At 39.3% G+C, this 55714-nt stretch overlaps 1 protein-coding gene across 1 annotated transcript; it reads right to left on the reverse strand.

Moving 5' to 3' along the window:
• Positions 1 to 12214: 12214 nt before the first annotated feature.
• LOC118694637 (protein cordon-bleu-like) lies at positions 12215 to 40596 on the reverse strand. Its single transcript, XM_036395810.1, has 8 exons — positions 40500 to 40596; positions 38124 to 38436; positions 25495 to 25595; positions 24370 to 24461; positions 22240 to 24246; positions 21513 to 21632; positions 18983 to 19234; positions 12215 to 13512 (listed from the first exon to the last, which is right to left on the reverse strand). Exons 1-8 carry the CDS (start codon positions 40594 to 40596, stop codon positions 13495 to 13497), a joined length of 3000 nt encoding a protein of 999 aa, XP_036251703.1. The 3' UTR covers positions 12215 to 13494.
• Between the last annotated feature and the right edge of the window lie 15118 nt (positions 40597 to 55714).

Consider the following 55714-nt stretch of genomic DNA (forward strand, 5'->3'; position numbering starts at 1 on the left):
AGAGATGCAACACACCATGTTCTTTAGACTTCACTAATGTTTCTGCATGAGCCTGGGGGCTCTGGGGACAGCAGGGTCTGGGGACAGCGGAGTTTCAGTCAACAGGGGCTGGGTGCCTGTTCTGGAGATTTTCAAATGAAGCTGTAACAGGTCTGTCATGCTTATCAGCATCTCTAAGAGCTCTGGGTTTAGATAAGCACTGCAGAGGATGCATATTTAAACAAACATAGGCAGGACTCTTATGTTTTCATCCATCACTTTACAGGCTTCCTTTTTAACCTGCTCAGGAGGTAAGACACCTGCTGGTGTGTGTATGTGTGTGAGTGTATGTGTGTGTGTAAAATCTTCCACATTCCATCTGGGTTCTGATTAATTTTAGTACAAAGCAGTCAATATAACTCAGTGTATATATTTCAATTTCTAGATACATGTACCTGTCAAGTACAAGGGGTTGTTCAGGAACATGTCTATCAGCCCATCTTCTTTCAGCATCTTAGAGAAGAGAGGAAAACCATTAGGAAAGAATGTGTTTCGAATAGTCAGAATTCTTCATCTTCTCCTGTATGGACATTTTCTTTCTTAACCATGCTAGTTTATCCTGAACCCTTGGACTTGAAAAGAAACCCCATATAATTAAAGGATTTTTTTTCCTTTTTCTTTCAGCAGTAAAAAGATAATTGAAGGGGGAACCAATCTATTCCTCTCATGAATAATCCTCAGCTTGGGTTTATGACTGCCCTGTGGTTGGCGGTTTGTTGACCACTATGGTCTGGCTGTGCTGGCTGTGAGGAGACTCTGGATTCTGAAAATCTCTGACCTCTTTGCCAAGCAGTGATGCCATGAACTCCATACCAGCTGCCAAGGTCTGCTCTTGCCCCCAGCACCACAGCTGGAAATGGGGCCTGGGAGATGGTGGGAGCAAAGGTTGCTGTGCCAGAGCTCAGCCCTGCAGTGGGTGCCTGGGACAGCTGTCCTGGTGGGAGAAGTGACCTGCCACAAGAGTCCAATCAGCCCAAACTGGGTGGTGACTGAATGAGATTACTTGTGTTAAAGTTGTCACGTGGTTGCACTTGCTGGACCACCCCCACAGCTTAGTTAATTACCTGTAAAGGTCCTTTGTGATCTTCTCCTCACTTCTTACTGAAAGGTCCTGCAAGGGGCATCACAGAAGAGGGAGAGCAGCTTTGAGCATCATAGAAGACTTAATTAGCTGGACAAAATTTACCATGGGTATAACTAGGGGCAAGACATGACACTTCTGCAATTGTTACTCATTCAACATTCTACATTAAATCATGCACCTCTGTAGCTATTTTGTGCCTAAATTGTCACTGCTGAGAGGGGTCCAGGTATAGCTCAGGTTATTGTCGTCCAGTCTGCTAACAAGATAACACGGGGCATGTAGGCTTTGGAAACCTGTTTTATAAATTAGTTTTGGAGTTCAATCATCTGTCTCCATCTGGATTTATAGGCGACCTTTTTTTTAGTTAAATGGTTATTTAAAGATGACATGAGAATATAGTGTACTTTGCCTGCCAAATTTTTCTCTCACTCTTGGATTGTGGTTGAGGTCCTGCTTCTGCTTGTGCTAGAACTAATAAGGGCTGCAGCATTTATTTTGATACTTCTGTGCCCAATGCATTCATATGAGCACTTGCTGGGACCTGACAGCAAGGACAACTTAGCACCTTTAACCTAAGCAGTGCCTCACAAACATTACCCACACCACCTTTCTGAGGGGCCACCCACCACAAATACCTGCAGTCCAACAGCCAGGGGAGCTGGATGGGCTAAATAATCACATTATTATGATAGTCATATGCTAGGGGGATCACAACTGCTGCCTAAGATTTGGACCTCCCCAATGCTTAACAAATGCCCAACAATTCAGCCCCCTCTTCATCCTCTGGCAGATTTCCTTTGGAGCGGACAAGACAGGCGAGGCCAGCAGAGAGGATATCCTATAGGAACACAGGTCTGGAAACTGGGACATGCAAGAATGGAATGATTTGCCCAGGGCCACAGAGGAAGTCTGTGGGGAGGCAGAAATGTAACCCAGGCTTACTGGGTCTCAGGACCATCCTCTGTTCCAAACAGGGAATCATGGCCAGAAACTGCACAGAAATCAGGAAGTTTTAGCTCCTGGACACACATTGATATTGTGAAATTCTGTTTTGTTTGCATGACTGTTCTAGTTTCCCTAAAATTGTCACCAGTATTTTGGAAGTTAGACTGCTACCCTTTCAGCAAAACACATCCAAGCCTGGGAAAGGGCCAACAGAGGAGCTGAGAGTTCATTGTGGCTGGACACTGTACCACAGGGAAGGTGCATCTCACTGTAGTCTCAAAGCAGTGATTTACAGCTCCCTTGCAAATCCTCAGCAAGCCTTTACCCTCTATGAGTCCCCTATTTTCTCTTCACCCTGAATCAGTTTTTTGTTCTGCTGATAAAGTCATTATCTTTCTTTCTTTCTTTGACCACATTGGGCACCCTGACCTTGCAAAAATGAGACAAAATACCACACAGGGACCTAATGATTTAAATATGAGACTGCACATTTCATCTTGAAATTCAGATGATCTTATTAAAGTGTGGAGGGAAAACAGACAGAAGTACAGCCTTTTGTGTTTGGTTGGGTACATGTATTATTTATGATGTAGAATGAATGACTGATTACCTTGAATCTTGATATGTGAGGCAAATGAAGAAATGTTACCTCTTTATATGCAATGCTACAGGAAAGTGGTTTCTTCAAGCCTCTGATGTGGGAAAAGCTGGATTATGGCACATTTCATATGTTTGATCTGCAGCTGAAAGGTAAACAGGCAGAGTTGATTCAACAGCAAGGACCTACAGTCATCTGTGGGGCAAATTCCATTGTATTTAACAGTATGGTACCCGAGCTGTATCTGCCCAGTATTTGCTGATTAAAACTTCATGTAATGGCAATGTGATTACTGGCAGAGCAGTGACCTTCACCCTTGCAACTCAGCTTCAAGGGCCACAGAGCTCTGCAGCTGAATAATAGACTCATGCCTGCAGAAGACTTCAGTCATAAAAATCAAGGCTCTTCCCTGACTTTGTGATTTTCTCATAATGGCCATCAGGATAGGAGGCAAATTAATCAATGTTCCACACTGCCAAAATGACCTCGAAATTATTACAGCCAAAGAGAGGAAGACTGTGAATTCACATTTAGTGGGAAAAGACTTGGGTCACCAACCTGCATACTCCATCTATAATGCAGTAAGTAATCATGCTGTCAGCAGGTATTTAAAAATCATTTCCAACCCATTCTTCAAGTTATTTTTCTTATCACCTAAATGGAGAGGCTGACTCCATTTCTGAGCAGAACTAGAGGCTGCGAGAAACAAAGTCCTGCCTTTCCCTTCCCTTCCCTCCCTTCCCCTCCCACAGGAGTCCCAGCAGCAAAAGCTTGACCATTTCCCAACCACTGCTGTGCACAGCTCAAGCATTTTCCTGTTACATACACTGACCTGTGAGTGTTGCCTGTCTTCCTGGTATGTTTACATAGAGCCTATAAGAAAGGACAGAGCACCCACACAGATAGACATACTCCAGTGAGATGAGTTTAAATATAACTAGAGTTTGCAAGGCATTCTAAGGTGAAAAGCTTCACATGATTGCTGACTACCCTTAAAAGTTGTATTTTGTCTTCTTTTTGCTTAACATACACTGTCTGTAAGTGATGACAACTGAATAGGCTATTATCTCACAGGATAATGGCTTTCTGCTTCTGTATCGTGCCGAGTTAAATTGGAGATACCCAGGTGTGAGCAAAGGAAGGATGTTCATTTCCAAAGCAGAGAGACTCACAGTGACAGGCTTCTGCTACCAAAGCTTTATTCCTCTTGTGCAAAATGAACTTACGAAGACATTGTAAAAGTAACTCTTCTTGTTGCAATGTGTTACAAAAAATTGACTCTCATATCTGTTGTCTGCTGCCTCCAGATATCAGCAAAACCATGCCAGATATGTGGACTATTTTAGCAGGCAACTAAAGTACAATGAAAGCACTCCTCCTCCTTCTCCACCAGATTTTGATAGCCTCATCCAGTGAAATAACTAATATCTGAATAATCTCATTGACTTTCTGCAGCTTTTTGGCACAGTGAGGCACTGGCAGCCATGAGGTCTTTTCTACATGGAAGGTGTACTACTGCAAAGGCTTGGCTACACACAAAATTGTAGCTACACTAGCATAGTAAAAAATGGTTTAATTTCCCTAGGGTAAAAACAGTTACACCAGTATAAAGAAGCTTATTTATGCTTAAATTTCTATTTCCATACAAGCAGTACGGAATAAGCTGTACTAGTATAAAGCACTGTTGTGCCAGAACAAGTGTCCCCAACTAGTGGTTCCTATTGGTTTATCTATTTCAGTAAAAAATATCACACCTCAAATGGAAATAGCTGTACCAGTACAAAACCTGAGTCCAACAGGCCTAAGCAAAAATTTTCAAGACAGTCTTTTTTTCCCTCTCTCAATACTATAAAAACTGGCTTATAAGTAATCTGGCCAGATTTTTCTTGAGTACTGGCTTGAACTACCTTTCAGTACTCTCTGGTAAATGTGTGTCAAATATTCAGTAGCCTGATAGCATGAATGACAGTGCTTGCAGGGAATATTGTACTTGAATCCTTCTTATTTTCATGCTTCTCCTTTTTAGGCAGCAATTAATGTCCTGTGTAGAGATACTGGTGTGGACAGGGGCTGAGTGAGAAGCTGTGCTCACCAGGGCTGCCTGAGCACTGTGCTGACTCAATATCCCTTCTCCTGGAACTGCTCATTGCCTTTGGGGCCACTTGGGGTTTCCCTGCCTGACCCCGCAGCACAGCTGGGGGGGACAAAGTAGGAGAAGATGGTGCTGACAGCTCTACCCACACCCCACAGACAGACAAAGGAGTTTTAGACATCAGGCAGACCAAACCACATGGCAGAACCTGTTCCCTTAAAAACAGAAAAATGCAACCCTCATCATACTGGATACTGGTCTCATGATTTTGTGGGTCTGACTCATCATTCCTCATCTCTGAAAATTCTGCCTCACACACTGAAAAATAAAATCTGCTCCTAGGCACAGGTCAGGTAGAGCTGGGATGTGTTTTTTATAAAACCAGGTTTTTGTCTTCAATTTGGTATTTCATTGGCAGACTTCGGTGCTGGACTGGTTTGCTGCTGAGGAGAATAATGTTACCTGCTCTTGGGAGAAATCTCCCTTGGCAAGTTAAACCCATTTTTTCTAATGCTACCTTTGATTATTGGTGACAATTTACTTTCCTGGGCATATGAGCCAAAAGAACATATTTACCATTGTTGGTAACAGTGGAAAACTTTCTTCTGGTTAAAGGTATACAAAGGGAACAGGTTGAAATTAGTTTTGAAATCTCATCCATATTGCATCTTTAGACAAGTAACACAAGACCTGCATTCTGAGGAAAACAAGAAATCCTCACCTTTTGTTCACAGTTTTGGGAACATGCAGCACGTTATTGCTCTGGGTTGGGCTCTATGCTGTCTGTTAGCACCAGGAAGAACACTCTGGAAAAGAGGTACTGCATCTTGCCATAGACTGCATAAGCCTAAGAGCAGCTCTTCTGCACCAAGGCAAAAAAAAGAGGGGGATGAAGAGAAGTACAGGTTGTCCCCAACCCTTTTATTTTTGTCTGTGCAATTAATGTACTCACCATGCTTTAACTTGTTTTTGAATTGGGATTAAAATCTTCAGTCTTTCCACTGCGAGAAGAAGGGCAAGTTGTGAGCCTGTGCTGGTGTAAGGCTTTTCCTTGAGAACAGGACTTCTCCTGTGTCGGATCATTTGTTGTGAATTTTATTAGCTGGAAATAGTCTCCATTGCCTCCCAAGTGCAGTGTGTAACACAAGATCCACTCTTCGCAGTTCGTGCCCGGTGATTTAGAACGTGCAAATGATTTAAAATGATACGTGCTCCCTCCACCTGGTGTTGCCTGCCAGGGCTGCCATCCTGTGTTTACACAGGGGCTAATAGAAAGATCCTTGTTAAGGCACTCAGGCACTGCTGAAGCAGCAGTATCAGGAACCTTTTCCTCTTGGATCTTCCCTTGGGGAGAGTGGGCAGTGCAGCTACAGGTGGGCAGGAAGCTGTGATGGACTTATAGACTATTTAACTATCAGGGAGCTTCTACCACACAGAAAATCTGTTTTAAATTTAGCAGCTGGATTCCAAATCCCTCTTCTATTGGGTGTTTGTTGGAGATGTATCTCATTATAGGCACAACTACCTAGGAGTATTATCTAATATTTCATACTTAATGCATTTGAGAGAACAGATAAAACCACAAGGGCATGTTGAGTTACTAAAAGAGGTTGATACCAAGAGAGGTTGAGTTTGTTTCTTATACAATCCGTGCTTACTGTATTTATTATATAGGCCAGGAAGCTCTATGACTTTTCCAAGTCATAGAGGACCAAAGAATGGCACAGGAATCCCAGGCTCAAGTTCTGCCTCTGCCACTAACAACTTGGGTGACCTCAGGCAAGTCACACGACTGCTTTGCTCCCATCCTCCTCTTCTGACTTTTCTAGTTTGTAAAGGTCTTTGGGGCAGGGACAGTCACTTATGTGGTGATTGCACAGTACCAAACACAGCAGGACTCAGGAGCTCAATTAAGGCTTGTATTTACAAATATAAGTAAATAGTAATATAAATAGAAGACATTCTGCCTGCTCAGCACACTGCTGCTGGAGAGGATTAACCTATTCCAGAAGTCCAATGTCTTCTTGACCGCTTTGATGCCAGGACAAGATGAATAAAACATGCTACTCATTACTTTTAAAAAACATTTGCATAAAATATATTGCTATATTTTACTACATTTTCCTGTTATGCAAGCCCACCTTTATGTGGTAAGATTTATTGCATGCTAAGATTTATTGACTTATTTCAGCATGGAAATGACTATTAAGATTGACCTGTCAGCAGTTTTTAATTTAATTGCTCTTTGATCCTTCAGCCTTGAACATATTTGCATTTGCAACTAAGCATCTCTTGGCAACACTTGTAGAACACGGCAGAAGCAGTCGCTGAGATGCAGAGTCCTAGGGAAGCCTGTGAGTTTCTCCATCTCTGGATGTGGACCATATTGACTTACTGTAGGTTGTTAATCTCACTTTACCCTTACAAGCGTGCTTTTGGGTGGCAATAACACTCCTTTCTTTCCCTAATCTTTTAATCTTGCTCTGACTATAAAATAGGTGGAATCTCAAAGGAACAACTTCCAATTTGAAACCAAAATCAGATATATCTACATCTGCCCATATTCTGTGTTCCCTGCTCACATTAGGTGCATGGAAATATGTCTTAGGTTGCTCTGTAGTATAAAGCAAAGGTCTGGAGATTGATGATTTCCATGGCATTTATATGGAAATGTATTACATAGCCTTCTCCTCTGTGGGGAAAACCAGCACTACTGCACAACCTAGTGCAAATCTGACCACTTGGAAATAGGTAGGGTGATCAGGATTATAAAGGAGAATGAGGATGTGGAACTTCCCTCTCCTGGAATGAAAGACCTGCTCTACTTCCCAGTTTGAACCTGGAAAAATTATCTCTAATGACAGATGCATAGGATAAAACTAGCAAGCTTTAACTTGTATAACTGGGCTTAGAACACTTTGTACGAACATTGGCCCCAGTAGCAGTAAAGCAGTAATTTTACATAACACAGAATTGTTGCTAAATTATTCATCAACACATAAAAATATAACTCTTTGCAGTTTTGCAGCACTGGCTGCCTGCAAATTGCCTCTGACAGTTCCTTCCATAAGTTGGGAAGTTTGGAACATTAGCAGCGAGGCTAATGAATGAGGAAGCATGCACTGTGCAGGCAGCCAAACCACTGCTCTGTGTTTGGTGCTGCTGGTTGGGAACCTGCCAGGTACACCCACCTCCTGAGCTGACTGAAGGACTGAGAGCTGGATTTTATCAGCAAAGGGTCTATACTGGGAGAGTTTTAGTCTGGTCTTGAGAATGCTAACCCACCAGGTAGCTGTATCAGCAGAGATATGTGCACTTTCAGGGTCTTGTCTGTAAAATTCAGACCTATCAGTAGTTTTGATGGACCTGATGCTTACTGAGTCACCTCCTGCATGTCCTTTGCACTGTTAGATGTTGCTGGGGCAGGGAGAGCTGGAGCTCTTTGAATTACATGTGGCTTATTCCTAGGTTCTGTCACAAGGCAGATGCATCCATTTCTCTCTCCCTTCCCCATTATCATTACTTCTGGCTTAAGAAGATGAGATTGCACTGGCTACTGGCATCTGGGTGCTGTAGTTGGCACACACTGGATCGTGGATCACTCTCCATCTCAACAGCAGTCCACGTGTGGAGCCTTTGCTCATTGCTATAGCACAGGTACTTGGTTTGCAGTCCTGAGCACTGGCTAAATCAAACCACATTTTGGCTTATCACAAGGCAAAAAAAGCCCAAACCAGTGGCACAACCCATCAGTGGTGCCATCCAAATCAGTACTCTTGAGCTGTGACCCACTCACCCGTGCCAAGCACTACTAGGGACAGATGCCAGTGCTTCTGACAGAAACCCCTCTGTTGAATGCATGGAACAAGACAAAGGAAGCCCATGCCTATTTGCACTATGTTTGCTTTGTTCCTGTTACAGTAAACACAGGTTCTGATGTAGAAGACAATAATGTTCCACAGTCTTGTTCTTTCAATAAGGTTTCCTTTTCAAGCTCCTGACTTGCAAACTGGACAGTGGTGTTTGTGTATGAATAAATGTCCTCTTTCAGTCTGATGTTCAACTGCAACACCACTATGCTTTGTTCAGGGGAAAACCTTTTAGGGCTTCAAGCACAATAATGACCTCAGAAAAGAGACATGGCACGTACATGCTTTTGTCAGTTCACAGACAAGAAAGGAAAGAAGGAAAAAAACCCAAAGGAAAAGAAATTGGCTGAAGATAGCATTATATGGAGCTGGGTTTGACATTGCTTCCAGCAGTGACTGTGTATCACTGCTGTGACTGCGCCAAAACTTAGTCCCTCACTTTCTGGAAGTTCCTATTTTACAGGACAAAAAAAGCTACTGTTAAAAATGGAAAAGGATCCCGTGGTAAAGATGCTTTTTTAACTATTCCTGACCTTCTGAAATGATGAAGGAGACTGCGCGCGCGTGCTCCTGTACATATGGAATGAGTGATGGGAGGGAACAGACTATGGAAGGGAGCTTGTTCCTAAACTCCTTAAGTGTGAAAAACACAATATTCCTGTTAAGTAGTTCTATTTTCTCTCTCTTTTTGAAGTCTTCAATACTGTAATAAATCAGAAACTGTTTAAACAAGAACAAAAAGTTGGTAGACAAACAGAGGATAGTGGGATTTTCCTAAGTGGTGCAGCATCATGTAACATATTTAAGCAAATTATTTTTATTTAACAAATAATTATATTTGGTAATAATGACAAAAAAAGGTACCTTTTTGCTCTCAGAAAAGGTCAACCATCTTACCATACTTTGATGAACAACCCTGAGAATGCAACTATAGGGAAACTTTCTCCAGCAAAGAGAAAGCCATCAGCTATGAACCAAACTCCACACCATACTCAGCAACAAAAAAGTAAAGCAGATCAAAACAGTGATGCACAAAATCCAGGTGAACATTACTGAAAAATCAGGAATTTGTTTCATTTTTTGTTTAAAAAAGAACTTTATCATTGCAAAGGTCATTTTCTGCAAGTGGGGAAATGCAGCCATTATGGCAGCTAAAGCAATATAGCAGGGGCATGGAGTATTTATTGTGTGTGCTCAGCAACAACAAATGGAGAACAATGGGAATAGTCTAATAAATCTTAACAGACATGTTAAGATTTATTAGGCAAAGCACGTTGGTACATATAATGGATATGTAACCCAACAGGGGATTAGAGATGAGAAACAATACACACAAATAAATACTTTACATATGTAAAAGTTGCTAATTAATGGTTGCAGAAGACAACTATTTTTCATATTGCACCAACAAAGGAGTGATTTATAAACATTTCATTCAGACAAACTGATTCAAATTGAGATTTGTGCAAATCTTTGGATTCAAATAAAACCTTGTGCTTAATGCTAAGCAGCACTCAACAACAGAACTGCTTCTTTCGTTTCTGGAGAAGTTAGAGGGAAAACTATCTCAGGGTGTAGTTTTCCATTGTTTCATAAATGCATCTCTTGTTCTCTTTCTTTCTCCTACACACTGGTAAAGTGCCAATTTTTGGCTGTGGCAAATGTAGCATAAATAGTGCAAATCACTACTATGAGCTGGGGAAGTAGAACCCTGCCATGTTTGAAACTCTGTAGATTGATGTGCATGTCAAGAGGTCCTTTGGTCCAATACTTTGCATGACTAACGTTAACAGGCTGTCTTTAAAATAAAAAAAGAATCTATACTGAACTCCTCTAAATCAAATAGCTTGTGCAGACAACCAGTATTATTTAAATTAAATATCTAAGCAGAGAGATCTAATGATGGCTGACTTAATGGTTGACGATTACTCTAAACTCAAGTTTAAAAAAATTAATAAAAACAAGTAAAGAAAGGGAAGGAAGAAGTAGAAATTTTTATTTGAGACATGAGATGGGATTTCTTTAAGCCCTGAACATTGAATTATATCTGCACAATAAATAAAGATATCAAACCCAAATTCTCCATTCAGTTTCCGTGGTGATACCATTTTTTCACTTAATTCCAAACTCTTACTTAAAAAAAAAAAAAAAAAAAAAAGGGGCTGGATGAATCTGAGCCTTTCCTCTGGTTGAATTGAGGCAGGAGAATGTGAGGACAATCTAGGTGGAGAGACACTAAAGAAAAGGGGAGCTCCCTGTCCTTCTTGCAGTCCTTCAAAAGAGAAAGGAGCTTGCAGGCTGTGCCATGACAGGACATGTCAGGGTGTAACCTGGGCAACGTGTGCATCTCTAGACACAGGCTGTGTCTGCACTAGAAAACAGCGTGGGAGAGTAAGAGCAGCCAGATAGATGAAAATACTTGTTGCTGAGAAGGCCATGTCTTTACCAGACACATTTCAGGGTTGTTCTTTTAACTCAGGATGAGCTAACCATTATTACAACTAAAAGCATGAACAGAAGTTTACTATATGGAAGGGTCACACCTGTAACTAGACTTCATTATAAATGGGTTTACAGCAAAATCTACTAATTTCTTATCTAAATTCATCTGGGGTTAAATTGAGCTCCTACCAATAGTTCAACAGCACTTGGAGGACAGTTTAAGAGCAGACGTAAGTCTCATTACCATGAGAAGGGAATGAATGAATCCTACTGTATGTAGCTGAACACCCCCTCCATTTTTTGTTTGAGTTGTGACTGAGCCATCAGGGTCTTTGTAATTTTTTTTTTCTGTCAAAGTGAAGACGACATCTTATCTTGTAGCTGTTTTTATAGCTTTTACTCAGAAGTTTAGCTATGAATAAAACTTAGAAACTTTAGTTCTATATAGTGCCAGCACCCGGAACCAGAACCTTTGCACTGTGAAACCCAGAGGATGTTATTGTCCAAAAATCCAGTTTTGAATCCCTTACATTGAAAAGTAAGTACTCATATAACTTACTACACTAAAAGGGTGTTAGGAAGAAGGGCTATGCACACAGGGCCTTCAGGCAACACTAAGAACAAACAGAAGGAGAGATGCACTGAAATTTGCCTTGTAGCAGCCAGCCAAGGAAGGAGTACTTGCTGCTCTGGGGAATATCTACACCATCAAACTATGAGTGACTGAATCTTTTCCTGTGATAACATTTTCAACATGGTAGTGCCTCTGATGGCTAGCCCACCAAGAAAACTTTAAAGGCAAAAGAAGGATAATCACAATCAACAGAGGTGATCTTATTTATCAGAGAGTGCAACTGAGCACCTTAATTCTGAATATATTAGCTTCCCTAATGAGGAAATGGAACATTACCAGCACTCCATCATTGTTGAAATGTATATAACTCACATATTGATCCTAGATGGTGATTTCTACTGCACTTCTAAACTGCTTAGTTGTGAGCATTTTCCTAGCTTGAGATATTTTACATTAGACTTGAGATACTGAGCACAGCATACTGGTTTGCTAAAGTTCATTTCTAGTTCCAATTTCTTTCAGTAAATGGCAAATATTTAACAAAAAAAAAAAAAGAGCCTTTAAAGTCATGTCAGGTTTTGATTTTGTTTTTATTTGTGGCACTAACAGACATCAATATTTTATAATTTATAATATATAGTCACATTAAATGCAGATGGCTAAATATTTTCGTGCTTTCAACAGTCCATAGCTATACATTTTAAATTCCAGCTTAAAGCAAAAATCTGCCACTGCTGTAGTCTGTGATTATAAAAATGTAAATGTACAAACTTCATCTTCTTCAGTTTCATTACAATATAGGAAATGTGAAAAAGCATTTTCATTTGTCCTTTTTAAGTTAATCAATTTAATGAAATATTTTCAAAATATGTACAACAACAACTACCAAAGTAGTTAACATTTGAAAAAGATGCTTCTATAAATACTTGTGAGACAACACACAACAGCCATACACATTAGAAACCAAGGGCCAACTTATGCATGACCTGAACAATAGACCACAAAAGTCCTGGTTACTGACATAAACCAGCTCCGCTTCATTTTACAGTGCAGAATGAATTCTACATCTTCGACCTCTATACTCTGAATCATATTTATAACCTTCACAGTCTCTTGCAAATAGAGATCCTTTAAGGTGGCTCAATATTTTTGAAGTTCCATGTTTGTTACCAGGGTTCAGCATATCTCTGCACATTAGCATTCTATACGTCATACCCCATAAGTAACTTTTCAATAGACACTGTCTCACACTCATTATTGATTGCCTGCTTTCTCAGAGCTCCAGCAGAGATACAAAGTTAATTTAATTTTAAAAACCAGTGACCCCAGCACATGACAATTTAGGTATCATACCTTTTTTCTTGTGATTGTTTTTTATAGATCTTTACTCTGGTTTTCACCCTAATTGCTTACAGCCCTTCTTGAAATCAAAAAAGAAGCAAGTGAATAGTTTGAAATAGTTATATATTTTTAACAGCTGGAAATGAGTATTACTTTTCGGATAGCTAGCAAAGTTTTTAGTTTTGCCCATAAACACAATTAAGTATTAACACAGGACTGCACAGTGTTTATATTCTTATTAACCTGCCAACAAGAATAGTTTATTGGCAACCTTAAATATTCAGAGGCAAAACACAATTCCTTGGCACAGAAGCTTTACAGCAGAGCAACATATTTTCCCCTTAGAACCATTATGCAGGAACACACAGAAAATTAACTACAACTTATTTTGGCTTGTAGTCAAGAGAATAAACTAAACTTCTTGATGTTTTTTGCCACTTCAGACTTTGAATGATGATTATGGGTGCATACGGGGTTAGATTTTCCAGTTACCTATTCTTTTTACATGATTCAAACGAGCAGAGGGACCTGTAACAAAGAAAAGCACATGATCATTCAAGATATTTTTAAACCTCCAACTGTTGACATTGTTAACCAAACATTCTCCCGTGGGGCTGTTTTCAAGCTTGGTTTCTTCATCTGCTCCTTGAGACTACTTAAGCTTATGTGCCTTTTTTCCTAGCTATATCACTTGGTTTAATGAAAAGTGCTACCCTTCCCCAAAAAACTCACACCTCATACATCCTTAGGTATTATGTTTGCAATTGTGTTATTTCTGGAGCATAGGTGATTCATTTTTCTGTGAAATTCCTTCATTTTGTGGAATGAACAGAAGCCCCGGCTGCAAGTATGCAACATTTTTTGCAGATGCATCTTTTACATCTGTTGCATCTAATGCAACATCAACAGTCAAAATCTACTCTCTATTGGTTAGCTGTCACTGGCCATGAAAATGAATTGATGAGTACTTTGCTTTCTGATTGAATGAAGGAAACTCCTGGTGGCTTTGATTCAGGAAAACACACAAATGCTTATCTTCCTTCCCAGTCCTCGGGTCATCTAAGCATATTCGTTATTTTAAATACATATGCTAAGGTGTTCTTCCAAATTCAAAGTTACTGAGCTTTGATTCTATCAGAGAGATATACATTAAGGTCAGCACAAAAGCTGAACAGGAATAATGCATTTGATCAAGTCTAAATTTTCCATTTTGACCCTTACTCTTGAGGAAAAAAATAGGTCATGGTATAAATTATTAGCAAGGTGAAAAGTTCAAATTATGTTTTATCTTCCAATTCAAACAGAGCAACAGCATGCAAATGCCTGCCTCTCACTGTGCATGGGAACTAGAATCACTTTATAAGCTCATTTGACTACCTGTATATCAAGCTTGGTCAACCTTATCATTGGGCCTCCTGCCTCATTTCCAGAACACCAAAGCATACATCAACTGTGGCTTTGAGTCTGTAATTTCTTTCATTGCGCCCACAGATACTGATAATAAGAAGCAGTATTTGTTCATTCACAATTATACTTCTCTGCTTATGTGAGAAGAATAGTCCACTGCTTGACATAAAGGTATGGAACTAGGCCATGCTTCCTAGAAGACACTCAACATGACATAATTCTGATCGACGTGTTACTTGTTGACAACCAACTCCAAATTATCCCAGAGAACACAGGGACTCCTTGCAATTGGTGCAGTAATTATCTTACCTGGCTCCTTTGATTGCCAACAGAATGATACACTGCACGTATCAAGAGCTGACGTGACCTAATGCTGATGCCAAACATCACCATGAATGCTTGTGGGAATTGTGATGGAGCCAAATTAGTTTTTAAAAATCTCAGTGAACAAACAGAAACGGCTACTTCGGTGCAACTACAATCTTTATTGGAAAATACATGGAATCTGCAGAATCTCCCTTGCACATACCATTAAAAAGTGGTCTGAAGCAATCACTTTACCAAGAGCAACAGCCTATTCTTCAGAGATATAACTTGCTTTCCCCACCACATTCAGACAAATTCCTCTGCGATATTTCTACCAAATCTCTGAGTACAGAGAGTTATGGCATATAAGCTAAAGCAACTTTTATAGCTTCCCTTTGTTCCCTTTCTAATCCTGCATGGACTTGTGCTGCAACTATACCTACAGCTAGACATCTAATGGGTTATTTGCATGTGTAGTTATGGTTTTTATCCACAAATAGTCATGGTAAATCCCAAGGCAAGTTACATAAGCAGAAAAATACACATCCATTGATATAGAGAATTTCAGACATCTAGCTGCATTATTTTGCATTTTATGAGATGGCAAATATGAAGTTGAATACTGCACATAGAGATCTTAACTATATGATACTGTTTGACACAATTTAAGGAAAACACTAGTTCACTTTTAAAATCAGAACGTTAAATGGTACAGCTCTATGACCTGAGTTCTGTCCACCAGAATTAGCCAAAATTTGGTCTCAGATGAGCTGTTTACTTCCTAGATCAGCTGATTCTCCTTTGCTCGCATGGCAGACCCCATGGCTGGGAGAGCCTCCTTGCTAGTGAGACATGTTCATTTCGCATAAGTAACCACCAAAGGCACCAGGGAACCCATCCTGGATGGTGGCTTTACTTGATGCCACCTCCCTGACTTGCTGTTGTACTTTGGATGTGTTGAACACCTGTCAGGTTCCTTGACAGATCATTTTAAAAACTGAAGAAAAGGATTACTTCCTTGTACATTGTCAGGTCTTCTCCAGATTGGTAAATTCATCCCATTCCTGTAATACATCCATGTCTCCCTTTCTTTTGGGTAGGATCTGTAGTGTAACCACTTTCTGGAAGGTCTCTGAACTGCCCTGCACTAGGGATGAACCACTTGACTGAGCAGGCTCAAATGGGCTTGGCACCTGCAAGAATTTTCCTTCAGGAGTCTGTGGACAGCAACAGTGCAATTCAAAGCTATTTTTTCAAAACAAAGAGTGATTTATTTGCCCAAACAGGCACAGTACTCCAAAAAACGGATTAAGGAAGAGAGAGGAGAGCTATGCAAATACTATCTTACCTATACTTGGCATTTCCCTCAAGCATCTATTTCTGCTCTGGTTTCTTTTGGCTGACCCAATTAGAGACTGTGCTGTGCAGACCCTGACTCTCAGCTAAGCAAGGTCAGCCTGCAGCAACTTCCTCATTTCCTGCACAGTGAATTTTTTAACCTTAAAGTTCATGACTTTAGCAAACAGCTGTGTAATCAGGGGAGGAGTGGAGGAGCTGCCTTTTCACAGATAATACTTGAGCTCAAATGTTTGTTGGGATGCTCCTTATCTAGGTAATTGATTGCTTTTTACATTTGCTTCCCATGACAGCTATGTTTGATCTACTTCCATTGCAACTAACCCCACATAAATAAGCACCGAGTCACGCATAATTATGCAACACAGATTTTTCCCAGCTCTATTAGCTAAATAAATGACTTTGCTGTCAGCAACATAGATTTTTCCCGGTTCTCCACAATATTAGCTAAATAAATGACTTTGTTGTCAGAAGTCTTTGTCCCAGAAGACTTTGAGAAGACAATGGAAGAGAAACAGATGCCATTACTGAACTGAACTACCTACTCTGCTGCCTAGTTGCTGCAACCAAAATCTTCCAGGAAGCAAAGCCAAAAACAGTGCTGTGCTCACATCTCCAAAACACAACATCATAGAACTTTGACAGAGGAGGCAAAACAAAGAAAAAATTTGCTTCAGCCCTGGCACAAAGCAACCTGTCAGCCACTGCCTACAAAAAACTCAGTGTTCCTTAGACACAGATAAAGGAAGAAAACCTTGATATTCAGCTATTATGTGCTCACTGTCCTCTATGGATTCAACTTTTGCTCTCACCAAGTTGTCCAATTGCAGGGAAGGATCAGAATTTGGCTCACAATATAATGCATAATACTAGAAGAGATATTAAAACACACTGGATAGAAAGCCTTTTCAGAAATCTGACAATATTTTTACTTTAATCAGTTATCAAGGGCTTGAGATCTCAGACATCAAAGTGTCATGATGACTTTGGCACACATAAGACTAACTTGCATATCCAGTATCTGGAAGGACAGCACAGTAATAAGAAAATCATACTCTGTCTTGGACAAAACACTGCTCTCTTTTATTTTCATAAGAGAACTATATAATGAAATGTACTCTTATGTTGTTTCAATGTCAAAAGTAGCAAAAATTATTCTGTCTTGGAAATGAGACAAGACAGGCACAGTATTTAGCAGAATACATCCGTCTATCTGGTGTACTTTCATGACCTGCACTGGTTATCCAAGTGTTTTGAAATAAATCCCCAATGATATGATAAAGACTTGTTTTCATGAGTAGAGCTATGGACTCCCTCAGAGACTTCTGCAAGAGCAATGCAGTTGGAAGAACAAGAAATTTGGAAGTATCTAGAAAACAACTGCATGAAGTGCCCTTCAATGTCCAAGTCCCATTTTTTTCTGTCAATTGGTCAAGTGGGGAAATAAAGGCCTGACTTCTTCATAATTTGTAGTCTTAAAATCACAGAATTTCTCAAATTGGAAGGGACCCATAAAGATCACTGAGTCCAACTCCCTGCTCCTCCCAGGAATGCCTAAAACTAAACCATATGACTAGGAGCATCATCCAGCTGCTCCTTGATCTCTGTCAGGCTGGTGCTGTGACCAGTTCCCTGGGAAACCTTTTCCAGTGCCCAACCACCCTCTGGGGGAAGAACCTTTTCCTGAAGAAACTTCCCCTGACACAGCTGCATTCCATTCCCTTGGGATCTATTGCTGGCCATCACAGAGAGGAGTCTGTGCCTGCCCCTCAGCTGCCCTCCTCAAGGAAAGCAGTGACTGCAATGAGGTTGCTCCTCAGCCTTCTCCAAGGTGAACAAAGCAAGTGTGAACTCAGCTGCTCCTCATAATTGTATGCATAACATAGATGTAATTTTTCACATGAAAAATTAACTGCACATCCAGGTTCCTGATGTAATCAGATCATGCTGATGTAAATTTCCCCGAAACACTGCTTTGTTTTGTGCCATTTGTCTGATTCTGTGGAATTTCTGGTTTATCAGAAAGCAGATTTTTGTTTTGACAACTTCTGAATATTAAAATTTGAGTGCATTTTAAAATTATTTAAATGAGGAAAAGTGAGCAAGTATAAAGTCTATTTACACATTTATGGTTGGTATCAGCTAACTCATGTGTTGGGAAAACTGTATCTGCTTTTCTACATTCCTTTAAGTCCCTGGATCAAAGTCTATTCTTGGATACTGCAGTGCAATATTGGGATGTCTCCACTCAGGACAATTGATCTGCTTCTCTTTCCCAAGAAACACCGTATAACTTGAGATAGGGAAGAACAAAATTTGATCAAAGAGATAAGTAAAGTTACGCCAAAAATCACACACAGGCAACTGAGCATTTAGTCATCTGGGAGCTGACCGATTCACATCTAACCACAAAAGTGAAACACACACAATTCAATTAATAAAGTTCAGGCAGACATTAAAATGACCTCACAGTTTCACTGACAGCTCTCAGCACATGTGATCAAGGTTTAAGTGCTGGGAATCAAGGTCTAGGACACACTGCAGAAGTTAGGAGAATATTTATTTATAAATTTGCTTCAGGGTCTCATATCTGATCTTTCTTAGGCTCACCTTGTCTACAGGACATCCAGTATTATCCCAGATAATACAGAATGAAAAGGTCATGAAAATGAAATTATAGTCATGCTCTTGATGGTCTCTTTAATAAAACACATTGTCTGTTCACATGGTTGCATATATGCATGGGTGTGTTTCATTAGCTGTTCAAAGGTTTCAAATACATTCCTGATCTTTGATTCAGTTAGAGGAAATAGTGCATGTACCTCCTTCTGATGGAAGAAAGGTCTGCCTAGAACAGTTTAAGAATAGTTCTGAAAACACAGCAAGCATAGGTTGCTTCATCCACTGTAAAATATAAAAGTACATTTACCTTTCTTAACTTTGCTGCTCCGGCACCAGAGCGAATGGCCTCCAGTAGGGCTTGCCTTGCCTCCATTGGATTACCTGAAGCTGTGGCAGAGGATTTAGGAGCTGCTGCTGACAGCTGCATGGGAGGTGGTGGTGGTGGCTGGACAGGGGCAGGTGGGATACACAGCTGCTCTTCCTGAAGGTCTTCTGCCTTCTGCAAGGACTGTTCTGCGTCCCTAAAACGCTGCAACTCTTGGGAGGCCAATGAGGAGATCTGCTCATCATGCAATTGAAAGAAGGTAGTTAATATCAAGCATGGCTAAACTGTAATTATTTGACATTAGATTCACTTTCAGTACCCCGATTTCACTTTTCTTGGATGATGTAAAACCCATAGAACTTTTGTTTGCTCATGGGGTTGAACATCTGTTACTACTCACTCACATCCCTCAGCTGGGCTGATTACCAGCATCGAGGACTTGGCATTGAATCTGTCTCAGAAACTAAATCTTTATTTACTGTGAGCTTCAGCATCCTGTAACTCTTCTTGGCATGCAAGGTAAGAGAGAAAGTTGGACTTGGTATTAATTTGGAAACAACCACAAGGGTTTTGGAATCAGGAAGATATATTAAGCCTGCAGTAGCCACCCAGGAATATGATTACTTTTTGCAGTCTGGGCTGCACAGAAATAATCTCAGATGACAGGGAAGCTCTTCCAGATCTGAGCTCTGAGACATAGCTTCACTGAAAAAAAAGCCATTAAGCCTAAAGTTTCCAGCCATACTTAAAAAAAAATAAAATACCAGAGAGAGCTGCGTGAAAGCACTGAGGACAAAATCAATTGATAATTCTTCCAAGTGTATTTCTATGGAATTTCAGAAACTAAAATTTCTGCACAAATTACCAGCTTGGAAACACATCCTACTTTAAATGCATCCAGGCAAAGAAGACAGTCTTTCAGACTAAGCCAGTTTTTCCATCAACTGTGTCAAGATATACTTTTTTCCATTAATACTGGTTACAATCATGATGAATTTTTAGTAATTACAATGATTCAGCAATTATTAAGAAATTCAGTACTACAGGCCAAATAGGTTTCCAAGCAGATCCATTATAATTCATTTCTCAGACAAACTGCAGCATAGCTTCTGTGGAGAAAAAGTAAAGGGGTCATCTCCCCTAAAATAACCCACAGAGAGCTCCTGTATTATATTCCTTCCCTATACATATATATACACACAATATATATATGAGCATCATGTCATGTTACATAAAAGGCAAACATTTGAGACAACCTGAAAAGGACACCACATCTGTACTGTGCCCTGTACACACACAAACACACTGATTTAACTAATAACATAATAATTAATAATTAACTAGTGCAGGTGACATGAAAAAGCATATGGTTTCTAGGTGACTTCCTTTAAAATCATGGCAAAAACTTCTCTGCCAGAGGAAAGTATTCAAAAAACTCTCAGTGATGACTTCATTGTCAGAGCCTCTTTTACACAAATTGCTATTTATTCCTAATGAATGCAGAATGCAGTTAAGTATGTGTGAAGATTGCTGCTGCTTAGCACATCTCGCTCACAGGCTCAGAGGAAGCTGTGCCCTACCTGCAGCAAGGGCAGTAGGATATTTGAGGGGTGAAGTAATTCCCTAACATAGGCAAGAGAATTTTTCTATCTCATGCCAGCTATCTGGATATGTGCTAATGAACTGAGTCATTGCACGAGGGAAAGGGGAACCTCTTTGCCAAGGACACATCTTTGGCTGGATTAGTCAACTGAGTGAAAACTAAGGCTAGAAAAATGCAGGTTTTGGCTATTAGAATAAGAAATGCTTTAAGGGTTAGATAAATCTTTCAGAGAGAAGGAATCATCCTGCTGTGGTGAATGTTGATGAAACATCAATATCAATTACTTGCATCATGTTAACAGATACATGTTAGCAGATACACAGCACGTATGAAGAATCCCTAGTGTGTTTTCAGGGAGCTGAGATTGGATATATAGGGTAGGTAATGCAAATATATAATCCAACTGCAAACTCCTAAACTACAGCTTCTCTGTGCAGAGAAGCTGTGGATGCCCCATCCCTGTTGGTATTTGAGGGCTGGTTGGATGGGGCCTTGAGCATCCTGGTCAAATGGGAGAAGTCCCTGTCCAAGGCAGAGGGGTTGGAACTAGATAATGCTTCAGTCCTTTCCAACCAAAACCATACTAAAAAAAGACCTCACCTAAATGTGAAAATTATGAACATTTGATGTCTTCTATGTACATTCTCTGTAATTGGTTTGGATTTCTATATGCTTCTTTCTAAGCTACAAGCACACTATTTAAAAGACCTTTAAATTTTATAGCAGAGAATAGGGTTGAACCTGCTGTGCTGTCTGCCTAAGTAAGATCTGGTCTTCTGTCATATGCTTACCCCCTCAATTTCTCTCTTTGCAGCACAATGTTTAATTTGTGGAATATTTGGGTTTATTCAAAACACTCAGAAGGAATAGAATGCCCTTCAAAGATCACTTACCATCCTGATTCCTTACCTTTTTTAGCTTTGAGGTGCCACAGTGGCCTCTAATTGCTGCTAGTAAGGCTGAGCGCTCATTCTCTGGCTCAGCGTATGAGAGTTTCCCGTGATTGCCATTTAATGCACCATTTGAAACCTAGAATATGAAGGGAATAAACCTCACATTGTTATTAGATATTTACTTAGAGATATCTTGGAAACACTTTTTGGCACTTGTACCAGAATCCAAACTATGAAGACTAATCAGTTTGTCTTTTTTTGGGCCTGCTTGTAAAACCTTATTCACACTGCACAGTAAGGGTATGTGTAGACAGTAATGCTGTACTTGGAGATGCAGTCCATATCCCCTGAGCATGAAGTCAGTGGCATACTATTATACCCTAGTAAAACAAAATGCAATTTTCTTTCACTGCAGATATTTACAAGTTTTCTCCATGTTCCTGTTTTTACATAACACACTGAAATGAGGGTTTGGCTCTTAGACTAACCTCAATTACCTCTCCTTTATCTGTGTCTATGCACCCTCTGCCTGTCAAGCTTGTGCAGCAGCCATGATGTTGTATAATATACAGGATGTGCAGAATAAGCAGCAGCTTGGTCTGCATTTTGCCATTATAAATTTTTCAAATGCCTTGCGTTCTCTGGCTCACCAGCAGCTGTACAAGTTACCAAACCTCTGGTGTCTGACAGGGTGAGTACAGGGCTCTGCAGTCTGAGCAGGTTAAAAAAGGTTTCCACTTTACCTTTCTGAGTTTTTCCTTTCCCCCTCCAGTTTGAATGGCTTCCATTAGGGCACTGTGCAATGATGTGTCTTTTGGAACTGGCTTTTGGATGACAGGTTTGAACTTCTTCTTTGGTCCGAAAATATTGGTCTGCACATTAAGATCCAGTTCACCAACAGTATTAACATCTGAATCATCAGGTTTCTCCTCCTGTTCTGACTCTGCATTTGCTGCTGCACCATTTAGCTCAGGTGAAGCTTTAAGTGAACCAACTTGTACACCATTAGTGGGACGCCATTTAGTGACTCGTAAAGACGAGCTCAAAGAGGATGGGACTCCTTGGAGATCAGGAGACTTGAGGGATGAGGCTGAATTAGTATGGGTCAAAGTCTCACACTTCTGGTCAAACACAGTCTTTTTCTCTGCTACACTTAGCTTGCTGTTTAAATCATGATCATCTTCTGCACTGTTGTTATCCTTTGAAGAGGATTTAGTAAGTGGGACACTGGCATTCTTTTTATAGAAACTCACAGTAGTTGCTTGATTTGGTGCCCTGATATTAACTACTTTGTTTTCCATGCCAGAATTATCACCAGGTGTAAACCTGTGGGATGCTTTCTGACTGCAAGCAAAAATACTTGAAAGGCTTTCTCTTGTTTCTGCTGATTCTGTTTCCACAGGGCTATATTTGGCCACAATAATACATCTTTTTGGTGAAACTTCCGCTTCATTCTTAACCTCTCCTGCCCCTTGCTTGTTTTCATCTTTCTCATTATATTCCATAGTGTCAGATTTAAAGGTAGTTGCATTGATGTGTCTTGCAATGGCAGAGGCAACATACTGACTTGAAGTTCTCCTGTGTGGCTTTACAAACGGGAGTTCCAGCTTGTCCTTACTAATGGCCGGGGCTGCTAATGGTGTTACCTGGGACTGGGTAACTGAAAGGGCTGGTTTGGTCCTCTCATTCTCAGATGGTCTTTCAGCTACCTGGGAAGTAACAGTTTGTGGTGCTGCAGGTTTTGGAGCTGAAAGACAGACAGGTTTGTGTTCATGTTTTATAGTAAAGGGCTTAGAGTTTGGGGTGACTGCTGACTTTTTAGGAAAATGCTCAGCAGAGTCGTCACTTTGCTTTTCCATAGAACTTGACCTCCAGAATGCCTTCACTTTCCCAATATGAATTTCCTCACTTTCATCAGAAGAAAAACCTTGTACAAGCTTACTAACACTGGTGTTTGGGCCTATAAGATTGCCCAGTTCATCTATCTTAATGGCACCAGTGGAGACTGAAACTCCTCTATCAAAATGTCTTACTTCTGGTTTGGGAGGGACAACTTTAAATGTTGTCATGCCCATTTTAGGTTCGTAGTTTGATCCTGAATTCTGGGCACGATGACACCATGTAGGTGTTGATGGGACTTCTACTTCCGTTGTTTTTGCTGGTGGCCATTTGATTTCTAACTCTGATTTACTTTTTTTCAGAGATTTCTCTCTGCTACTACATTCATTAACTGGATTTAGCTTCTCTTTTGCTGTACTGATTTCAGCCATGGCTTTGGAGTGAGATGGACTCAGCTTGGATTTACATTCCTCAAACTTCATACCATGTTTAGGAGAGGGTTCCAGTCTTAAGTTCTTTTCATTTCTTTTTTCAAAGGAGGATGTGAGAGATTCAAAAATATCTCTCCTCTGTTCCACAGGCAAGTGAATGAATTCATTTTCAGATGGTTGCTGATATATTAGGTCCTTGTATACAGCTCCACCATCTGTGTGTCCCTTATCAAAGGAGCCTGCATTGTTGTTTTTATTTGTGAAGTTTCTTGCATTAACAGAGTCTGCTGAGATATTCTGTGAAAGCTTAATCTCCACCTCTTGATTTTCATATGAGTTAGAGGTGCTAATTTCTGGAGCATCATCTATGATTGTTACTGGAACAGAAATGGAGACATCTTGGGCGGCCTCAACTTTTCTTAAATGTGGGTTCAAGGCTTCACTGGTGTAGTCAGAGTCAGTTACTGACAGGATCCACTGCTGCAAAATACATATACAATGTTACATATAGGCAGTATTTAGGCAAGACGACTATAAATTACACAAACAGCCAGTACAAATTTAAGCAAACCATGTATTTTAGTTACACATTAAGTAACTGACTTTTTTTATGCCTGCATTACAAAAGAAGGAGACGTCCGGGTCCTTCTTATTGTCGGGTTGCTGATTAGGATCGGCAAAATATTCCTGCAGTTCTGCTTCAGCCAGTGGGAAACACACAAATGCAGCTGAAAGCAGAATTCCATCTATTGTTCATACCTTATCTTTGACTAACTTATCTAAGTGATAAACATTTCACCACATGACTCCAAAGCAGAAACATTTCTAAGAAACAGCAAGCAACTCCAAATTATATTTCCCAGACCTGATTTGTAATAACAGCCCAGCTGAAGGATTTCCTTGAACAAGCAAAAAAAAACAAACAGTACTTTTATTTTTTCTCCATTCTTCTCACCCTTTATTACCAGTGACTCCAGAAGCCTCATTGTGCAAGAGGGCTATATATCCTCTCAAATTTGCTGGTATAAATCAAAGGTTGCAACACAAGCTAAGGAATGGCTGTGTCTGAGAACTCACAAGAAATCAAATCAGACTCGATTCCATCACAGAAGTATTAAAATGAAGATGGGAAGTTAAAAAAAAAAAAAATCAATGTCATTTGTTGACAAACCAATAATAGAGAAGTTGGGGTTTTTTTCACAGTAGGAAAAAGAGGAGCTCAATATGACATTTTATCTCTTCCCACTGTTTCATGTTTTCCAATTTTAACTTTTAAATGTGCCTGTTAACACAGAGGAGACACTGGGTACAAAAATGTTCCATCCTTTTCCACTTCAGAATGATAAAATAAAGACAGAGGGATTCTTCATTAAACCCAGAGCTAAATTCACAACTGATGTAGCTTCACTGAAGTCAGTGAAATTATACTAAATTTGGCCTATAAAATGTGTCCATTGACTGCTGTTCATCTCTTTTTGGTAGAAGACATTGAAATACAACAACAATCTGACATGCAGTTTGAAAAACATTCAGTGGGAGCCTATAAAAGGGTGTCTGCTCCTAAAGCAAAGAGCCACTTTGGGAGGACCACATTCTACCTCACACACGAGTTGTTCCCCGTGATCTCAGTGAGAAACATACAGGATGTCTCAAGAGTACAGCTTGATTCTGCATTCACTGTCTGTGTCTCTGTCTTTGGCACTTCAGAGGTAACACACACTTCCCTACCTTCTAAATCTTCATCCAGGTCAGCCAAAGTCTGCTGGAGCTGTGCTGCAATGAATGTATCTTCATTCTCATGCTTAGCCAAAGCTGTTGCTTCATCTGGCCTGCTAAAGGAAAGAGAAGAAAATCATTGAGTGTCTCCCCTTTCTTTCACTTTGCACTGTTGCTCTGAAACACACTATAATTTCAGCCCCTTTGCTCCCACTGAGGTACTCAGACTCATTCCCCAAAGCATGAAAACTGTGTAGCCTTACACACAAACCATCGTACTGACACATCCACATCTAGTAAAGATCTCAGTGGGGCTTGAGCAAACCCAGTGTGCTGGTAATCAAAAGATTACGATTAATAAAGCCTGCAAAGAAATGGTCTGGCTTCAGTGTGAAGTACACATTTCAGCTGGACTGCAGAAACACAGCATATGCCAAGACAAAGGTTTTGCACATCCATACAATTTTAAGGCAGACCACTAACAATCCCGTGCAGTCACTGTAACAATATATGTGCACCTTAATTAAATAAAAATTGCATGGTAATGAAAAATAAGTACACTCAAAGTACTGTTAGACAATCACTCTGCATCTTGAGGTATGAGAGGGAGTGAAAGCAGTTTCTAATGAAACACCAAGGGACCTGATTTTGCCAGAAAACTGATGAAGCTGTACAATGACCTAAGACAAGTCTGAAATCAGAATGAGTGCCAAGTGTTGATTTGGCTTATTAAAAGAAGAGAAGAAAAAGAAAATGAAACAAAATAAATCCTAAAAACACCCCCTAAAATTATAAAAAGAGAAAACAACAACAAATCAAACAAAAAACCACCTGTATGGCAACCTGGTACACAACAGTTCTTGTTCTTATTAGAGGAAAATCTTGATCAGCAGATCACTTTTATCCAAATCATCGAAACTAGAATTTCACATTGGACAATTTATTTCTTTCAGTTACCTCACCCAAATTTAAGATGTTGTGGTCTGTGACACTGTATCTATGTTTTTCCCTTGTGATTAATCTATTGAAAAAATTGCTTTCCATTCCAGCCACACTTAAACTAATTCTAACTGGGTGAAGCAGATTTGCCCTTTTCGAGATCATACCCTTAATTGCACAGATACAGTAACACATGACAGATTTTTTTTGTTAGTTTACCAAACACTACCTGAAAAATGCCATTTTTCTTCTTCCCTTTAAAATACTAATCTAATAAAAATGCAGGCATGTCTTCTGACATTGATTTAAATTTCGTCCAAAAATGAAGCATAATTTTTCGTTACTTTGTTGTTTGATTTTTCCCTTGCTCATGCCAGGAGCAACCGAAAGGACATGTTGAAGTATCAGGTATTTGATTTTATTTTACTTCATTATTTATTTAGCATTCAGTTCTCCTTTAGGTCTTTTGTAAAAGTCTGCAGCCTGATCCTTCTGCTTTTACCTAAAATGCCTTGCACTTACAAAGCTGATGTTGCGTATGCGGTATCAATGAAAACAACAACATACACCTCCAAGGAAGCCTTCCAAAACTGTCATGCACACATTGTTGCATATCTGAATACACAGATGGGATTAATTCAAGACAACAAGGCTTGATATATGACTAAGAGGTTTCCTAAACTGTAATCAAAGACAGAAATCAGTATTGGCTGTTTGAAATACAGATGAGGATACAGGATGCACTGTGACTGGAATAAAATTTCTTCTGACATCTGCTACTGACCTGAGCTTTGACAGGCCCTGAACATCCGCACAAGCCAGTGTGATCTTATGATGCTCAGGCTCAGCATCCACACAGAAAGATTCATGGTGAACTGAGTTTTTCCCCTGACAGATTATGAGGATGGTGGAGTTAATCAGTTAAAGTCTCCAGTGCAGGCACCTGGCGCTATAGCACTGCAGTCCCTCTGTACCCTGAGGCACACACACACACACACACACACACACATCCATAAATCAATGAGATTACTCATCTGACCAATCTGACAAAAAGATTTACACTTCTTGCAGCATTCAAGTTGGGAGAGAAGACTGGCAAACAAAACTCCCGATGTGAAGATGGCAGAAAGAAGGAACTAACTGAATTTCATATTGTTCTTGCAGTGGGAAGTTTCATAAAACAAATAAAAAATACTCTACTCTGAGTGCATGTTAAAACAATTTATTTGCAAACTCAGAGAGAGCATTTACAATGGGAGAACCATTCAAACTGTGCACCAGCTAAGCAACAAGTCTATCCATCATGGAAAGCAAATATCACTTTCTTTTTTACAAAGCTGGTCTTGCAGAATAGTTGCACACAGCTGGAGGCAAGTAAGTGACACACACTGAGACTCATTCTCTGACCTACTGTGGAGAAGGTGCTTCCAAAACCCTGGAAGAAAAATCTGTAAACTCACGAGACGTAATTTCATGAAGACTGTGCCAGCTCACCACCCTTTTGCTACCTGATTATATTTCCCTGTCTATTGCCTGACTTCTTTACAATGCAGCCAAAATCTGTATTACTAGGGTTGTCTGTGCTGGAATTTCTACAGGAAAAAATAGGCTTGAGAATGTTATGGGAAATTTGTCAAAAAAAAATTTGGGATGGGAACAAGCATTCCTGGGCTTCAAACATAGAGCATAGGTCCATTGCACTGCACAGACCAGTTCTTATGTCTATCAGTGGGAATCTTTCAATTTTCATAGAAAAATGAGCCTCTCCTTGCGGGGTACAACAGTCAGCAGTGGTATCTTTCATTATCCTCTGAGCACTTGTGCAGTGACTACACATAATTTGCCTCTCAATCTCTGCTTCAATCTCTTTACTTAGACAACTGGGATAATATTATCCAATTCACAGCATTTTTCTGAAGGAAAGAGAGCAATGCATTGAAAATGAAAGGATTCTTATTTGCTGCTCCAGAGGGAGCTTCAGAAAAAGCAGATATTTTCTTTTGCATTTCTAAATCTCTAAAAAAGAGCTACTGTTCGATGCATCTCCAAACTCACCTACAAAGCAAGCCAGAAGGTACAGATTAATCACATAGGGCTTTTCTGAAAATTCTTACTGCTGGGAATTTAGAATGGGCTATGTATTTTATGAGGTGAAGGTCTGGTAGTTTCCAGTAGCTCACATGACTTACAAATGTGCCTAAGAAGACTCTTTCTCACAGGAAAAGGAAAACAAAAGGGCCTCAATTTTATTTTTTCCATAGCCTTCTTCCCTTCTACACTTTTCTTTTGTTGACAGCTGTTCTGGCCAGAAGCCAAGAAAAATATTACTTATTTCGATACCATGTTTTACATTCTGGATAAACATTACCAGTGGTATTTTCTCATATATGCTTTTTTTTTTTTTCTTTGACTTAGGGAAGAACTTGATAACCTTTACGCTGCCTTCCTGGTTAAAATATGAGGTGCTAAAAATACAGCACTGGTGAGCATTTAGCCCAAGCTCGAAATGGCAAATGTGCACGGTTCCTGGAAGCCTGCGCACATATTACTTATGCAGATTAGCAGAGATTTGTGCAAGAGCACAGAACGAAGCAAAGTGACTACTAAACTACAGCATTTAATGTTCCACTGAGCTCAGGCTACAACGCCTAATTACTCCTTGGCAGTCATTTGCGCAGTTGGAGACAAAATGAAACTTACAGCAGCATTTTACCAAATTAGTGCCATGAGAGACATACATTTATGAGAAGGTTAACATTCTAAGACAGAGAGAAATTTCTCTGATAAAACTAGCTGGAAATGCTGCATAAAAATAAATCCTTGTGGTAAGACAAGGGATTTGCAATGAGAAAAGCTGCCATTTTCTTATAATCAAAGTTAGGACCTGTGGGTCCCTAAATGATAAATCTGACTCAAGTTTCTCTAAGCACTTCTTGGGAGGTTTGGTGAGCCTCATGTATGGCACCAGAGGTAGAGACCACACCTCCCACCATACCTGCTTAAGGACAACACAGACCTATGTAAACTGCAGAGAAGGGAGGGAGGAAGACATTCAATTACCCAAATGCTGATACTTGGTGCCATTTTAAATGCTGTAGGATATTCAAGACATCTGTTTGGGGCTCTTAGACTTAATGTGGAAGACAGGGAAACTTGTGTCCTGCCTGAATGGCAGCAGGTAAGAAGAAGCCTAGTAGCAGATATATCTCAAGTTAACTGAATGTTATTTGCAATCTCACTCATTTTGCACAGTATTTGCTGTACTGAGAGACTTGAGAACATGGTTCCTGTGAACCTGTTACTAAGTGGGGTGGGAGGACAGAGCCATTGCAAATAAGTCAAATTCATACAGGCACACTGGGCAGTAGGACATGCAGGGATGAAGTGACAACTGTGAGGTATATTGAGAGCATGTGAGGTATATTGAGAGCAGTCAGCTTCTCTCATGAGTCTTGGGCAGGTAAGAGGGACTGACCTACTTGGAAAACTGACATGGCTCCTCCAGTTCCAAAGACTGGGCTTTGGAAAATTCAGGCTCCTCTCCCTGGGACAGCCATCCCAGACTGGTACTGGGGAATTACATTAACCCTTCTTTATGTATCCAAATTTGTCCTCTTTAAAATGAATCCATGATATTCACCTCTTACACAAATGCTGCAAAGAGAAATGCTTCTCCCTTGTCTATATATCAAGGTGGGTGTTAAACAAGAGACTGATGCTGAAGGATTTCAAGCTGTAGGAAGTATGGCTGAAACTTTTAGAAAACAACTTGCTATTCAATCAGGCCAGAAAGACGACATTAAGCAAACTCAGGGTTTTTATATATTCATTTTTGTGAGTGATGTGGGAAAGTACTCTTCAAAAGTGGAGGTAACTGTTTTCTGAATAAACCAATTGTTTCCACAACCTCAGAGACCATTTCTCCATTCTTTCTATTTCTTAGGCTAGGTAACTTTTTTTCATTTCTATTCAAGGAAGTAATATAACTGCAGCAGGAGAGCAGCTGGAATAAGTGCTGGACACTGTAGTCACTTAACCTGACTCTAGCCATGACCAGACCAGTGATATTTTCCATTTCTACTGCCTCCTGTGAACTTGAGAATGAATTTTTAACCAAAGCCTGTTAAAATTTAAAAGTTGTAGACTGAACAATTCAGGACTGGTTAGATAGCAAAGTCATCACTTGTGTTTGATGCAAGATTTCTGAAATTGGCAGGCAACTAGGAAAGGGGAAAAGCATATGGTCATATTCCGTTGAATACCAGATAACGTTCTTTTTTACATTCTTAGGCAATAAAAAAAAAGCTGCACATAGTTTTGAGTGCAAGGAACAGGTATAACTTCCTTTCCATTTTTAGTTTGTGTTCTGTTTCCAGTTCTGTGGGACTACATCAAACAAAGGTCTTCACACTGCATTTATATCTGTGCTGAATAAAAGTCATCAGAGATTGAATTTAACTATTTTTTAATCCTGTAATACAGAGGTCCAGTAGTGTCTTCAGATATGCTGCCACCCAATTAACAATAAGAACTTGAAAATAGAGGTGAGGAGGAAAATGAAGCAATTTTTCAAAGGCAGCTGGGTTTATGGTCCTTTTACAATTTTCCTCCACAGTTACTGGTCAAGAATCTAAACAGAAAGTAAATGAATATGCTTTTGCATAATATCATTTTGTGTTGTAATGCTAGCAATCTCTAATTTGGTACATACCAGGGTGATTTAACCTTCCAGAGTACCCGACATATGCCAGTTCCAGGTCCTGCTGCTTAAGCAGCAGCTTGTAGTTGCTGTAATGCGGATGCACCCCCACTCCCCCTCCTCTGGCAACAGCTTCTCCACAGGAAAGGCCGCAGGCAGACAGAATTGCCAGAAATAGTCAGGAAAGGGGGCTGGCATGATTTAGATCTTAATACAGTCACATCACCTGTGTAATGTAACATTGCAAGTTAAAAGATGGTACAGTCAAATAACTTATCTTGATTTACACAGAAAAATAGAAATAGAAAAGGACCAGAGCCTTCCTCTTCTGTAAGCCAACACCAGGCCTTTAGCAACCCAAGCTGCTCTCTAATATTTAAAATATTCTACAGCTCCAAAGCATACAGTATTTTTCCAGTGGACGAGTTTAACTGAAAGGCTAATCAGTATCCTTGCCCTAGAATGACTGTGAGTATCTATTACTTAACCATAATATCCATCATATCTTTCCTCCATGAAGATCTGCCAGCAAAAAAGTGCCCAAAAGTTTCCAAATTTGAAGAGTTTTCTGGAACAAGGGGAAAGGGAAAGCCAGAGATAAGGAAGGAAAACTATGTAAGAAGCAGAGGCTTGCAAATCTGTCAGACATCTGGGTCTTAATTAAATAATTTTTCTTCCCTGTCACTTTAACCCTTTCTCTACTTTCCTACTGACTGAAACTATTTTCAAAAAAGTAAAACAGATCTACCCAGTTAAAATAAAACCTATCCTACAGAGAAAAAACAGAACTAAACTTTCTCCTGTTTCTCAGAAACAGTTACAAGTAATTATACAGAATGTGTTTGCGCACAGAGGTATATATAATACATACATACACTGCTATTTTTCACTGCAGTTTTTCCTCTTCCCTTCCTGCCTTCTGCCACTCACTATTTTTATTTCTTCTGACCAACTTCCATGCTGAATTCTCTCCAGCTACTGACTTCTCCTTCTGTCCTGTCCTTCCCAAGCAGAACACAAAACCCTGCAACATTTGAATGTGAATGGGCTGGAAATTAAGCAGAACAGGTTCACCCACCCCTATCATTTCAAGCTTTTGTTTTAAACTAACTCATCAAACCCCAAACAGTTTAGTAGCAAACATCAAGTACTTCTCAGGTTGGTAACTAAGAGGACTGTCCTCCCAGCAGCTTCAGCTACCCTGACCAGAGCCAAAGGTAACAAATTCTTCCAAGAGAAAGGGAGGAAATGGGATTATCTCCGTCCAGACCCACAGCACGAACTGATCTCTGGAGGGTTCCCGTTCCCCCACCCCCACCCTATGTCCTCTACTAGCTGTACGTGAAAAAATATTCCTCTCTCATGGCTACTGAAGCAGACACTCAAGGGAGGGGAAAATCCCTTTCAGACTTTTAGAAGGTATTTTGTCTTTTTGCCACACACAAGCCTGTATTTATTTATATCTGTATAACTACAAAGTTCCCTTCACATTTTAAAATACTTTCATTAGACATTTCAATACATTTAAAATATTTTCAGAATAAAAAAAATGTCTGGTATTTTAAACTGTTTTTCCTTCTCTGAGACAGGACAGCAGAACCACTCTTGGGAGTGACCCCCTTTAAAACACTGATTTCAGTTGTTTTTAAAGTTAAGAAACTACATACCTCTGTGAGGTGACAGTCCACATGACAATTTATTTCATGCTCATAATCATACTACTATCTTATTTCAATCAAAATGTTTAAATTTCTTCCAAGAACAGAGTTTGCAGGAAAAGGACAGCTGCATTCTGATACATGAAATTCTATTTAATACTCAGCCCTCTGAAAAACACAGTGGTCCTGGCATGGTCTATCTGTTCACTACTCTGCCTTGACTCTCTGCCCATCAGCTCTCCTTCCCTAAAACAGGAAAATGCCACCTCCTCATATCACATGAGCACTGTGCAGAGAAATGAATTAAAGCCTGCATAGCATGTGAATACCAGTGCAATGAGTAACATAAAGAGAGACAAAGGAAATTAAGCAGTAATTAATTAATTCCAGAAGAGAATTTGAACTGAGTGAACAGCGGTATATCTGTCTTTTTAACTGAGTCCTGAAACTTAGAAAGAAAATAAAATTGAGTCCCATCCCTGTAACCAGAGACGTTATCATACTGCACAAAAGGGGGGGAATTGACATTAAAAGGGGAGAATCTAAGATTACACACAAAGCCTCAATATTGGAGTTACCTAACTTTGAGCACATGACCTAGCATTCCTAATAATATTATTTTAACATAATTTTTAACGTGTAATTATTTATAAAGCTCCAGACAGTAGGTGTGTATATGCTTTATAGGCGTGTAAAATTGTCTGATCCCTGCCCCTAGGAGCTTGCGTGATGACACCACACATGGGATGGGAAAAGAGGGGGTATGGGAGGACAGGGTTGCAACACTGTGAGATCATGAGATGTACTTACTGCTACATAAGCAACATTTCAGCTTCTCTGTGGTTTTCTTGTTACTCATTTAACAATATATATTAAAATTTGGTGAACAGATACATAACACAAAGACATCAACCGTAAGAAAGGATATGAATAAAGAGAACTATGTAGTACAATGTTCAGACTCAGCAGTTAATATTAAAACATTCACAGGCAAACGTTGCATGTAGTCAATTATTTATATGGGTTTAGCCCTTGGCACCTCCAGCTGAGGTCTGGATTCTGCTCCACCAGACACTGTACAAATGTATCGTGAGATATGATAGCTGTGTTATGGTTTTTGCTGTAAAAAACCAGTGTCAGAAGGGGATCTCACAGGCAGAGAGACCAAGATGGTTTAACAGGTTAGAGGCAGAGCTAAGAGTAGGACTAGAGTGTTTTGACATTTGTTTTGATATTCGAATTGCTAATTAGTATGTATATTTGGATTACGATTGCTTGAACAGGAATCCCCAAACCTAACCAAACAAAAAGGAGTGCATTTTCAAGTTGCTACCATGAACAGAAAATTAAAACCATAGAGGAAAGACCCCAGCTTGGAAACCCTGGAATCCATGTACCTTCTTTTAGAAATTTCTGTTTCTGTGCTCTGGGAACTGAAGTAGATTAGAGCTCTGCTGTGCTGTTATATTTGTTTGTGCAAAGCCTGTGGTTGCTGTAATTTCTGACCTGGCCACAATCTTACCCTGCCATGTGCAGACAAACATATCCCATGCCAGAGTCTGTACCCTTAAATGCTCACAAGTTTCGTCGACTTCGGCAGCAGATGAAAACCCTGCTGTGATATTCTAATGCTATCAGACATTACAGCCACACAGAGACCACCTGGAACAACCAGTAAACAGCTCCAGAAACCCTAAGAAAAAATAATTTAAAGCAAAACATACAACTAATTGGAGGAAGCCACATAGCAAAACATTTTTGATCTTCTGGAGCACAGGCTAACTCTTTGGAGAAAACCTATATGAGAACTGTGGACTTGATTCTGCTCTTCATTGCAGTTCTTCACAATGGATGGACAAAATACTACCTGGACCTTTTTTACAGCCCTTCACACTCCAAATATTGTTTGCTTCCACTTTAGGATACTTATCACAATCTACCAGAGTACAAAACTATTTTAGCACATAGCACTATTAATTCTTAGGAATTTATTTCACTGGCTGAAAAGCCCAATTTTTGGTCAGGTTTACAATTTAAAATTGCAACCAAATGTTTCCATTATTCTTATTAACCTTTTTTTCCCAAGCCTTAGCCAAATAAATAAAATTTCACTAAACAAAATTTCTGTCTCCAGTAGATCTCGGACTCAAGGAGAACTCAGTCTTACTGCTGCTAACCCCTACTACATCACAGTAGCAACACATTGTTCCAATTTCTTTGTTCTTATCTTCCTTTTAGAATTAAGTATAGATCACCAGGGTACAAAGTAGAAGATAGAAAGGAATGAGAAAACTCTGTGTAAAAATGTCCTGTATATTTTGTAGCTTATGAAATGCACTTAAAACTCTGTATAGTTTGGTATCTGTTGTTCACACAAAGTGCATTTTGACTTGTCTGGGGATTCATGAGGCTGCTTTGGTCCTGGAAGTAGCTCATTCATCAAAGAGCTATGTAGAATTTCTGGGTTCCCAACACATTTTACTAGTGGGGTAGCAGTTGTTCTGACAGTGAAAATGGAAATTGATGTTCTCCAAATTTGTCTGTACTCAAAATGGTACTAAGAACAGATTTATGTCGGATTAAAACAAGAATTTCATGCAAATAGTTTTAAAAAATACCTTTTTCCCTTTCCTCTACACTTAGGAAGTGGTTTTTAAAAACCTAGCAGCTTGACCTCAAAAGGATTTAGAGGAGCACAATTTTCAAAGCTGCTTCGTTTACAAAGATAGGTTATGAGTGGAAATGGATTTATCTTCAAATATTCCTGGCACATTCCAAGCATAATATTTTAAAGAATATTACTCTCAGCATCACTGTTGTGTCAGTCTAAGTGGTTGCTGACATAAGATTAAAACACATCACAAATGTTAAGTTTTTGCTATATTGCTAAGCTGATCTGGAGCAATTTTGCTGTCTCAGAACCGAAAAAATAAATAGTATTTATTAAAAACAACTTCATGTCCCAAACAACAACAATCTATTTCAGTCCCAAACCCCTGTTTTTAAATTACAGACAGATATATTAGATAAATACAGAATATTAAGCATTATAAAATCACAGGAAAAAAAAGAAAGAAGAAAGTCGGAAGCCTAGCCCAATCTCCTGCTCCAAGCAGGGCTAACTTCAAAGCCAGAACAGGCTGCCCAAGGCTTCACCAGGCTGACTTCTGAGAATCTCCAGACATGGAGATTCCTCAACTCCTCAACTTCTCTGGGGAACCTCTTCCACTGCCTAACCATTCCCATTTTGAGGAATTCTCTCATATTTAATTTTTTATTTCCTTTAGAGAAGCTGGTGACAGTTGCTTCTTGTCCTTTCACACTGCACGCCTGAGAACCCTGATAGTTTTCCTTCTGTTAGGGAAAGACTGCAACCAGGTCCCTCCTCACCAACATTGCTTTCCCACTGTGAGCAGCCATTCCCCTCACACCTCCAGTGCTCCAGTGCCCCAGCCCCCTCAGTGGCTCTCCACTGGATCCTCTGAGTTTTCCAGTCTCTCTCTTGAACTGGGGGCCCAAGACAGGACCCTGCAGCACTGGCCTCTCAGCGCCTTCCTGACTGCAATGGGCAGTGCATCACACCATGCTTCCAGCTTCCACTCGTTTGGCTCAGCAAGACCCCTGGACCCAAGTCCTGATGGACAGCTTCTCTGTGCACTCTTTCCAAATAGTAAAAATTATGTGGGCTTGTGGGGCAAGAACAATTCTAAATGTCATGAACAGAATATGTATCTTTGGCTGAGGTGAAAGATGGAGGGAATACTGACTTTCAAGAGGGAGTGTGTCATAATGACCTGTGGTTAATCCTTCATTTGATTAAAAAAACAGAAAAAGATCCCCCCAAATTGTAGCTGATTAGTATTGTTATTGCAAGGTTTTGCTTTGATGTCTTTGGTCAACAAAATGCTAACTTCCTCCTCCGCCACTGAACATGCATGTGTGTTTTTCAAACCACTCTAGATCCTGCATTTTGAAGAAAGTTGGGATAGCCTATTTACCTCAAAAGGACCAATCTAAGCCTACTGAAATTAATGGGTTGCTTTTTTGGATCAGGTCTGTAATGTTAATTGCAGTTACTATACCAGCCTATCTAATCCTTTCAATAGAAACTGCATCAGGACCTAAGACACTGCAAAAGGAAAAATCACAAGGATAATGTATTCTGAAGCAAGTATCTAAGTAAAGCTTGACCTTGTCCCCATTGATACTGATGGATAAAGAAAAACCCCAAGATCATTCCAGTAAGTTAAATACTGACTTTGGTCTAATTTATCCCTAAGTTATCACCCACTGCATGATCCAAGATGAAGTTCTCACTCAGAAATGTGTGGATGGAAATAACTAGGTCATGATACATGCTTTTATGAAGAGGGTACAGATTAGCAGCTGAATGGAGAGAGACCAGAAAGCACAGACTTTGTGTCAACTGAGAATTCAGAGGAATTTCTGGCCCCTGTCCCATGACTCTGCAGCATCACACAGAGCGGATCCCTGTCAGTATTACCAGGCCACCCTCCTTGCTGGAGACCTAGCTTCCTATTTGGCCAGCTTGTATTTGCAAAGTCCTATAAATTTTGGGTTCCCTTTGCAGCTCTGCCACCAACTATGTGAGTTTTGGCAAACAAACAGTGTCAGAGTCATTTGTGCTTGAAGGCAGTTTCTAGTTAAACTCCAGGTTCTCGTATTTTCTTGCAAAAACTGCAGAAAAATGTTTGTTTATGGTGAAAAAAAAAAGAGGGAAAAGAAAAGAAAATATGCTGAAAAGACCCCCACCCCAAAGTATAACACCAGTGGAGGTTAGCATTAGGTGAACAGATATATATACACATATAAATATATATGTGTGTATATATATATAAATATATTTATATGTGTGTGTGTGTGTATATATATATATGTATGCAAACATTTCCAAACCAATCTCCAAAGTTCACTGCATACAGTCCCTTTTCCACCTGGCTTTCAGTGGCTTGAATTTTCCATTATATGACCTGCATGCAATTTTTCTGGATCAATATATGGTAACATTTTATAAAAACTTCAGACGCTATCAGAAGTACAAAATAAACCAAACTGTAACAGAATTATTTCATATTCCTTGAAGAAATCAACTCTGGAGGGCAGCGGTCTTTTGCAAGAAATGTAACTGCAAGTTCAAACAAAAAAGTGACCTTTGCCTGTTGCTACAAGTATGTCGCTTGAGGGGATTTGGCAGTGAGCTTTTCACTGGGAGGAGTCACTTGGCATTGGTACTGGTTTATGAAAGAGCAGAAGAAAGTATAAGTTGGTTTTCTTAAATGAGTCCCTAGCAGGAGGACAAGCGCTGGTGGCAAGCAAATGTTTACCTCGGCGGAGCACGGTCAGGTCCCACGCTGTCACAGAAAGCATTCGGCACAGGGCCCGCCCCTGTGCCACACACTGCATCTGCCTCAGCTGGGTCCGTGTAGCCATTGACCAGCCTGATGTCTCTCAGCTTCATACTGTCACTTTGTGACTCCAGAGACACAATGTCAGACGGGGAGCTCACAACACCCGAGTCCTCCGTGGTGTCCTCTGATGCAAAGCAGCTGCTTTCTGACGCCGTTTCTTCCACCTCTGATAGCTCCAGAACCGTGTCATCCACTACATAAACATTATCATGTGTAGACAGCAGGCTCTCTAAATGAAATACAGCAAGGAAAGTTAGCTGGAAGTCATCAGTAAATAAATCAGAGAGCTGTCCCTTTGTAATTGGAAAAACCCACATGAAATGCATTAGAAATGTGAGGGAGGGTGCTCAGTATTTGTATATAAGATAAAGATGATTTGAAAAGTGACAAAAATTATGTCCTTTGCTTTTAGAGATGTGGTTTGCTAGGCTGGTCCTCTGGGGTTTGGAACTTATAACTTCCAAAGCAAATCAGTTTCCTTAATTCTCTGAAGAAAGAATTTTCCAGGGACAGTTTCCTGAGGAATTAGACTGAAGTTTAAATAACATGGTTCAAGAAATCTCTCCTATTACTCCTTATGGCAACATAATCTGATTATTTCTCTTCTATTCTATGCCAAACAGATAATATTTCCAATAAGAAGTCTGTGTACAGGTAAAAATGGGCAGCATTTCCCAGTCAGGACACTTGGCAAACTAGACCTACTCCTCGCCCAGTGGGTGCCACTGATTTTATCACCCTTCAATTTTTCTATTTTTCAAAGCATACAAAATCTCCTAATAATTGTACAGAAAAGTAGACAGTACCATACTTAAAATATAAACTTTTCCAATGTTTAGTTATTTATAAAGGAGATCAAGGGATATACCCTTTGCATGTTTAATTCTATTAAAAGCTACAAATTTTGAGAGGAGATTTGATACAGTATAATTTCTTGTACCCTACTTTAGTTTGGTTTCTATGAGCTATCCCTTTTTGTGCTTTTTGGTAAAAAACACAATTCTAATTTATATTTAGAAACGTAATCAATTTCATCCTGCAATTATGCCACTAAAGGAGAGCTCCCAACCAGGTCAAAAATTTCTGTGACTGAAATTACTGAGTGACGAAACAGAATCAAGCCCAAACACACTTCTCCTGATCAAAAGGAATCAATAAAGACTAATCTAAATGTTTAATTTGGAATTATAAGTGTGCTCCATTCTCTTCTTGAACCTCAGTAAGCAACAGGAAGATTAAACAACAGTTTATGGTCTGATCTTCCAGACACTTGTGGTGGATGTTAATTACATGAGAAGTCCAAGGTCTGCAAGTGTGACTAAGATTAAACATACACTTCACTGTATTTTAAGCTTGGAATTAACAGCTTTTTGGAGAATACATAAAGCTACAGCTCAACAAAAATGATCAACAGAGAGAAATACTTCTGAATTCTGCTGTATACACAAAAGTATTTTTTTCAAGACAGAGAACTGAAAACAACTTTGTCAAAGACTGTCACAGAAATAATTTTGTCAAGGTATAGCTTAGCAGTGAAGCTTTGAGTAAAAGCAGAATAAAAATCAAGCCAACATTCTCCTTGACTGAGGTTACAAGATGCCATTAAGTACTGAAATTGATTTCCGACAGTAGAAGCAATAAAATTCAGAGGGTTACAAATCATGATTAAACTTTTAAGTGCTGTCAAGAATTGATATTAATGATGGAAGATGATCCAAAGACTCTATTGCAACTTTGGAAGCAATGTTACTTATTTCTTTGACCTTATTTTCTGTAACATTAGTTCTAGATTCTGGATATAGTCTCAGAGATTATTCCATTTTAAAATGGTAATTACAAGAACAAAGTATGTGCCGCTGAATGGATTTGAGTATGCTAGCCATAGAACTACAGTTATCAAAACACCAACATGAAGGATAAATGTTAATAGCTTGACATTGAACATCAGATAATAAAACCCCACAAAAACTCACTGTGAACAAACAGGTATGAGTATATGGCTTCTTGGCTTTTAGATAAACAAAAAAAAAAAAAAAAGCCCAGTAACAAACATTAGTAAAAGTTACAATATGTTAAAACCAGGACAAAGTAGGATAACAAAGAAATCAATTTATAGAGTGGATGTTGAAGAGTGAAAGGACACAGAAAGATTTTGAGGTAATGCACAATGCAGTATATATACCTTGATGCAAAGAGATCTCTCTGTAATACATGACAAATCTATTGTCACATGGATGCCATAAATGACTTCCACCCTATAGCTGGCATGGCAATTTATAGCCAAGTACCTACTCCCATATCCTGACATGAAGGGGGCAGCCTTTTCCTCACTCACTGTCTCTTGCATTTCCTCATCCTCTTCTTGCCTGCCTGCAACTATTTCCTGCATCTTTCTGCTCACAGATTTAGATCCTTTTGGTCACAGAGCCCTACTTGCCTATTCAGTAATACCAACACTCAAGTCTCTCCCTGCTCTGCTGCAGGATCCCAAACTCCAGCCCACTGTCCCCACATGTTGACAAACAGAAGGAAAACCAATCTCTTGTTATCAGAGTTCATGGGTGAACTGATCCCTGTTACATCTGGATCTTGGCAGCTGAATCACTCAGGCCAGAATAAGAACCTCCTCATTCAACAGCAGTTTTATCCTGAAGCATGGAAATACAAATAGACATCTTTTTACTCAATGATTAAATTCCCAAAGCTCAAGCAAAACTAAAATGTTCCTCTTTCTTCAAACCTATCAGTTTGACAAAGTGCTTCCCTAATTTTTATCTTTACCAAGAAGATTCATAAATTTTTAACACAGTTAGCACATGGCACTGAATAGAGTTATTGGCTGAGGCAAACCATTTTGATTGCCACTACTACTTGTCTGAACATGAAAGCACACACATAAAACACGGCTGTGATGGTTCTGTGTCATGTTAACAACCTTGTTTCAGCTAAGAGCAGCACTAAAACACCCCTGTTTCAAATTTGAGCCATTCTTGGATGGATTAAGTAAGAACTATTCTTCCTCCTACATGCTTATTAAGTCTTCACTGGTGCAAACTGAAGATGGGATGGGCATTATCGGGTAATGATACATGACATGAAGAAAGCCTACCTCAACATTACTGAGTGGTCTTGTCTTCAGGAGACCGAAAATACTTTATAAAGCTTTCTAATTCTACAAGGAGAACAGGATAACATTTAGTGGTAGATGTGCTTCTGCCTTGCAAGTTTTGCAGCATTTTTTTCTCCACCCCACACTAACACAGTGTGACCACAATGATGGCACTGCTGAGGTTTTTTGTTGGTCAAATAAAGAAAAAAAAACTCAACATTTTCTTTTCTTTCCTCTGTCATAACACTAAGACAAATTCAGGCTCTGATCCCCAGGACCTCATGCAGACATATCCAAGTTAAGAAAGAGTATTCAGCAAGTACTTCAGAATTGAAAGCACAAATTACAACTGCCACAGATAATACAGTATTGAAAGATTTCTATACAGAAGGCTGAGTTTTCAAATGTATAACAATTTTCAGTAACGTAACCTTATTCACTGGCATCAGGTGGGATGTGGTACTGAAAAGCATGTAGAAGTCAGTCCATGGTCTCCAAGTTATTCTAAAATTTCCTTGGGACATCTCACCCCCACATGAAAATGGAGAGAATCCTTCAAAGCCTTGCATTGCTGCTTACCTATATCCTGCTGCAGACACTGCTAAGCCCACATGAGTGCTGCACCAGGGATCTCCCCACATTTGCAGCAGCAGGGCTGTCGTTGCACAATTAGGTCAGCCACAAGTTACAAAGGCTTTCTTGCAGAGGGGGATGGACTGGGATGTCTGTTTGCAAAAATGTTGCCCGTGATCACCAAAAGGGAAAGAGGAGAGTAGCTCATGAGTAAGGAATGTGAGCTTCTTGTTTAACACAAAAGAGATCTTGTTGCTTTAATCTCAATAGCCTGTAAGCAATTAGGAAAACATTGAATTTTGAGTTTAGAGGAATCATATCTGCACTTGTGCAGTTTGATATTGCATATATGTACACATTACTCATCCAGAATGCCAACGATGGGGAGACAGATAAACCCCACCTGGTTTAAATGTGAATCAGCACTTTCAGAAATGAAGATTTAATTCAATATGTGAAGATTTCAATGGGTAAAATACTCACTCCGTTTACGACTATGAAAATAATGACTATCTAAATTGAATTAGATTAGAATTGGACATAAGTGTTCAAAAGATGCCTATCCCACCTGGACTTACAAAATCAGTCACGAAATCCCAAGTCATCACCCCTTCTGAGTCCAATGGGCACAGAGTGTAAATCCTAACTGTTCAGGAAGTGCTGTGACCTGGTTTTACAGCACTGCTGATGTTTTGTTATTACATTCAATAAGGACAGACATAAGATGTAACAGTTGATTCCACCAATACATGATGAGTAACCTGAACTTCACAATCATTTTAGAGATGCAGAGTTTCTCTAAGTTTATCTAACTCTTGCTAACACGTTGGTAATTGTTTTACAATTTCTTTCATCATTTGTTCCACTGCCAAAGAACTTTCTTTTCATGGACTAAAATTGCTTTGCTGTAGTCCAAGTGGTCTATTATAATGAAGTTGTAAAAAATTACCACAAAATTCATGATATTAAAGAATATTAATTCTTATAATGATCCCCAAATTATAACATAATTATTTCACTGACAGTACTTAAAACTTCTATCTGGAGAAAGAAACACTGCTCTAAATATTTGTCCTGGCAGTAAAAAGTTGAGACCATCACAAAAGACCAGTATTAAAATACTGTGCATTTTTTTTCATATGCTTGGGAGAAGGCTGATGGAAGAAACAGGAAAAGATAACATTTGTTATGGCAATTATTAATAGAGATTATGAAAATTAAGAACACAGGATTAGCTTAAGGGTTTTCACACAGGTACAATGTGTTCTTGTTACATTTTACTCATTTTTCTCATGGATAAAAACCTGTATGTAGAGATAAGTGTTAAAGATCACTCAATGAGCAGATAAAGCAGTACACAGTCTGGGTGGTCTTCTCTCTATCATAATTAAAATTTTAATTTTAGTATGTTTGAACCTACGTGCATACTTTCTTCTTTTTTAAAAAAATTCAAAGAAACAAAGAGAAAATAAATGACCACTGTTATACTTTAACAATATTATTAGGGGAGCAGGGTAATGGATCAATTCCAAAGTGCTCCTCTCCCAACTTCTGGAACTGCCTTGCAGAAAATCAAAAAGAGGCCAGGAAAGACTGAGCTGAGGTACCATGCTCTGCAGCTCCAGCCCTCCTCCAAAATGAGGATGTAGAGCAGCTTAATGTTGGCTTAATTTGTTTAGGTCACAGAATCACAGAACAGTTTCATTTGGAAAGAACCTCTGGAGGTCACCTAGTTCAATGTCCTCCTCAAAGCAAGGCTATCTTCCAGGTTTGACAAAGTAGCTCAGGGCCTTGAACAGCTTAGCTTTGAAAATCTCCAAGCATGAAGACCCAACAGTCTCTCTGGAAAAAATAATGAATCATTCCCTGGGCAGCATCTAATGCTTCTCCCACTTAAGAACATTATTTTAATGTCAAACTAAAAAAATTCTAGCTGCAACTTGTCACTGTTGCAGTCTTATTATCTTTTTGCAGTGAATCTCAGAGAAGACTGTCTCAGTCTTCCCTCTTCCTTTAGATGCAAGACAGCATTCAAACTCTCCTTACCCTTCCCTTCTGCAGGCGAGAGCTGAACATGCCCTGTTGCCTCAGCACCTTAATGCACATCCTTGATGCTTTGTGCCAGACTCTGCTGCCTCTGCTTTGGTGTGTCAGTATCTTGTTACACAGAACTCAAAACTGGACTCACTTTTGGACAATGGACTCACATGTGGCTTCATGGTAGCCAAGTAAAGGGGAATAATCATTTCCTGTGATCTGCTGGCTGTGCACTTGCTAGTGCAACCGAGGCTGTGGTTAGTGCTTCATCCCTGCAAGGGCACGTTGCTGACTCACACAGCCCTGCATGCGACTTCCAGTCTCACATAATGAGATATTTTCAGTCTCCTTCCTAGTCTTATGCCCCATCCTCATGTTTTCCAATAGGCTCTTTAATTGAAGTCATTCTTACTGCAAACCCTGCAAACAAAAGTAAATCCATTCCTTTACATGCTAGCCAATAACAAAAATTAAAAGACTCACAAAGGACATGTCTCACCAGACATATCATCAGAAAGGTACAAATGGAATGTCATTAGTTGCACCCTGTGAATCTTCAGCATTTCCTCAGTCAGTCCCAAACTAATGACAGTTAACTTAGCTACCTACATCTACCCTCCTATGGTTGAAAAAGAAATAAAATGTGGACTCATTTAACCTGCCTTATGAATTTGAGGTAGTTAAGCACTTCCCTTGGGGTTAAAATTGTCTGTTGTTAGTTGATAACACAACAGAAAAGTATTGTAACTTTCACAAAAGCTTTTTTGGCAGTGGAGTTTCCTACACCAAAGGCAATACAAGATAGGATCAAGCCAGGGAACGAGAAGTGAAGAGTGTTCCAGTCCCTCCATTGTTTTTTCCATGTACAAGCAGCTGTGAAGATCTGTGCACTAATGTTTGCTTTTCCTTTCAAACATATACTGAAAATGATCCTGAAGCCTCTCTCTCAAAACAACACAACCTAAAATGTCTGCTGGCTCTTGAAAGTCTCAGAGGAATCTACCCCTGCAAGTAAATGTCTGCTACCCTCTCTCATTTCAGACTCTTATTTTTACCGCCTGCCAAACAAGCAAAGAAAAATTTCTGAACTAATGCAGCACAGATTTTCAGACAGGGGAAAATCAACATATTGGACATTATTATTCCTATTTCTTTCCCACAATCCTTTCTTCAGTGACTGAAAAAGACTCTCTGACCCCTGCAAAGCCCATTTGACCTAGAATGCTGCTGCTATTGCTGAACTGCTTTTCATCCTCTCTGTTTTGGCACCCTCTTGAACCCACTAGCTCCTTGCTTTTATAAAAGCCTTGTTTGGACTCTCTGACAACTCTACATCATAGCCAGTAACTAGCCTTCCTTATTCAAAGGGATCAGATGTCATAAAAGCGACACAAAGAGTAAAATGCTCTTTGACAGAAAAAGGATCATGTGTCAAAGTAGATCTTTCCTTGATTAACCAGAGAACATTGTCACTTGGCTTTGGGAAGGACAGATTTTAGAAAATGAACCAGTAGTGTGAGTTGTTAATTTCCTTTTATACACAATGAAGTATGATGGGGAAAGTTTTGTAACAGTTCCTGGTGTTCACTTTCTGAGGTTAACAGCAAGCTAGAATGATTCACAAGGTGATTTCAGGGCTCTGGATGGTCCCTTACTTCAGGTGAGGAGAGGGGCAAGGTGCCTAATTTGTGCAATTCAAAAAGACTACTAACAAGCAGACAATGTAGGTTAGAGGAGGATGATAACACAGAAATATATTTAAGAGCAGTTATAGATAACTTCGAACTTGCACTTTCATAAATCACCACGTGTAACAGTGGTGACATGCTGTGTTAAATAACAGGGCTCTTTGGGGTTGTTTGCAGGACAGGAAAATCTAGCTCTAAAACCAGAGACTGTCCAGTAAATGAGCCTGGTGAAGAAATAACCCACTCTCCCCATTTTGCAGGGAATTATTAGTCTTAAGTGATAGATTTGGGCAATTTGCATCCTTTTCAGAGGTGGTCGGCTTTCACTCAGGCACACTGCAGTATCTAAACAAATGGACTGTGAAGGTGATTTTCATGAGCCACCTTAGAGAACACACTCTATAAAATTGCTTGAAAAGCATATGCAGTGCAATGATTAAAAGGAGAAATGATTAGTGTACCTGTGCAATAAAACAACGTTTTATTAGGTGATTTTTAAGACCACAGAAAAAGGCTATTTGCCCAACATCTCTTTTTAAACTTCACTATCTTTTTCCCCTTGTGCATTCTGCATCAATTAATTATTTCCTTAGTTTGTTAACAATTCCATAAAATCTCTACTGCAATTTTATATTTATAGCATCATCCACAGGAGAAAAACATAAGACAATTTTGCATTGTAATTATCCTTTTCTTCCCCAGCAACTGGCTGCCAGCAAACTCAGCAAAGAAGAGACACAAAAACCCAACCCTAAACCAAGCACACATACACATATGTACAGGCACCCTTGTAAGATTTAAGAGCACTTTCCAGAACTCTACTCCCAGTTGTGTATTTATTTCTGAATTAAAAGTGATTAAAAGTTAGGAAGGGTGAAAGAGAATCAGGTCAATCTGTAATAATCTATTACTGAAACCATTAGGTATTACACACATACAAATAAAAAATTTTGAACAGCTGCCTTCTAATTTTGGGGACAAAGTATACTTGTCTTGGGAACAGAAGCATTTTTACTGGGAACTGCTGAACATCTGAGAAAAAATCTTCTTATCAACGCAGACTTACTGGCAGTAATGGCAACAAATACTGTTTTTTCTTAATACTAAAAGCTAATAGTGAACTACAGGCTGGAGTGATGATTAATAAAATGGGATTTCATCACTCTTGCAGAACCCTCCAGTTCCCCCATCAGTGCAGCCATCATTTTCCCTTCGATCTCTTTCTCTTTTTATAGGATAGTAACTTAGTCAGACAGAGCTCTGAAGTCAGACAGAGCCCTGAGAAAATTTTGTGAACAAACCACCTAACTTACAATTAAAATGGCATAAAACAGCTCCATTTAATTGGCCAAAACATACTTCAGCCAAACCACCAACAATGTAAATACCTACACAGATTTTCAACAGCTAGCTCCAAATTTAGATATGAAAACATTTTCATACACCTCCATAGTATAAAGGCACAAAACTCTACTCTGACTTCTTTTGATGTACATGAACCGACTCTTCTTGGACCTTCTGATCAGTCAAAAACGTGCTTCTGCCTCCAAGAGGCTTTTCAATAAACTTGGGCTGGTGGTTTACTTTGGCAATTATATTTCCAGAAATAATTTAACCTAGAAGACCGTGCTTATTTTCTGAGTTATAACACATTTTACTGGACATGCACACTGGATTACTCTGCTATCATACTTCTCAGAGCTGTAAGACATCCAATTATGTCAGTAAAAGCATAAATCTAGTGAGAAACTACTTTGAGTATGTGAACACTTGTCACTAAAGCATTCTGCCTTCTGAAGCTGCCCAGTAAAGAAAAAATTATTCTAGTAGGGAAGAAAACCAAGGGTTGGAGTACACATAGCATCTCCCTGAAGTTCTCGTGTGATACTCTCTATAAGGGCATTGTACCATTTTCAAAGGAAATTTCCTAGGCCCTTTGAAGACCAGACTCCTGTGCTGGGATGAGGGCAAACCAAGAGCAGTGAGGCCAGGACAGTGCATGCCAATCACGCACTCAACATAAAACACTGCCAGGCACTCCTGGATCTAAACTAGCAGGAAACAGGCACACACATGCTGCAGAGGACCACCAGGGCAATTGGTTCTATGGAATTATAGCAAGAGACAGACTTCTTTTTCAGTGATACAGACATAGCCAAGAAATCACAGCAAAGGACAAGAATCAAATGCAGGGAGGGTACCGTGAGTCCAGAGGAGGTTCATGGAGATGATCAGAGGGGTGGAGCACCTCTCCAGTGGAGACAGGCTGAAAGAGCTGGATTTGTTCAGCCTGGAGCAGAGAAGGCTCTGGGGAGACCTCATAGCATGCTCCAGATCCTTGAAGAGGGGCCTTCCAAAAGAGCTGGAGAAGGATTTTTCACAAGGGCATGTAGTGATAGGACAAGGGGGAATGACTTTAAACTGGAAGAGGGTGGGTTTAGACTAGACATTGTGAAGAAATTCTTCGTTTGACAATGCAACAGGTTTTCCAGAGAAGCTATGGATGCCCCATTCCTGGAAGCATTCAATGTCAGGTTGGATGAGGCTTTGAGCAACCTGATCCGATGGAATGTATCCCCGTCCATGCAGGGGTGTTAGACTATAGACGATCTTTACGGTCCCTTCCAATCCAAACCACTTTATGGTTTTTGATACTATGATGTCCACACACTATCCATGAAGTTTTCTTTTCCAGCAGTGCACACTGAAGCTCTTCCTGGGAGCCTTGTAAGAAGGGGAATACTGGACAAGTAGAGAACAAAGTGCTCACAGAAGAGCACTGCTGTCATGCCACCACTCCTCTTTGGCAGCAGATGGACTACATCAGATTATTTCAGACATAAGTAGAGATAGAAATACTTAAGTCAGAGCTGAATTTGGCCTGCTCTTCCACAGTCCTCGTGTGAAGTCAATTATCTCATCAATCATGATTTGCCCTGGGGCTCTCTTTCCCTATTAACTTGAAATGCAAACATGCAAGAGCGGTAACTGGATGTTATGCTTTGTACTGATTTGTGGATAGTAAAACGTTAATGGCAGTGCCATCTCTGGTGAACAATAGCCTGATGCAAGAAATGGGTCATCATCTGAACACCCACTTGGAAAACATTTTCCCCTTTCATATTACGTGCTGTTAGTATCAGCTCTTGCTTCCACTGCAGCAGTTAGGTTCTGTCCCTGACTTCAACAGCAGCAGGATCAGACCATTCACTGATTAAAATGCAAAGCTGCAGATATCTCCTGCATGGGATGAATCCCCACAGGGAAAATTTGTCTGCATTTTTATTCATGTGAAGAATTTTAAGGCTTTCATTTACACAGTTCATTCAATAATAATGTGCATGCTGTATAATGGGGTACCTGATTAAGCATGCTTAAGTGCTTTGCTGGAGCAGGGCCATTTCTAGAATTTAAAGGTTTGCTATGATCATACGCTCAAAATAGGCAAGCTAGTTTGGGGAATTTCTCACCTGAGTCGATGGGCTTAAATAGGATCAGCATAAAAGGGAGAAATTTGGAAATGCCTTTGAGTTTCTTTCTTTTCAGCATCAGTTCCTCCTCAAATAAGGCTGAGAAGGTCACCCAATTGTAGGTTTTAAGCTTGTCTATGAAACTCTCCAGTAACTTTTAAACTGGCTACCAGCTTCTCCTGCATGAGTCAGGAAGGATAAGAGCCTGAAGTTCAGTTACAAAAGTTTAATAAAGAAGTAGAAGGACAGAGCACATAAACTTTTTTCATCTACATGTAAAAGCTTATTTTCTATTCTCTACCAGGGATACTGATGAGAGAAGGATGAGATACTGAGAGAAGGATGCTATGAACAACAGCAAAACTTCAACCCCTAGTGTGAGGGGGTTTAGATATCAGAGAACTCAGTCATTAATACAAAAGTTCAAAAGAAATCCTTACTTGATGTGGTCTGGGGGAAGAAAATAAGAAATAAAAGAGGAAAAAAAGAAAGGAGAAATTCTCAAATCTTTTTGGGTTTGAAGATCAAGAACCTCAAGGTCCTGGGATTTTAATCTCCATCTATTTTTCCCTTTTTTATTCATTATTATCCTCTCTCTTTACTGTTCTTATCCCTAAATAAAAAATTAAAGACTATTAAAAAAAAAGCGGCACCTTCTCTTTTAAACTCCAAAGAACCAGGCAATTTTTTTCCTAAAGCCATTACCCAAGAAGTGTGTTTAAAAAAATTTTAGCAGGTGTGACTGGCCACTGTTGCACTTTGTACAGTACAGTTTGTACAGTAATGCTCCAACATTACCTTAATTCTCCTGGTTAGTCATAATTTCAGCATGGTATTATAAAACTTTCCACTCACCTTAGAGCAGCCCCTATCAAACCAGCACAGAATCAAGCTGGTAGGTTGTTATTACTCTTCTCATTACAGCATGAAAATTTAAAGACTTCTGTCTCAATTACTATCAGCCTGCTAATTTTCTCAAAGGCACTAATTTAAGTCTGTGGAAAAAACCACAAGGAGTTTCCCTGTGCAGGGATTTTTTGTGTAGAAGAAAGCAATCGATACTTTGCCAAAGCCTTGTATTATGAACAGTGGCATATATTTAATGTACTCTGGAAGGGCAGAAAAGACATTCTAGTACAGTCTGTGTCCTTTGCAAGAGCAGACTGAAGACAAATGATTTTATTTCAGGAAGATCTGAATCCCATTGGTTAGCATGATGAATACAGAACAGGGAAGCTGCCAGGTACAAAGGAAACTGGGCATGTCCACAAGGGAGTGGAGCAAACAAGCAAATTACAGTATATGCATGCCTTTTTTTTTTAACCTAAATGTTTTCATTTGGAAAACTTGGACACTTAAACCTCAAAGTTTCTTTAACTGACTGGTCAGTTAATCAGCGTATTGTTCCAATTTTCTGAAGGCAAGCAGAGAAGGGTTTTAGAAATTAAAAAATACAGTTTTAAACTGTAAGTAATCAATAAAATATTCACATACATTGTATTTAATTGGGACAGGATCTCTTCTGGGAAAAAAAAAAAGAAAGAAAAAAAAAAGTAAAAAAAGATATTTCTTATTTTTGGGAGAACAGTGGCATAAAAATAATTGTGTCACTCCCAAGCATTGATTTAGCATGTCTGAGACTGGGAGCACCCAAAAAGGGTTTCAGAACAAAACCAATATACCAATGCATTCACAAAGTAGTCCCCAAAGTGTCATCTACTTCCAACAGCACCTGGAAGTTCCAAAGGGTGGCCCTTCTGCAGTCCTTGGCAGTCCACTGTGAGGCTTTCTGGAGAACAAGTCTGTAACAGTTTGTTTGCCTTCCAAAATGCTCCATCTCTTACAAGTAAAAGTGAAGTAAACAAGGCTCTGAACTTGAACTGAAAGCCAGTAATTATCTTTTCTTACAGTCTTTATAATTCTTACATAATTTGTCATACTTCTTATGTTTTAAGAAGTATATTCATTTAAATCTTGACTGTTTCATCCACAGATACACCTTAAAAATAGATCTCTTGCATGTTTTCACATAGTTGAGAAAAAAATATTGAAACTATTTCATCATTAAGGTTTATGCTTTTACAAACTGTAAAAATATTTTCCTTTTAGTTTTTTACCTTCTTGTCAAGTGAAAAAATTGAGGAAAAAAAACACGGAAGAGAAAAATGCTTACATACACACTTTAAAAATCAGAAAACAATAATGATTTTTATCAGATGCTTGAAAAGTAGAAAAATTTGTTGTTTTGTTTACTCTAACAAGTACGCAGATAATCCCCTACCAATCTTCAACTGTTTATGGGAGGGCACCATATATTTAGCAACTTTATTTTCACCTATTTTCACCTTTTAATCCCTATACTCTTAGAAGAAAAAATTGTATTTGTCCATCATGGTCTTCCTTTCTTGGTCTTTCCTCCATCTTCTTTTGTCTTTGTCCTCCATTACACCCAGACTTTGCTTATGGTAGTAGGTTAGAAAGTAATTATTTTATCCATGCCAGGAACCACAATTATGGAATCCACAAAAGGAGCTGACAAAGGAGAAGCTCTCTCTGCTCTCAGCCTTTGCTGCCTCATGCCCGAAACCCCGAAGTGAACGTGCATGGCCAGAATTCTCAATTTCTTAGCAGAAAGTAGGCAGGCATTTTAGTCAGTGTTTTCTGACTTAGAAGTGGTAATAGGAAAAGCTGGGTATGAGCATGACTAAGGATGGAAAAGCACTTTGGTATTAGAATCATCACCTACCTGAAAAAGAGAAAAATTTTCAACAGTTTGTTTACTGCAGCTCCATGAGCATTGCCTGCATTTGAATCAGTAGGATCTTGCACTACATACGCCACTTAAAGCACCAACCTTCCAGTTTTATTTGGCCCATATCTTATGTGTAAACCTGGCAGAACTTCAAATTCACACCCAGGATGAAAGTTCTCACACACACACTTGCACCACATGCATGTTTTTGGTTGAACACACTTGTTTAGCCCCTCCTTGTTACTGATGAAGTGTAAATTGTTCTGTGTGTATGGCTGTGACAACATCCTCACATTCCACCATTCAAGGGCAGCAGAGTATGCCTAAGATGCCACTCAGTTATTAAAGACACAGCTGCTGTAGTGAAAACTGCTCTTCTTTTGATGAAGGAGGAGGACAACAGGGAATTTGGTTTCACTTGGAACAAACATTCACAGTTTATCCACAGACCACTTGGATTGCAAAGCTGGTCTGCAAGGGAATTAAGAGAAGAAATGTCTTGACATTTAGTCAGGATGGGAGAAGGGAAGCTCAGGTTTATTCCACACTACATGAAATAGGTAAGTAGCCAGATAAAAATCTAAATACCAGGAAATGTGTCTAGAAAGACTATTTGATTCACTGGGGTCTAGTCCCATACTAATGTAACCAGAAAATATTTTCTTTGATTATTTAAAGTGATTGTGCTTCCTTACACTCAGACAGATTTCTGGCTCAAAGTGTGCAAAACCACAACTCTTATTTCCAATACAGGCAGGCAGCACAGTGTAGGGGAATGTAAGGGAATATGAAATTACCCCCACTTTCCAACCAGCGTTTGTACCCAAGACTCAGTCTCCTTCCTTAGAACTTTTTCAAGGTATGAGAAAATGTAGCAGATCTGGTGACCCAAATTTACTATTTCTTATTAGAAGTGAACAGAATAAATAATTTTTTCATATTCAAGGTACATTCAAGGAATATAAAGGACTCAACAGGTAGTTGATACCTGTTCAGTATGCTGCCAGCTTCTAGAGTCATTCATTATTTCTTTGGACTTGATGCTTTCAGCAGTCATTTACCACTACAAAATGGTGCCACAATAATATGCAATAAAAAAGGAATAAAGCACAGGATTCTTGCAGGGAAATATACAAGATCACCTTTCCCCTTGGCCACCTCAGCAAAAATCAGCATTTATTACCAGTAAGCTCTTCTGGATAAACAAAGAATTAATTATGTCACTTTCTGTTTTGTCAACTTCTAATGAATTTTAACAGTGGACTTCTGTAGCCACAGAGCTGCTATAGCACAAGCTTATGAATAAGAAGTGTAAACAGAGACAGCAATTTTGTTTCACTGTCCTTGAGGAGGGAGTCCATAGTTTTACAATGACATCAGAAAACAACATGGCTGTAATTTTCGAGGGATGGAATAAGTTCCATTCTGTCTTCTAAAATAACATGTACTTTGGTATGGAACGCTAAATGGTGCCTACTGCATGTACTAAATATATATTGAGAGCCATGGTAGTGACTGGAAGCCAAGCTCAGAAGACAGAGCTGCTGTCATACACACACACAGCCCAGCTTTCAAAAAGAGGCACTTTTTGAAGTGTGACAGAACAATAAGGAGGGCTTAAACTGGCTGTACACATAAATGATGAGGGTTTGAGAATCATGACCACAGAGTTTACTTTAAAAAAGCAGAAAAAAGGGACAAATGATGGGCATATGATAGATTGGATGGCCATATGTTTAATAAACAAATGCATCACAATTCTTTGCAACTCATCATACAGTTGGAACTGGATGATTTCTCTGCCAATCATTCTCCCTTGGCACTTACTGGAGCACTCTAGATACTACACACAGCTTTAAATAATTCCAGTTAAAAACAACAAGAAGAGAAATATTTACTTTTTCCATTCATATATTTAGAATATCTTTCTCAATAGTTTACCTGCCCAGAATAATTTTCAGTGCTGCACCAGTAGCACATTTTCTGAAAATAAAAATGGAATGAGTTCAAAGTTTAGTATTATTCTAAAGCCTTGTCACCAGAAAAGGAAAAAAAAAAGCCATCTGCCCAGTGAGAAAGACAATATTCATTTTGATCCTCAAAGATTCCAACTGTAAAGAAAAAACCCTAAAGTATTTTAAGGATGTTTTGAAAAGCAGAGATTTTAGTCTCTAAGTGACTGAATTAATGGTAATGAAGTAATATGTCTGTGAAAGAAGATGGATACTAAACTGATCTGGTCATGATTTTAAAATTCTGACATTCAAGTTGATAAGATCCACCTAGCAGAACAGAGCCTATCTGTACTGGCACTAAACCTGACCTACTCCTATGCACTTACACATGTTTTAAGCACGTATACCAACCATATGCACTAGTTACCACACTTTGGATACAGCTGCTATAGATACAGAGGCAATATCTAGGCACCATAATTTGAGAAAGCTTAAAACAAAAATTTGAGCTTGCATCTGGAAGATGCCGTCACAGTGGCATCACCTGAAAATATAATTTTATCTTCATTTTCTTATTTGTGAGGAAACTGATTTTAAAATAACCTAGAAACAATTTGTTTAAATTTTTAGTTGCAGAAAAGAGTAAAATAACAACTACTCCAAAAACTAAAGAACTTTGTGTAATTTTGTAATCTATCACGTTGAAATTCACTCGTAGTGTTATTTTTCTTGCTCTCCCACTGTGAATCTGGGACAACACCGGCTCCCTCTGGTGGCCAATATACAAAAGGATTTCAGTAAAATCTCGCGCACCACGAAGTTTACTTAACCTGTTTCTAATTCACTAGATTTCGTATGGGTTGAGAACATTAATCAGAACAAGTTTAATCATAAATTATAAATCTGTCCTTATTCCCTAAGAGCACTGAATGTCAATGACATTGGAGTTTTAAGACAGAAATTTGTTTTGATTTATAAGTTATCTAGGCATTTATTTGTTCTCCAGAAAGAGCTCAATGATATTTTCCATTTTTTCACGCCAGATATCTTAACATGAAGGGCATTTGAACAAGGCTGTTTGGTAGTGCAGATAAATCCTGAGTATATTAAATGTGTTTCTTACTAATTCTGATAATAGCATTTTGGTGAAAAATTTGTTATAGTGGTGAATTTGTTATTAACTTTTCCATGTCATTCTCACTACATTTCCAATGTCTCCAAGGTTAAAATAAAAGGAGTAAAACCAAGCCAATGTCCTTTCATACCACTGCTGACCTAAGACTCCATCAAAGAGATCTAAACTGATACTCCTGCCGGTTATTAAAAATGACAGAAAAAACCATTCTCTTTCAGAAACCAAGTTGAGGATCTCTTACAAATCCTGATTGGAAGCTTGGAACAAAGAGGAATTCCCCTCAGGGCTGAGCTGGTGCTCATGATCCAAACTTCCAGAGAGTTCCCAGTCCTGCAAATATGCTTTGCTCAAACCCCTCCGTGCACACACTCTGTTGTGCATTAACAGCTCTGTGACAGAGTATCTGTGCAATTCCACTCAACAGATTTGGATTTCTTGAGTGTCACTGGAAGTTTTTTCTGATACCATGTACAGTACTGGGGGTTTCAAACTATCCTAATTTGAAACCATAGTATAATTTCTTGTAACTAGGATGATTTCTTGTAAAGACACAGAAATCTTTCTTCTATACATTCTAGGAATTTCACAAAAACTGTTAATTCCCCTGAACACATTTTAGAGGTAAATTTTGCATTTTAGTTAAAGCCAAGGTAAATTAAGTGTAAATAATGAACTTTTTGAGATTTCACCTATAGCTTTTAAGAGCTTGAGGAGGCTACCTGAAAAGAGACTGCTATTTGTAGGAAACATGCCAGCTATGCAGAGAGAGGCCACAGCTGTGTCCTTTC

This window comes from Molothrus ater, chromosome 1, assembly GCF_012460135.2.
Source record: "Molothrus ater isolate BHLD 08-10-18 breed brown headed cowbird chromosome 1, BPBGC_Mater_1.1, whole genome shotgun sequence".
In the NCBI taxonomy this organism is placed as follows: domain Eukaryota; kingdom Metazoa; phylum Chordata; class Aves; order Passeriformes; family Icteridae; genus Molothrus; species Molothrus ater.

Excerpts from the sequence above, each read along its gene's own strand:
- LOC118694637 (XM_036395810.1), bottom strand. The coding sequence starts at position 40,596 with ATGCAGGAAATAGTTGCAGGCAGGCAAGAAGAGGATGAGGAAATGCAA. Across the intron at positions 24,462-25,494 it reads CCTGGATGAAGATTTAGAAG|AACTGCAGGAATATTTTGCC; the intron begins GTAGGGAAGTGT and ends TGGCTGAAGCAG. Across the intron at positions 24,247-24,369 it reads GTAATGCAGGCATAAAAAAA|CAGTGGATCCTGTCAGTAAC; the intron begins GTCAGTTACTTA and ends TGTATTTTGCAG.